The following is a 54,741-nucleotide window of genomic DNA, read 5'->3' as shown; positions in this document are numbered from 1 at the left end:
ACTTTAACACGGCTATGGGAGCGAGCCGAGTGTGGGCTAACCGGGAGAATTGCTTGAAAGAAACGTGACACCGAATGAGCGGTCAGAACAAAGCCTCAATACGGGATTCTCGTGGTGTTTTTGTTGCTGCCTTGTCTTTTGCATAGAGTAAAAGACAAGGCAGCCATCGAATAGGGCCCGATTGTTCCTACTTGGTCAGCCTAGGAGCAAGGGGGGGGGGGGGGGGGGGGGGGGGGGGGGGCAAGCGTCTCAACCAAGCAAAGCTCACCATGGGGAAGGTGGCTATACCAACTAGCCTGATGCCCTGCTCCCGCAGTGACGGATAATCGTACTCTGGTTTCTCTTCATAACATACAAGTCTTTCGCCTTTTACTAAAGACTTCCGTGGAGAGCAGCACTAATGAGTTGTTTCTATTATTGGTAGGCTTTACCTTTGCGGGTGAAGCCCTTTCTGTCTGTGCAAAAGAAATCTTGCTACTTTGCAGAGTGACTTCTCTGAGTAGAGTCGCCTTACTTGTTGCGACTGTGCCGATGTTCGAAGCTGGAGTGCAAAGTTGTTGCTTGAATGGTGCTTGCTGGAGCATGCGGGAGTGCAAAGTTATACACTTTAAAAGGGCTGAAGAGTGCTCAGTGCAGCGGGTGGGCGGAGGTGCAACGTGACACTCTGGCCACCTATGGCCATAAAAAGAACACTGCTACAAGTGCGCATTGTGCCAGCAAGGGCCCTCGGACCTGAAACAGTGGACAGTTATCGCTTCTCGGCCTTTTGGCTAAGATCAAGTGTAGTATCTGTTCTTATCAGTTTAATATGTCCTCTATACGAGGACAACATATTAAATGGATTTTTAAGAATAGGAGTTGAAAAAGAAGCTTGCTCCGTTCACTCCAAGCCTCGACCCGGTACTGCAGTGCCGCTGGGAACGGTGCGCTCTCCTCTGCTCTTGTGAAAAAGCAAACAGCGGTGCAGGATGGAAGTTTCAGGGAGCCCAAGATGAAACTTTCTTTTAATCTGCTGAGAAAAGAGAGTGAATGCGAAGTGGACTTTAACACGGCTCTGGGAGCGAGCCGAGTGCGGGCTAACCGGGAGAATTGCTTGAAAGAAACGCGACACCGAATGAGTGGTCAGAACAAAGCCTCAATACGGTGTTCCCGTGGTGTTTGTGGCTGCCTTGTCTTTTGCACAGAGTAAAAGACAAGGCAGCCATCGAATAGATTGTTTCTACTTGGTCAGCCGAGGAGCGGGGGGGGGGGGGGGGGGGGGGGGCAAGTGTCTCAACCAAGCAAAGCTCACCAAGTAGGAACAATCGGGCCCTTTTCGATGGCTGCAACACCTGAAAGAGATATTGATGCGAGACCCGATCAAATGCTTTTTCAAAGTCTAAATTTAAGATGACAAGCCGGGTGTTTCTGTCTCTAGCGTAATCAATGATGTCTCGAATCAGTACGAGGCTGTCGGTGAGTTGTCTCCCTGAGATGGCACAAGCTTGGTCTGGGTGAATTACCTCCTCTAAAACAGAGGACATCCGTGTCGCTAAAACCTTGCTAAAAAGTTTACAGTCAAAGTTTAAAAGTGTGATGGGCCTCCAATTCTTTAGGTCAGTCTTATCATTTTTTTTATAAAGTAGAGTCACTATTCCCACTCTAAAACTGTCAGGCAGTCGGTCGAGTTTTTCAAAATCTTTAAAAACATCTAAAATGTCTCATGATAAAAGGTCCCAATAGGTCAGATAGAAATCTGCAGGAAGCCCGTCTAAACCCGGAGCTCGACTTCTCTTAAAACCTGTTAGGCATTTTTTTAACTCTAAAGCAGTAAAATTCTGTGTCAAGTGTGCATTCTCTTTTACGGTTTTGTCAACGAATTTTAAGATTTCTGCCGATGTTTCCAAGTGCACTGGTTTCTCTTTGTACATGTTACTATAAAAGGTATGTACAGTTTCAATCATCTCTTGTGTGGATTTTGTTAAAAACCCATCTTCTCTTTTTAGATTTTGAATACACTCCTTTTTATTTATAACTTTCTTTCTTTTTCACCTTCCTCAATTTCCTGCTCCCTGCTTCTTACAAAAATTCCTTTACTCTTTATTTCTGCTAAAACTGACATTTCCTTTTTGACATCTTTGATTTCTTCTTTAAAGTCTATGCCACACTGATTTAGTTTAAAGTAGCGCTGTAAGCGTTTATGTAGGCCCATCATACATCTATTCTCTTTCCTTTTTTTACGTTTACCTTGCTGTTTAAAAAAAGTCTGGGTCGTTTCCTTCACCATTTCCCACCATTGTGCATGTGTTTCGTAGAGGTCTTGAAGGGTCTGCCACTCTTTATAACATTCCCTGTACTGACTGACTATGATTTCATCCTCCAACAGGGAACAGTTGAGTTTCCACAGACCACTTCCTACCGTCACACCAAAAGGGGGTGAAAGGGTGCAGGAGAGCATAAGGTGGTCTGAAAAGAAAACAGGGGTTAATCTAACATCAGTGGGTGGGCAATCTCTAGTAAAGAAATAATCAATGCGAGAGGCTCTGGTGCCATCATGACTAAACCAGGTGAAGCCCTCCTCTCTGGGATGCATGGTTTTAAAACAGTCAGTAAGCTTAAAATCCCTGCATATGCCCTGAAGTAAAATCGAAGTCTTATCCACTTTAAAATCTACCCCTGCTCTTTTTCTATCTTTCCTGCTCAAGATACAGTTAAAATCCCCTCCTACAACTAAAGGTACTTGCCCTAGCATGTAAAGCTGTATATCTTCTAAAAGGTCATACCTTTCATTTTTTCCATTGAAACCATAAATATTTAAGAGGTTAAAGTCTTGACCCATAAAATTCAAGTGTGCTAAAAGTGCCCGTCCGTCTCTCACCATTGTGCTACCTTTCACCAGAACATGCGGATTTTTAATTAGAATGGCCACACCATCATTTTTATTTTGATTTGAGCCACTCCATATCGATAAATGGGGCCACATTTCCTCCCATTGTCTATGGTTTTTTAAAAAAGGTAGTCCACATTCTTGTATTAAAAACACATCTGATTTTATGGAGTCTAAGAAGGATAAAATACTCTGGGCTCTTGTCTTTGATTTCACACTTCTCACATTTAGTGTTGAGAAGGTGAGAACCATTAAAAGCATAAAGGAAAGTAGGTATGTCATTTTCGTTTTTCTAAGTTATCAAAACAAATTACACACAGGTTATTTCTTGGGAAACTAGCTCTTCCTTCATTTCTTTAGGTGAAAAGTGAGTAGGGTGATCTATATTTCCTTTTCGGACTCTCGGTGTTGGCCTCTGACGCAATGTTGCATTTAACTTTGAGTCCCTGGGGGTTGATTGCAGAGCTGAAGTTAAAAAGGAGACCTCATTTGGTGAGTCGGAGGGGAAGACTCTAGGTTCTTCCACTGAAGAACTGTCTGAAAGGGACCTAATTCTTCCCCTCTTCTCTGATACCACTGGGGAATCAGAGGCTCAGATGCCGTCCTCTTCGGCTGTTGACCTTCGGGGAGGTGAGTATCTTCACTAGACTCACCTGTCTGCTCTTCCTCCTCATTTAGCGTAGCTCCACCCTCTGCCTGTGAATTCTCACAGACTTCAACACTGAGTGGTGAGGCCTCTACAGGCCCCTCCCCTTTTTGCTCCTCACTTCCAATCCAAGCTTTTGGCGGGAAGTTTGAATTTATTGGGTCAACCTCTTCACTTTGTTCACCAACTGCCACCTTTGGTCCTTCTCTTTGTTGGCTTGACTGTGGCTTTACCGTCTTTAATTTGTTGGCAAAAGATTTAGGGCAATCTCTGAAGAGGTGATTTAATTCTCCACAGAGATTACATTTCCTGCCATTTAGACACTCTCCAAAAGTTTGCCCAATTTCTCTGCTCTTCCCACATAACACCTTGGTACAAGCCTCAACCAGGTGCCCATGCTCACCACACTTGCGGCAGAACTTGGGCTGCCCCTGGTAGTGGATGTAACCTCGGTTTTCAAGGTGGCCAGAGTGTCGCCCACCCGCTGCACTGAGCACTCTTCAGCCCTTTTAAATGGTATAACTTTGCACTCCCGCACGCTCCAGCAAGCACCATTCAAGCAACAACTTTGCACTCCAGCTTCGAACATCGGCACAGTCGCAACAAGTAAGGCGACTCTACTCAGAGAAGTCACTCTGCACAGTAAGAAGATTTCTTTTGCACAGACAGAAAGGGCTTTACCCGCAAAGGTAAAGCCTGCCAAAAATAGAAACAACTCATTAGTGCTGCTCTCCACAGAAATCTTTAGTAAAAGGCGAAAGACTTATACGTTATGAAGAGAAACCAGAGTACGATTATCCGTCACTGCGGGAGCAGGGCAACAGGCTAGTTGGCATAGCCACCTTCCCCATGGTGAGCTTTGCTTGGTTGAGACGCTTGCTCCCCCCCCCCTTGCTCCTCGGCTGACCAACTAGGAACAATCGGGCCCTATTCGATGGCTGCCTTGTCTTTTACTCTGTGCAAAAGACAAGGGAGCAACAAAAACACCACGAGAATCCCGTATTGAGGCTTTGTTCTGATCGCTCATTCGGTGTCGCGTTTTTTTCAAGCAATTCTCCCGGTTAGCCCACACTCGGCTCGCTCCCATAGCCGTGTTAAAGTCTACTTCGCATTCACTCTCTTTTCTCAGCAGACTCTTGGGATTTTATCTATAAAATGAATTCCTTCACTCAAACTATGTGAAAACTGCTTTGTCCTTAATATTTACCATGTCTAGAAAGATTTAAACAAAAAAAACAACGTTGTACTTTGCAGTAAAAGAAAGAGCAAATCTAAAGTTTCAGGAATCCGAGAATAAGCTTACTTTCATGAGTTCTTCACGATTTCGGATTTTGCTATAAAATGAATTCCTTCACTCAAACTAAATTAAAACTGCTAAACCGCTAATCTGTTATATGTAAGGCAGATGTCAAATTCACCGAAATAGGATCAAAGGGTATTCGGCCAATCGAGCTGTAGCAGCTTCGGTAAAAGAGTATAAGTTGAAGAGTTTGTGAATAAAGGTGTGCGCACACATAGTGTGCTGTACGAAAATAGGCAGGGAGCAATACCGGCTGGGGTATATGTTCTTGTATGTTGTCTGACTGTTTGATTTGAATGTGTTGTGTAAGTGTCCTGTTGAATGTTACATGTTTGGGCTTTGACACGCTTCACTGTGGTTGTTAACTGTGTGGTGTGTCCTGAAATGTTATATGTTTGGGCTGTGTGACATGCTTAATGCTTGTCAGTAGCTACCCACTTATTCATATATAGCAACTGACAACATAAGAAGTCCGGACATACTTTGATAGTAGTTGTAGAAGTATCCTTATTGATAATAGATCACTAATTCATAGTGATAGAACAGTAGATGAACAGGTGCTTGCACATGTCTCACGAAAATAAAATGGGTGTATGATTGCTGACGGCAGAGCAATACTGCCAAACTTATGAGTTCTTGTGGCAAACTTGATTCAGTGTCTTGACGTGTATACGCTGTTTCGCTGACTTGATTGTCACAAGAAACAAAGTGTGTTTGATAAGATCCGACCATTTTATTACGGGAGGATCAGTATGTATGGATTCTGATGTGACTGATAAACCCATTCGTATCTTAAGCATAATCTAATACGTGAGACAACGCCCTGGCACACGATAAAAAAAAAAAAAGAGAGAGAGCGGTTTTGTGTCCCCACAGTCCATAATGTAGAAAAGAGAGAAAAAAACCCTTTCTGATTTGGTGTGTGTGCTCATAGTGCAGAGTGTAGAGAAAAGAAAGCCGTTTTGGTGTCACGGGTGTTGTGACTTACACACACACATTTCTAAATTGAGAAAGGAAATTATTTTAGAGGAAGCACTAGAGATTAGATCCCACATTTGTTGATAGGCATTCATTTATTTCTTCACTTCTGATGAAGTTTCAACAATAAACAACAAACTTTGTATTATGAGAAAGAACCAGACTCATTCTTCAGGAATCCGAAAATAAGCTCTATTTTATGAGTTATGCACGAATTCGGATTCTCCTATAAAACGAATTCATTAACTCAAACCAAGTTAAGACTGCTTTGTCCTTCATATTTATTCATGGCTAATCAAGTTTCAACGATAAACAACGTTGTACTTTGTAGAATGAGAAAGAACTTCTTCAGCAATAAGCATCTCTCGACATATGACGAAATACAGATTTTGCTATAAAATTAATTCCTTCTATCAGCCTGACTTAAAACTGTTTGTCCTCCTTATTTATCCACTTCAAATCAAGTTTCAACAATTAAAAAAAATTTGTAGTTTGAGAAAGAACAACTTAATCTTCAGCAATCAATATAAAAAGAGGTGCAAATGCCAACCATACATACCTAAAAGGTGGAGCGGAAGTATTCAGCTGCAAGTAGGTGTGAATGTTCGACCATAATTTGTAAAAAGCGGGTAAGAAAAGGTTCGAATGCCCGACTATATATTAACAAAAGCGGGAGGAGAGGTCTTCGGATGAGAGTGGGTGAGAATTTCCAACCATAATCTATAAAATACGGTGAAAAAAAATATGTGAATGCCTCATAGAACACTAAAAGCGGAAGTGTTCGGCTGCAAGAAGGTGTGAATGTCCGACTATATTTGGTGAAAAGCAGGTGAAGCAAGGTCTGAATGCCCAACCTTACATCATCAAAAGCGAGATCAGAGGTGTTTGGCTGCAAGAAGGCCATAGTTTGCCAAAAGCGGGTAAGCTGCGAATGACCGACTAAATATCAACAAAAGTGGGGGCGGAGGTCTTCGGATGCAAGTGGGTGTGAATATCCCACCATACATGTATGGTGGAGAGGAAGCTGTGAATGGCCGACCATAGTAAAAGGCGGGTGAGAGAAGGTGCGAATGTCAAACCATACATAATCAAAAAAGGGAGCGGAGGTGTTCTGCTGTAAGAAGGTGTGAATGTCCAACCATAGTTGGTAAAAAGCGGGTAAGAAAAGGTTAAAATACCCGACTGTACACAATCAATAGCGGGAGCGGAGTTGTTCGGCTACTAAAAGGTGTGAAAGTCCGACCATGGTTTGTAAAAAGCGGGTAAGAAAAGGTGCGAATGCCCGACAATGTATGATCAAAAGAGGGAGTGGAGGTTTTCGGCTGCAAGAAGGTCTGAATGTCCAACCATAATTTGTAAAAACCGGGGAAGAAAAGGCTCGAAAGCCCGACTATACACCATCAAAAGTGGGAGCGGAGGTGTTCAGCTGCAAGAAGGTGTGAATGTCTACCCATAATTACTGAAAAATGGGTAAGAAAAGGTGCGAATGCCTAACCATACATCATCAAAACAGGGAGCGGAGGTGTTCTGCTGTAAGACGGTGTGAATGTCCGACCATAGATGGTAAAAAGCGGGTAAGAAAAGGTTAAATTACCCGACTGTACACAATCAAAAGAGGGAGCGGAGTTGTTCAGCTAAGAGAAGGTGTGAAAGTCCGACCTTGGTTTGTAAAAAGCGGGTAAGAAAAGGTTCGTATGCCCGAATATACACCATCAAAAGCGGAAGCGGAGGTGTTCGGCTGCAAGATATTGTGAACGTCCGACCAAAGTTTGTAAAAAGCAGTTAAGAAAAGGTTCGAATATCTAACCAAAAATAATCAAAAGCGGGAGAAGAGCTGTTCGACTGGAAGTAGGTGTGAATGTCAGATCATAATTTGCAAAAAGCTGATGAGAAAGGGTGAGAATGCCCGACTATACACCATCAAATGCGGTAGCGGAGTTGTTCGGCTGTGAGTAGGTGTGAATCTCCAACCATAATTGCTGAAAAATGTGTTAGAAAAGGTAAAAATGCCGGTCCATACATAATCAAAATCGGGAGAGGTGGTGTTCAGCTGCAAGAAGGTCTAAATGTCCATCAATAATTGCTAGAAAACATGAAAGAAAATTTTCGAAAATCAAACCACACATGATCATAAGTGGGAGAGGAGGTGTTCAGCTGCAAGAAGGTGTGAATGTCCACCCATAATACCTGAAAAATGGGTAAAAAAAAGGTGCGAATGCCCAACCATACATCATCAAAAGCAGGAGTGCATGTGTTCGGCTACAAGAAGGTGTGAACGTCCAACCAAAGTTTGTAAAAAGCAGTTAAGAAAAGGTTCGAATATCCAACCATACATAATCAAAAGCGGGAGCAGAGCTGTTCGACTGCAAGTAGGTGTGAATGTCAGATCATAATTTGCAAAAAGCTGATGAGAAAGGGTGAGAATGCCCGACTATACACCATCAAATGCGGGAGCGGAGTTGTTCGGCTGTGAGTAGGTGTGAATCTCCGACCATAATTGCTGAAAAATGTGTTAGAAAAGGTAAGAATGCCGGTCCATACATCATCAAAAGCGAGAGAGGTTGTGTTCGGCTGCAAGTAGGTGTGAATGTCCAGCCATAATTACTCACAAACGGGTAAGAAAAGGTAGTATTGCCAGACCATATATGATCAAAACAGGGAGCGGAGGTGGTTCAGCTGCAAGAAGGTTTGAATGTCCGACTAAAGTTCAAATATATTAACAAAAGCGGGAGGAGAGGTCTTCGGATGAGAGTGGTTGAAAATTTCCAACCATAATGTATAAAATGCGGTGAAAAAAAGGTGTGATAGAACACTAAAAGGTGGAGCGGAAGTGTTCGGCTGCAAGAAGGTGTGAATGTTCGACTATATTTGGTGAAAAGCAGGTGAAGCAAGGTCTGAATGCCCAACCTTACATCATCAAAAGCGAGATCAGAGGTGTTTGGCTGCAAGAAGGCCATAGTTTGCCAAAAGCGGGTAAGGTGCGAATGTCCGACTAAATATCAACAAAATTTGGGGCGGAGGTCTTCGGATGCAAGTGGGTGTGAATATCCAACCATACAAGTATGGTGGAGAGGAAGCTGTGAATAGCCGACCATAGTTTGGAAAAAGCGGGTAAGAAAAGGTTTGAATACCCGAACATACACCATCAAAAGAGGGAGCGGAGGTGTTCCGCTGTACGAAGGTGTGAATGTCCGACCATAGTTGGTAAAAAGCGGGTAAGAAAAGGTTAAAATACCCGACTGTACACAATCAATAGCGGGAGCGGATGTGTTCGGCTACAAGAAGGTGTGAAAGTCCGACCATGGTTTGTAAAAAGCGGGTAAGAAAAGGTGCGAATGTCCGACAATGTATGATCAAAAGAGAGAGCGGAGGTTTTCGGATACAAGAAGGTTTGAATGTCCCACCATAGTTTGTAAAAAGCGGGTAAGAAAAGGTTCGAATGCCCGACTATACACAATCAATAGCGGGAGCGGATGTGTTCGGCTACAAGAAGGTGTGAAAGTCCGATCATGGTTTGTAAAAACCGGGAAGAAAAGGCTCGAAAGCCCGACTATACACCATCAAAAAGAAGGTTTGAATGTCCATCAATAATTGCTTTGAAACAAGAAAGTAAATTTTCGAATATCAAACCGTACATGATCATAAGCGGGAGAGGAGGTGTTCCGCTGTAAGACAGTGTGAATGTCCGACCATAGTTGGTAAAAAGCGGGTAAGAAAAGGTTAAAATACCCGACTGTACACAATCAATAGCGGGAGCGGAGTTGTTCGGCTACTAAAAGGTGTGAAAGTCCGACCCTGGTTTGTAAAAAGCGGGTAAGAAAAGGTTCGAATGCCCGAACATACACCATCAAAAGAGGGAGCGGAGGTGTTCCGCTGTAAGACGGTGTGAATGTCCGATCATAGTTGGTAAAAAGCTGGTAAGAAAAGGTTAAAATACCCGACTGTACACAATCAAAAGAGGGAGCGGAGTTGTTCAGCTAAGAGAAGGTGTGAAAGTCCGACCATGGTTTGTAAAAAGCGGGTAAGAAAAGGTTCGTATGCCCGAATATACACTATCAAAACCGGAAGCGTAGGTGTTCGGCTGCAAGAAGGTGTGAACGTCCGACCAAAGTTTGTAAAAAAGCAGTTAAGAAAAGGTTCGAATATCTAACCAAACATAATCAAAAGCGGGAGCAGAGCTGTTCGACTGCAAGTAGGTGTGAATGTCAGAGAATAATTTGCAAAAAGCTGATGAAAAAGGGTGAGAAATCCCGACTATACACCATCAAATGCGGTAGCGGAGTTGTTCGGCTGTGAGTAGGTGTGATTCTCCAACCATAATTGCTGAAAAATGTGTTAGAAAAGGTAAGAATGCCGGTCCATACATCATCAAAAGCGGGAGAGGTGGTGTTCGGCTGCAAGTAGGTGTGAATGTCCATTAATAATTGCTTTAAAACATGAAAGAAAATTTTCGAATATCAAACCTTACATGATCATTAGCGGGAGAGGAGGTGTTCAGCTGCAAGAAGATGTGAATATCCACCCATAATTACTGAAAAATGGGTAGGAAAAGATGCGAATGTCCAACCATAAATTATCAAAAGCAGGAGTGGAGTTGTTCAGCTACAAGAAGGTATGAAAGTCCAACCATGGTTTGTAAAAAGCGGGTAAGAGAAGGTTCGAATACCCGAATATATACCATCAAAAGCGGAAGCGGGGGTGTTCGGCTGCAAGAAGGTGTGAACGTCCGACCAAAGTTTGTAAAAAGCAGTTAAGAAAAGGTTTGAATACCCAACCGAACATAATCAAAAGCGGGAGCAGAGCTGTTCGACTGCAAGTAGGTGTGAATGTCAGATCATAATTGCTGAAAAATGTGATAGAAAAGACTAGAATGCCGGACAATACATCATCAAAAGCGGGAGAGATTGTTTTTCGGCTGCAAGTAGATGTGAATGTCCAGCCATAATTACTCACAAACGGGGGAAGAAAAGGTAGTATTTCCAGACCACACATGATCAAAACAGGGAGTGGAGGTGGTTCAGCTGCAAGGTGTGAATGTCTGACTAAAGTTTGTAAAAACCGTGTAAGACAAGGGGCGAATGCCCGACAATGTATGATCAAAAGAGGGAGCGGAGGTTTTCGGCTGCAAGGTCTGAATGTCCAACCGTAATTTGTAAAAATCGGGGAAGAAAAGGCTCGAAAGCCCAACTATACACCATCAAAAGCGGGAGCAGAGGTGTTCAGGTGCAAGAAGGTCTGAATGTCCGACCAATAATTACTGAAAAATGGGTAAGAAAAGGTGCGAATGCCAAATCATACATCATCAAAAGCAGGAGCGGATGTGTTCGGCTACAAGAAGGTTTGAATGTCCAACCATAGTAAGTAATAGGTGGGTAAGAAAAGGCTCGAATGCCCGACTATACACCATCAAAAGCGGAAGCGGAGGTGTTCGGCTGCAAGACGGTGTGAACGTCCGACCAAAGTTTGTAAAAAGCATTAAGAAAATGTTCGAATATCCAACCAAACATAATCAAAAGCGGGAGCAGAGCTGTTCGACTGCAAGTAGGTGTGAATATCAGATCATAATTTGCAAAAAGCTGATGAGAAAGGGTGAGAATGCCCGACTATACACTATCAAATGTGGGAGCGGAGGTGTTCGTCTGTGAGTAGGTGTGAATGTCCAGCCATAATTACTCACAAACGGGGGAAGAAAAGGTAGTATTTCCAGACCACACATGATCAAAACAGGGAGTGGAGGTGGTTCAGCTGCAAGGTGTGAATGTCTGACTAAAGTTTGTAAAAACCGTGTAAGACAAGGGGCGAATGCCCGACAATGTATGATCAAAAGAGGGAGCGGAGGTTTTCGGCTGCAAGGTCTGAATGTCCAACCGTAATTTGTAAAAATCGGGGAAGAAAAGGCTCGAAAGCCCAACTATACACCATCAAAAGCGGGAGCAGAGGTGTTCAGGTGCAAGAAGGTCTGAATGTCCGACCAATAATTACTGAAAAATGGGTAAGAAAAGGTGCGAATGCCAAATCATACATCATCAAAAGCAGGAGCGGATGTGTTCGGCTACAAGAAGGTTTGAATGTCCAACCATAGTAAGTAATAGGTGGGTAAGAAAAGGCTCGAATGCCCGACTATACACCATCAAAAGCGGAAGCGGAGGTGTTCGGCTGCAAGACGGTGTGAACGTCCGACCAAAGTTTGTAAAAAGCATTAAGAAAATGTTCGAATATCCAACCAAACATAATCAAAAGCGGGAGCAGAGCTGTTCGACTGCAAGTAGGTGTGAATATCAGATCATAATTTGCAAAAAGCTGATGAGAAAGGGTGAGAATGCCCGACTATACACTATCAAATGTGGGAGCGGAGGTGTTCGTCTGTGAGTAGGTGTGAATGTCCGACCATAATTGCTGAAAAATGTGTTAGAAAAGGTAAGAATGCCGGACCATACTCAATCAATAGCGGGAGCGGAGTTGTTCGGCTACAAGAAGGTGTGAAAGTCCGACCATGGTTTGTAAAAGGCGTGTAAGAAAAGGTTCGAATGCCCAAATATATACCATCAAAAGTGGAAGAGGAGGTGTTCGGCTGCAAGAAGGTGTGAACGTCCGACCAAAGTTTGTAAAAAGCAGTTAAGAAAAGGTTCGAATATCCAACCAAACATAAATCAAAAGAGGAGCGGAGGTTTTCGGCTGCAAGAAGGTCTGAATGTCCACCCATAATTACTGAAAAATGGGTAAGAAAAGGTGCGAAAGCCCAACCGCACATGATCATAAGTGGATGAGAAGGTAGTAAGTAGTGCAAGTAGGTGTGAATCTAAGATCATAATTTGTAAAAAGCGGGTAAGAAAAGGTAAGAATGCCCAACCATAAATTATCAAAAGCGGCAGCAGAGTTTCGGCTGGTATTTATCAATGTCTAGATAGATTTCAACAAAAAACAACGTTGTACTTTGCAGTAAAAGAAAGTGCAAATCAAAAGTTTTAGGAATCCGAGAATAAGCTTATTTTCATGAGTTCTGCACGATTTCGGATTTTATGTATAAAATGAATTTCTTCACGCAAACTAAGTTAACACTGCTTTGTCCTTCATATGTACCAATTTCTACATATATTTCAAGCATAAACTTCCTCATACTACCCTGAATGAGAAAGAGCCACACTTGTGATTAAGCCATACCTCCCTTTTGAGGAGTTCTGCATGATTTGGGATTTTATCTATAAAATTAATTCCTTCACTCAAACTATGTTAAAACGGCTTTTACCTTCATATTTATCAATGTCTCAATAGATTTAAACAAAAAAACAACGTTGTACTTTGCAATAAAAGTAAGAGCAAATCAAAAGTTTTAGGAATCCGAGAATAAGCTTATTTTCATGAGTTCTGCACGATTTCGGATTTTATGTATAAAATGAATTCATTCACTCAAACCAAGTTAAAACTGCTTTTTCCTTCATATTTATCAATGTCTAGATCGACTTCAACAAAGAACAACATTGTATTTTGCAGTAGAAGAAAGAGCAAAACTGAAGGATCAGGAATCCGAGAATAAGCTTCTTTTCATACGTTCTGCATGATTTGGGATTTTATGTATAAAATGAATTCCTTCTCTCAAACTAAATTAACACTGCTTTGTCCTTCATATGTACCCATTTCTACATATATTTCAAGCATAAACTTCCTCATACTACCCTGAATGAGAAAGAGCCACACTTGTGATTAAGCCATACCTCCCTTTTGAGGAGTTCTGCATGATTTGGGATTTTATCTATAAAATTAATTCCTTCACTCAAACTATGTTAAAACGGCTTTTACCTTCATATTTATCAATGTCTCAATAGATTTAAGCAAAAAAACAACGTTGTACTTTGCAATAAAAGAAAGAGCAAATCAAAAGTTTTAGGAATCCGAGAATAAGCTTATTTTCATGAGTTCTGCACGATTTCGGATTTTATGTATAAAATGAATTCATTCACTCAAACCAAGTTAAAACTGCTTTTTCCTTCATATTTATCAATGTCTAGATCGACTTCAACAAAGAACAACACTGTATTTTGCAGTAGAAGAAAGAGCAACACTGAAGGATCATGAATCCGAGAATAAGCTTATTTTCTTATGGGCAAGTGGGAACTGCTTTGTCCTTCATATTTATCAATGTGTAGATGGATTTCAACTTCTTCTACTGCATCTTCTTCACACCTTCTTGTAGCCGAACACTTCCGCTCCCGCTATTGATTGTGTACAGTCGGGTATTTTAACCTTTTCTTACCCGCTTTTTACCAACTATGGTCGGACATTCACACCGTCTTACAGCGGAACACCTCCGCTCCCGCTTTTTATGGTGTATAGTCGGGCATTCGAACCTTTTCTTACCCGCTATTTACAAACTATGGTAGGACATTCAAACCTTCGTGTATCCGAAAACCTCCGCTCTCTCTTTTGATCATACATTTTCGGACATTCGCACCTTTTCTTACCCGCTTTTTACAAACCATGGTCGGACTGTCACACCTTCTTGTAGCCGAACACATCCACTCCCGCTATTGATTGTGTACAGTCGGGTATTTTAACCTTTTCTTACCCGCTTTTTACCAAGTATGGTCGGACATTCACACCTTCGTACAGCGGAACACCTCCGCTCCATCTTTTGATGGTGTATGTTCGGGCATTCAAACCTTTTCTTACCCGCTTTTTCCAAACTATGGTCGGCTATTCACAGCTTCCTCTCCACCATACCTGTATGGTGGGATATTCCCACCCACTTGCATCCGAAAACCTCCGCCCCAAATTTTGTTGATATTTAGTCGGACATTCGCACCTTACCCGCTTTTGGCAAACTATGGCCTTCTTGCAGCCAAACAACTCTGATCTTGCTTTTGATGATGTAAGGTTGGGCATTCAGACCTTGCTTCACCTGCTTTTCACCAAATATAGTCGGACATTCACACCTTCTTGCAGCCGAACACTTCCGCTCCACCTTTTAGTGTTCTATCACACCTTTTTTTTCACCGCATTTTATACATTATGGTTGGAAATTTTCAACCAATTTCATCCGAAGACCTCTCCTCCCGCTTTTGTTAATATATTTGAACTTTAGTTTGACATTCAAACCTTCTTGCAGCTGAACCACCTCCGCTCCCTGTTTTGATCATATATGGTCTGGCAATACTACCTTTTCTTACCCGTTTGTGAGTAATTATGGCTGGACATTCACACCTACTTGCAGCCGAACACAACCTCTCTCGCTTTTGATGATGTATGGACCGGCATTCTTACCTTTTCTAACACATTTTTCAGCAATTATGGTCGGAGATTCACACCTACTCACAGCCGAACAACTCCGCTCCCGCATTTGATGGTGTATAGTCGGGCATTCTCACCCTTTCTCATCAGCTTTTTGCAAATTATGATCTGACATTCACACCTACTTGCAGTCGAACAGCTCTGCTCCCGCTTTTGATTATGTATAGTTGGATATTCGAACCTTTTCTTAACTGCTTTTTACAAACTTTGGTTGGACGTTCACACCTTCTTGTAGCCGAACACATGCACTCCTGCTTTTGATGATGTATGGTTGGGCATTCGCACCTTTTTTTTACCCATTTTTCAGGTATTATGGGTGGACATTCACACCTTCTTGCAGCTGAACACCTCCTCTCCCACTTATGATCATGTGTGGTTTGATTTTCGAAAATTTTCTTTCATGTTTTCTAGCAATTATTGATGGACATTTAGACCTTCTTGCAGCTGAACACCACCTCTCCCGATTTTGATTATGTATGGACCGGCATTTTTACCTTTTCTAACACATTTTTCAGCAATTATGGTTGGAGATTCACACCTACTCACAGCCGAACAACTCCGCTACTGCATTTGATGGTGTATAGTCGGGCATTCTCACCCTTTCTCATCAGCTTTTTGCAAATTATGATCTGACATTCACACCTACTTCCAGTCGAACAGCTCTGCTCCCGCTTTTGATTATGTTTGGTTAGATATTCGAACCTTTTCTTAACTGCTTTTTACAAACTTTGGTCGGACGTTCACAATATCTTGCAGCCGAACACCTCCGCTTCCGCTTTTGATGGTGTATATTCGGGCATACGAACCTTTTCTTACCCGCTTTTTACAAACCAAGGTCGGACTTTCACACCTTCTCTTAGCTGAACAACTCCGCTCCCTCTTTTGATTGTGTACAGTCGGGTAATTTAACCTTTTCTTACCCGCTTTTTACCATCTATGGTCGGACATTCACACCGTCTTACAGCGGAACACCTCCGCTCCCTCTTTTGATGATGTATGGTTAGGCATTCGCACCTTCTCTTACCCATTTTTCAGTAATTATGGGTAGACATTCACACCTTCTTGCAGCTGAACACCTCCTCTTCCTGCTTATGATCATGTGCAGTTTGATATTTGAAAATTTTCTTTCATGTTTTCTAGCAATTATTGATGGACATTCAGACCGTCTTGCAGCTGAACACCTCCGCTCCAGCTGTTGATGGTGTATAGTCGGGCTTTCGAGCCTTTTCTTCCCCGATTTTTACAAATTATGGATGGACATTCAGACCTTCTTTCAGCCGAAAACCTCCGCTCCCTCTTTTGATCATACATTGTCGGGCATTCGCACCTTTTCTTACCCGCTTTTTACAATTCATGGTCGGACTTTCACACCTTTTAGTAGCGGAACAACTCTGCTCCCGCTATTGATTGTGTACAATAGGGTATTTTAACCTTTTCTTACCTGCTTTTTGCCAATTATGGTTGGACATTCACACCTTCTTACAGCGGAACACCTCCGCTCCCTCCTTTGATGGTGTATGTTCGGGCATTCGAACCTTTTCTTACCCGCTTTTTACAAACTATGGTCAGACATTCAAACCTTCTTGTAGCCGAACACATCCACTCCTGCTTTTGATGATGGGTATTCAAACCTACTTGTTGCCCGCTTTTCATTAATTATGGGTGGACATACACACCTTGTCGCAGCCAAACACCTCCGCTCCCTGTTAGGATCATGTATGGTTGGGCATTCGTACCTTTTCTTACCCATTTTGCAGTAATTATGGGTGGACATTCACACCTTCTTGCATTTGAACACCTCCTCTCCCGCTTATGATCATGTGCGGTTTGATTTTCGAAAATTCTCTTCCATGTTTTCTAGCAATTATTGATGGACATTCAGACCTTCTTGCAGCTGAACACCTCCGCTCCAGCTGTTGATGGTGTATAGTCGGGCTTTCGAGCCTTTTCTTCCCAGATTTTTACAAAATATGGATGGACATTCAGACCTTGTTTCAGCCGAAAACCTCCGCTCCCTCTTTTGATCATACATTGTCGGGCATTCGCACCTTTTCTTACCCGCTTTTTACAAAACCATGGTCGGACTTTCACACCTTCTTACAGCGGAACACCTCCGCTCCCTCCTTTGATGGTGTATGTTCGGGCATTCGAACCTTTTCTTACCCGCTTTTTACAAACTATGGTCAGACATTCACACCTTCTTGCAGCCGAACACTTCCGCTCTACCTTTTAGTGTTCTATGGGGTATTCACACCTTTTTTTTCACCGCATTTTATAGATTTTGGTTGTAAATTCTCACCCACTCTTATCCGAAGACCTCTCCTCCTGCTTTGGTTAATATATAGTCGGGCATTCAAACCTTTTCTTACCCGCTTTTTACAAATTATGGTCGAACATTCACACCTACTTGCAGCCGAACACCTCCGCTCCCGCTTTTGATGGTGTATAGTCGGGCTTTCGAGCCTTTTCTTCCCCGGTTTTTACAAATTATGGTTGGACATTCAGACCTTGCAGCCGAAAACCTCCGCTCCCTCTTTTGATCATACATTGTCAGGCATTCGCACCTACTTGCAGCCGAATACTTCCGCTCCACCTTTTAGTGATGTATGGTTGGCATTTGCACCTTTTCTTACCCTTTCTTACCCTACTGATTGCTTAAGATTAAGTTGTTTTTTCTCAAACTACAACATTTTTTTAATTGTTGAAACTTGATTTGAAGTGGATAAATAAGGAGGACAAACAGTTTTGAGTCAGGCTGATAGAAGGAATTAATTTTATAGCAAAATCTGTATTTCGTCATATGTCGAGAGATGCTTATTGCTGAAGAAGTACAAAGTACAACGTTGTTTATCGTTGAAACTTGATTAGACATGAATAAATATGAAGGACAAAGCAGTCTTAACTTGGTTAGAGTTAAGGTTTTATAGGAGAATCCGAATTCGTGCATAACTCGTAAAATAGAGCTTATTTTCGGATTCCTGAAGAATGAGTCTGGTTCTTTCTCATAATACAAAGTTTGTTGTTTATTGTTGAAACTTCATCAGAAGTGAAGAAATAAAAGAATGCCTATCAACAAATGTGGGATCTAAACTCTAGTGCTTCCTCTAAAATAATTTCCTTTCTCAATTCAGAAATGTGTGTGTGTAAGTTACAACACCCGTAACACCAAAACGGCTTTCTTTTCTCTCTTTTCTCTACACTCTGCACTGTGAGAACACACACCAAATCAGAAAGGCTTTTTTCTCTCTTTTCTACATTATGGACTGTGGGGACACAAAACCGCTCTCTCTTTTTTTTTTTGATTGTGTGCCAGGGCGTTGTCTCACGTATTAGATTATGCTTACGATACGAATGGGTTTATCAGTCACATCAGAATCCATACATACTGATCCTCCCGTAATAAAATGGTCGGATCTTATCAAACACACTTTGTTTCTTGTGACAATCAAGTCAGCGAAACAGCGTATACACGTCAAGACACTGAATCAAGTTTGCCACAAGAACTCATAAGTTTGGCAGTATTGCTCTGCCGTCAGCAATCATACACCCATTTTATTTTCGTGAGACATGTGCAGGCACCTGTTCATCTACTGTTCTATCACTATGAATTAGTTTATCTATTATCAATAAGGATACTTCTACAACTACTATCAAAGTATGTCCAGACTTCTTATGTTGTCAGTTGCTATATATGAATAAGTGGGTAGCTACTGACAAGCATTAAGCATGTCACACAGCCCAAACATATAACATTTCAGGACACACCACACAGTTAACAACCACAGTGAAGTGTCAAAGCCCAAACATGTAACATTCAACAGGACACTTACACAACACATTCAAATCAAACAGTCAGACAACATACAAGAACATATACCCCAGTCGGCATTGCTCCCTGCCTATTTTCCTACAGCTCACCATGTGTGCGCACACCTTTATTCACAAACTCTTCAACTTATACTCTTTTACCGAAGCTGCTACAGCTCGATTGGCCGAACACCGAATAATCCTAATTCGGTGAATTTGACATCTGCCTTACATGTAACAGATTAGCGGTTTAGCAGTTTTAATTTAGTTTGAGTGAAGGAATTCATTTTATAGCAAAATCCGAAATCGTGAAGAACTCATGAAAGTAAGCTTATTCTCGGATTCCTGAAACTTTAGATTTGCTATTTCTTTTACTGCAAAGTACAACGTTGTTTTTTTTGTTTAAATCTTTCAAGACATGGTAAATATGAAGGACAAAGCAGTTTTAACATAGTTTGAGTGAAGGAATTCATTTTATTGATAAAATCCCAAAAGTCTGCTGAGAAAAGAGAGTGAATGCGAAGTAGACTTTAACACGGCTCTGGGAGCGAGCCGAGTGCGGGCTATCCGGGAGAATTGCTTGAAAGAAACGCGACACCGAATGAGCGGTCAGAACAAAGCCTCAATACGGTTTTCCCGTGGTGTTTTTGTTGCTGCCTTGTCTTTTGCACAGAGTAAAAGACAAGGCAGCCATCGAATAGGGCCCGATTGTTCCTACTTGGTCAGCAGAGGAGCAAGGGGGGGGGGGGGGGGGGGAGCAAGCGTCTCAACCAAGCAAAGCTCACCATGGGGAAGGTGGCTATGCCAACTAGCCTGATGCCCTGCTCCCGCAGTGACGGATAATCGTACTCTGGTTTCTCTTCATAACGTACAAGTCTTTCGCCTTTTACTAAAGACTTCTGTGGAGAGCAGCACTAATGAGTTGCGACTGTGCCGATGTTCGAAGCTGGAGTGCAAAGTTGTTGCTTGAATGGTGCTTGCTGGAGCGTGCGGGAGTGCAAAGTTATACCATTTAAAAGGGCTGAAGAGTGCTCAGTGCAGCAGGTGGGCGGAGGTGCAAAGTGACACTCTGGCCACCTATGGCCATAAAAAGAACAGGGGTGTTAGCGGACAAGTGCGCATTGTGCCAGGAAGGGCCCTCGGACGTGAACCAGTGGACAGTTGTCGCTTCTCGGCCTTTTGGCTAAGATCAAGTGTAGTATCTGTTCTTATCAGTTTAATATCTGATATGTCCTCTATACGAGGACTACATATTAAATGGATTTTTAGCAATAGGAGTTGAAAAAGTAGCTTGCTCCGTTCACTCCAAGCATTGACCCCGTACTGCAGTGCCGCTGGGAACGGTGCGCTCTTCTCTACTCTTGTGAAAAAGCAAACAGCGGTGCAGGATGCAAGTTTCAGGGAGCCCAAGATGAAACTTTCTTTTAGTCTGCTGAGAAAAGAGAGTGAATGCGAAGTAGACTTTAACACGGCTCTGGGAGCGAGTCGAGTGCGGGCTAACCGGGAGAATTGCTTGAAAGAAACGCCATACCAAATGAGCGGTCAGAACAAAGCCTCAATACGGTGTTCCCGTTGTGTTTTTGTTGCTGCCGCTGTTTGCTTTTTCACAAGAGCGCACCTGTTGAGGGGGGGCCTGGGGGGGCCTGGGTGATGGTGGGTCTCAGGCCCGGGCTGCTGCGACTGGTGTGACCGGGTGGTTTGTTTGTTTGTTTTTTGTTGTTGTTTGTTTGTTTTTTGTAGAGGTCCTCCAGAGTGGGGTTGGGTTGAGTGGGGTGGGGCGGGATGGGTACCTTCTGGGGGTACAGTAGCTCCCAGAATATGGTCGCTGCAGGCCCCGAGCCTGGTGGACATCAGGCCCTCCTGTCCTGTGTTGGCTCCCTTTTAAAATGTACAGAACTTAGAACAGGTCTAGTCCCTGGCTTTCGGCAGAACTGTCTTCTTTACTTTTTTTTTTTTCCCCTTATCGTGTTCAGCATTATGGCAGCAGAATTGTAGTCTGAATACCTTTGATGCCAAACAGATTTGCTTTGCCAAGGGAAGTTTTATAAATGTAAAGCTCCCCTTGATGCCCATTTATTTATTTCTGTTTACAATATATGACATGTAATAGAACTGAACCGGACCGGGGGACAAGGAAAGAAGAAGAGGAAAGAAGAGAAAAACAGAACATACATCGCATACAACACAGCTGTGGATATAGATGACCTGAGACGACATGATAATACATCAACTGCTTAGCGACCATGCTACTGGACTAATGAATGTGGTTGTGTGTGTGTGAGAACATGCAACACCCATGGCACAGGACCTACATGATAACCGTGCTTAGTTATGAGTGTATAAGCGTACAGGGCCACAATCCACAGCCCCCCCAAGCAATCAGAAGCAGGCAGAGAGGGCCACAAGACCCAGGCCACCAGCAGCCCCCACAGAGCACAGAACCCAGGAAGCCCACCGCAGGGGCAACCACGCATCCACCCAGAAGACTGCAGAGGAAGCCCCCGGAAAGAGCCCCCATAAGCATAGGGCAGAGGCCCTCCGGGAGCCAGGGGCAACAGCCCACCGACGTCGCCAGGCCCCAGCCGCCCAGACATGGGCCGTGCACTGGATCCGGGCCCCAGGAGCCCGAGCGCCCCCAAACCCCCCGACAGAGGCCCCACCCAATACCCAGGAGGGCCAAGCGCCCCAGACAGCCACACAGTGGGTCAGCGCCTGCCCCAGCACCCCTAGCCAAGTGCCCTGGGAGTCAAGACGTGCCCACAGGTGGGTGAAGTCGCGAGCAGTGGAGAGAGGCCACGCCGCCCCCCCCATCGGGAGAAGCACAGGCAGGCCAGGCGACAGCAAGTCCAAGATCCAGGCCCAATCATTACCACACACACTTTCATGTCCCATACATCCACACGTCCTCCCTCCCTCGACTCCGCTGGGGTGTAGTGCAGCGGGCACACCAGGGGGCCAGCAGCCCCCCAGCCACCACAGACCCCAAACCAGCAGAACAATTAATTAATCCTCCTGGCCCCTCCCGCCCCGAGCAGCAACCAGGAAGCAGGGGTGTGCGAAGAAGACCCCTCCCCTCACCCTTCTGGCTCTTCAATATTTTCTAATAGTGAGCAATTAAAATTGAGGGGCAGCCAAACTTGTAGAACTGGGAGCGTGGCCCTCTGGGCAGCCTACATACCCAAAGAGCCCCGCCCACCAGATGCCACTCAGTGTAACCACCCCCCAAGACCTAATGTGTGTGTGTGAGTGTGTTTGATAAGTAGTAATGTCTAAGGTGTAATTAAAACAGGGGTGGGAACTGCAGAGTGCAACTACTGCAGAGTCCACTACACCCCACCGAACACACACGCCCCCAAAACCCTTCATGTGTGAGTGTGTGCTGTGTACAGGAGCCAGAAGGGAGAATGGGGATATACACTGGGGGCAGCCAGGGACTGGCTGCAATAGGCATCCCCGCTACCAGGGAGCCAACACAGGACAGGAGGGCCTGATGTCCACCAGGCTCGGGGCCTGCAGCGACCATATTCTGGGAGCTACTGTACCCCCAGAAGGTACCCATCCCGCCCCACCCCACTCAACCCAACCCCACTCCGGAGGACCTCTACAAAAAACAAACAAACAACAACAAAAAACAAACAAACAAACCACCCGGTCACACCAGTCGCAGCAGCCCGGGCCTGAGACCCACCATCACCCAGGCCCCCCCAGAGCCCCCCTCAACAGGTGCGCTCTTGTGAAAAAGCAAACAGCGGCAGCAACAAAAACACAACGGGAACACCGTATTGAGGCTTTGTTCTGACCGCTCATTTGGTATGGCGTTTCTTTCAAGCAATTCTCCCGGTTAGCCGACACTCGGCTCGCTCCCATAGCCGGGTTAAAGTCTACATCGCATTCACTCTCTTTTCTCAGCAGACTAAAAGAAAGTTTCATCTTGGGCTCCCTGAAACTTGCATCCTGCACCGCTGTTTGCTTTTTCACAAGAGTAGAGAAGAGCGCACCGTTCCCAGCGGCACTGCAGTACGGGGTCAATGCTTGGAGTGAACGGAGCAAGCTACTTTTTCAACTCCTATTGCTAAAAATCCATTTAATATGTAGTCCTCGTATAGAGGACATATCAGATATTAAACTGATAAGAACAGATACTACACTTGATCTTAGCCAAAAGGCCGAGAAGCGACAACTGTCCACTGGTTCACGTCCGAGGGCCCTTCCTGGCACAATGCGCACTTGTCCGCTAACACCCCTGTTCTTTTTATGGCCATAGGTGGCCAGAGTGTCACTTTGCACCTCCGCCCACCCGCTGCACTGAGCACTCTTCAGCCCTTTTAAATGGTATAACTTTGCACTCCCGCACGCTCCAGCAAGCACCATTCAAGCAACAACTTTGCACTCCAGCTTCGAACATCGGCACAGTCGCAACAAGTAAGGCGACTCTACTCAGAGAAGTCACTCTGCACAGTAACAAGATTTCTTTTGCACAGACAGAAAGGGCTTCACCCGCAAAGGTAAAGCCTGCCAAAAATAGAAACAACTCATTAGTCCTGCTCTCCACAGAAGTCTTTAGTAAAAGGTGAAAGACTTGTACGTTATGAAGAGAAACCAGAGTACGATTATCCGTCACTGCGGGAGCAGGGCATCAGGCTAGTTGGCATAGCCACCTTCCCCATGGTGAGCTTTGCTTGGTTGAAACGCTTGCTGGTAAAAGAGTATAAGTTGAAGAGTTTGTGAATAAAGGTGTGCGCACACATAGTGAGCTGTAGGAAAATAGGCAGGGAGCAATGCCGGCTGGGGTATATGTTCTTGTATGTTGTCTGACTGTTTGATTTGAATGTGTTGTGTAAGTGTCCTGTTGAATGTTACATGTTTGGGCTTTGACACTTCACGGTGGTTGTTAACTGTGTGGTGTGTCCTGAAATGTTATATGTTTGGGCTGTGTGACATGCTTAATGCTTGTCAGTAGCTACCCACTTATTCATATATAGCAACTGACAACATAAGAAGTCTGGATATACTTTGATAGTAGTTGTAGAAGTATCCTTATTGATAATAGATAAACTAATTCATAGTGATAGAACAGTAGATGAACAGGTGCCTGCACATGTCTCACGAAAATAAAATGGGTGTATGATTGCTGACGGCAGAGCAATACTGCCAAACTTATGAGTTCTTGTGGCAAACTTGATTCAGTGTCTTGACGTGTATACGCTGTTTCGCTGACTTGATTGTCACAAGAAACAAAGTGTGTTTGATAAGATCCGACCATTTTATTACGGGAGGATCAGTATGTATGGATTCTGATGTGACTGATAAACCCATTCGTATCGTAAGCATAATCTAATACGTGAGACAACGCCCTGGCACACAATCAAAAAAAAAAAGAGAGAGCGGTTTTGTGTCCCCACAGTCCATAATGTAGAAAAGAGAGAAAAAAGCCTTTCTGATTTGGTGTGTGTTCTCACAGTGCAGAGTGTAGAGAAAAGAGAGAAAAGAAAGCCGTTTTGGTGTCACAGGTGTTGTAACTTACACACACACATTTCTGAATTGAGAAAGGAAATTATTTTAGAGGAAGCACTAGAGTTTAGATCCCACATTTGTTGATAGGCATTCATTTATTTCTTCACTTCTGATGAAGTTTCAACAATAAACAACAAACTTTGTATTATGAGAAAGAACCAGACTCATTCTTCAGGAATCCGAAAATAAGCTCTATTTTACGAGTTATGCACGAATTCGGATTCTCCTATAAAACCTTAACTCTAACCAAGTTAAGACTGCTTTGTCCTTCATATTTATTCATGTCTAATCAAGTTTCAACGATAAACAACGTTGTACTTTGTACTTCTTCAGCAATAAGCATCTCTCGACATATGACGAAATACAGATTTTGCTATAAAATTAATTCCTTCTATCAGCCTGACTCAAAACTGTTTGTCCTCCTTATTTATCCACTTCAAATCAAGTTTCAACAATTAAAAAAATGTTGTAGTTTGAGAAAAAACAACTTAATCTTAAGCAATCAGTAGGGTAAGAAAGGGTAAGAAAAGGTGCAAATGCCAACCATACATCACTAAAAGGTGGAGCGGAAGTATTCGGCTGCAAGTAGGTGCGAATGCCTGACAATGTATGATCAAAAGAGGGAGCGGAGGTTTTCGGCTGCAAGGTCTGAATGTCCAACCATAATTTGTAAAAACCGGGGAAGAAAAGGCTCGAAAGCCCGACTATACACCATCAAAAGCGGGAGCGGAGGTGTTCGGCTGCAAGTAGGTGTGAATGTTCGACCATAATTTGTAAAAAGCGGGTAAGAAAAGGTTCGAATGCCCGACTATATATTAACCAAAGCAGGAGGAGAGGTCTTCGGATAAGAGTGGGTGAGAATTTACAACCATAATCTATAAAATGCGGTGAAAAAAAAGGTGTGAATACCCCATAGAACACTAAAAGGTAGAGCGGAAGTGTTCGGCTGCAAGAAGGTGTGAATGTCTGACCATAGTTTGTAAAAAGCGGGTAAGAAAAGGTTCGAATGCCCGAACATACACCATCAAAGGAGGGAGCGGAGGTGTTCCGCTGTAAGAAGGTGTGAATGTCCGACCATAGTTGGCAAAAAGCAGGTAAGAAAAGATTAAAATACCCGATTGTACACAATCAATAGCGGGAGCAGAGTTGTTCCGCTACTAAAAGGTGTGAAAGTCCGACCATGGTTTGTAAAAAGCGGGTAAGAAAAGGTGCGAATGCCCGACAATGTATGATCAAAAGAGGGAGCGGAGGTTTTCGGCTGAAACAAGGTCTGAATGTCCATCCATATTTTGTAAAAATCTGGGAAGAAAAGGCTCGAAAGCCCGACTATACACCATCAACAGCTGGAGCGGAGGTGTTCAGCTGCAAGAAGGTCTGAATGTCCATCAATAATTGCTAGAAAACATGGAAGAGAATTTTCGAATATCAAACCGCACATGATCATAAGCGGGAGAGGAGGTGTTCAAATGCAAGAAGGTGTGAATGTCCACCCATAATTACTGCAAAATGGGTAAGAAAAGGTACGAATGCCCAACCATACATGATCCTAACAGGGAGCGGAGGTGTTTGGCTGCGACAAGGTGTGTTTGTCCACCCATAATTAATGAAAAGCGGGCAACAAGTAGGTTTGAATACCCATCATCAAAAGCAGGAGTGGATGTGTTCGGCTACAAGAAGGTTTGAATGTCTGACCATAGTTCGTAAAAAGCGGGTAAGAAAAGGTTCGAATGCCCGAACATACACCATCAAAGGAGGGAGCGGAGGTGTTCCGCTGTAAGAAGGTGGGAATGTCCAACAGTAATTGGCAAAAAGCGGGTAAGAAAAGGTTAAAATACCCTATTGTACACAATCAATAGCGGGAGCAGAGTTGTTCCGCTACTAAAAGGTGTGAAAGTCCGACCATGAATTGAAAAAGCAGGTAAGAAAAGGTGCGAATGCCCGACAATGTATGATCAAAAGAGGGAGCGGAGGTTTTCAGCTGAAAGAAGGTCTGAATGTCCATCCATAATTTGTAAAAATCTGGGAAGAAAAGGCTCGAAAGCCCGACTATACACCATCAACAGCTGGAGCGGAGGTGTTCAGCTGCAAGAAGGTCTGAATGTCCATCAATAATTGCTAGAAAACATGGAAGAGAATTTTCGAATATCAAACCGCACATGATCATAAGCGGGAGAGGAGGTGTTCAAATGCAAGAAGGTGTGAATGTCCACCCATAATTACTGCAAAATGGGTAAGAAAAGGTACGAATGCCCAACCATACATGATCCTAACAGGGAGCGGAGGTGTTTGGCTGCGACAAGGTGTGTTTGTCCACCCATAATTAATGAAAAGCGGGCAACAAGTAGGTTTGAATACCCATCATCAAAAGCAGGAGTGGATGTGTTCGGCTACAAGAAGGTTTGAATGTCTGACCATAGTTCGTAAAAAGCGGGTAAGAAAAGGTTCGAATGCCCGAACATACACCATCAAAGGAGGGAGCGGAGGTGTTCCGCTGTAAGAAGGTGGGAATGTCCAACAGTAATTGGCAAAAAGCGGGTAAGAAAAGGTTAAAATACCCTATTGTACACAATCAATAGCGGGAGCAGAGTTGTTCCGCTACTAAAAGGTGTCAAAGTCCGACCATGAATTGAAAAAGCAGGTAAGAAAAGGTGCGAATGCCCGACAATGTATGATCAAAAGAGGGAGCGGAGGTTTTCAGCTGAAAGAAGGTCTGAATGTCCATCCATAATTTGTAAAAATCGGGGAAGAAAAGGCTCGAAAGCCCGACTATACACCATCAACAGCTGGAGCGGAGGTGTTCAGCTGCAAGAAGGTCTGAATGTCCATCAATAATTGCTAGAAAACATGGAAGAGAATTTTCGAATATCAAACCGCACATGATCATAAGCGGGAGAGGAGGTGTTAAAATGCAAAAAGGTGTGAATGTCCACCCATAATTACTGCAAAATGGGTAAGAAAAGGTACGAATGCCCAACCATACATCATCAAAAGCAGGAGTGGATGTGTTCGGCTACAAGAAGGTTTTAATGTCCATCCATAGTTTGTAAAAAGCGGGTAAGAAAAGGTTCGAATGCCCGAACATACACCATCAAAAGAGGGAGCGGAGGTGTTCCACTGTAAGAAGGTATGAATGTCTGACCATAGTTGGTAAAAAGCGGGTAAGAAAAGGTGAAAATACCCGACTGTACACAATCAATAGCGGGAGCGGAGTTGTTCGGCTACTAAAAGGTGTGAAAGTCCGACCCTGGTTTGTAAAAAGCGGGTAAGAGAAGGTGCGAATGCCCGACAATGTATGATCAAAAGAGGGAGCGGAGGTTTTCGGCTGCAAGAAGGTCTGAATGTCCAACAATAATTTTGTAAAAACTGGGGAAGAAAAGGCTCGAAAGCCCGACTATACATCATCAAAAGCGGGAGCGGAGGTGTTCAGCTGCAAGAAGGTCTGAATGTCCATCAATAATTGCTAGAAAACATGAAAGAAAATTTTCGAATATCAAACCACACATCATCATAAGCGGGAGAGGAGGTGTTCAGCTGCAAGAAGGTGTGAATGTCCGACCATAGTTTGTAAAAAATGGGTAAGAAAAGGTGCGAATGCTCAACCATACATCATCAAAAGCAGGAGTGGATGTGTTCGGCTAAAAGAAGTTTTGAATGTCCGACCATAGTTCGTAAAATGCGGGTAAGAAAAGGTTCAAATGCCCAAACATACACCATCAAAAGAGGGAGCGGAGGTGTTCCGCTGTAAGACGGTGTGAATGTCCAACAATAGTTGGTAAAAAGCGGGTAAGAAAAGGTTAAAATACCCGACTGTACACAATCAATAGCGGGAGCGGAGTTGTTCGGCTACAAGAAGGTGTGAAAGTCCGACCATGGTTTGTAAAAAGCGGGTAAGAAAAGGTTCGAATGCCCGAATATATACCATCAAAAGCGGAAGCGGAGGTGTTCGGCTGCAAGAAGGTGTGAACGTCCAACCAAAGTTTGTAAAAAGCAGTGAAGAAAAGTTTCGAATATCCAACCAAACATAATCAAAAGCGGGAGCAGAGCTGTTCGACTGCAAGTAGGTGTGAATGTCAGATCATAATTTGCAAAAAGCTGATGAGAAAGGGTCAGAATGCCCGACTATACATCATCAAATGCGGGAGCGGAGTTGTTCGGCTGTGAGTAGGTGTGAATCTCCGACCATAATTGCTGAAAAATGTGTTAGAAAAGGTAAAAATGCCGGTCCATACATCATCAAAAGCGAGAGAGGTTGTGTTCGGCTGCAAGTAGGTGTGAATGTCCAGCCATAATTACTCACAAACGGGTAAGAAAAGGTAGTATTGCCAGACCATATATGATCAAAACAGGGAGCGGAGGTGGTTCAGCTGCAAGAAGGTTTGAATGTCAAACTAAAGTTCAAATATATTAACAAAAGCGGGAGGAGAGGTCTTCGGATGAAATTGGTTGAAAATTTCCAACCATAATGTATAAAATGCGGTGAAAAAAAAGGTGTGATAGAACACTAAAAGGTGGAGCGGAAGTGTTCGGCTGCAAGAAGGTGTGAATGTCCGACTATATTTGGTGAAAAGCAGGTGAAGCAAGGTCTGAATGCCCAACCTTACATCATCAAAAGCAAGATCAGAGTTGTTTGGCTGCAAGAAGGCCATAGTTTGCCAAAAGCGGGTAAGGTGCGAATGTCCGACTAAATATCAACAAAATTTGGGGCGGAGGTTTTCGGATGCAAGTGGGTGGGAATATCCCACCATACAAGTATGGTGGAGAGGAAGCTGTGAATAGCCGACCATAGTTTGGAAAAAGCGGGTAAGAAAAGGTTTGAATGCCCGAACATACACCATCAAAAGAGGGAGCGGAGGTGTTCCGCTGTACGAAGGTGTGAATGTCCGACCATACTTGGTAAAAAGCGGGTAAGAAAAGGTTAAAATACCCGACTGTACACAATCAATAGCGGGAGCGGAGTTGTTCGGCTACAAGAAGGTGTGACAGTCCGACCATGGTTTGTAAAAAGCGGGTAAGAAAAGGTGCGAATGTCCGAAAATGTATGATCAAAAGAGAGAGCGGAGGTTTTCGGATACACGAAGGTTTGAATGTCCTACCATAGTTTGTAAATAGCGGGTAAGAAAAGGTTCGAATGCCCGACTATACACCATAAAAAGCGGGAGCGGAGGTGTTCCGCTGTAAGACGGTGTGAATGTCCGACCATAGTTGGTAAAAAGCGGGTAAGAAAAGGTTAAAATACCCGACTGTACACAATCAATAGCGGGAGCGGAAGTGTTCGGCTACAAGAAGGTGTGAAGAAGATGCAGTAGAAGAAGTTGAAATCCATCTACACATTGATAAATATGAAGGACAAAGCAGTTCCCACTTGCCCATAAGAAAATAAGCTTATTCTCGGATTCCTGATCCTTCAGTGTTGCTCTTTCTTCTACTGCAAAATACAGTGTTGTTCTTTGTTGAAGTCGATCTAGACATTGATAAATATGAAGGAAAAAGCAGTTTTAACTTGGTTTGAGTGAATGAATTCATTTTATACATAAAATCCGAAATCGTGCAGAACTCATGAAAATAAGCTTATTCTCGGATTCCTAAAACTTTTGATTGGCTCTTTCTTTTACTGCAAAGTACAACGTTGTTTTTTTGTTTAAATCTATCGAGACATTGATAAATATGAAGGTAAAAGCCGTTTTAACATAGTTTGAGTGAAGGAATTGATTTTATAGAAAAAATCCCAAATCATGCAGAACTCCTCAAAAGGGAGGTATGGCTTAATCACAAGTGTGGTTCTTTCTCATTCAGGGTAGTATGAGGAAGTTTATGCTTGAAATATATGTAGAAATGGGTACATATGAAGGACAAAGCAGTGTTAACTTAGTTTGAGAGAAGGAATTCATTTTATACATAAAATCCCAAATCATGCAGAACGTATGAAAAGAAGCTTATTCTCGGATTCCTGATCCTTCAGTTTTGCTCTTTCTTCTACTGCAAAATACAATGTTGTTCTTTGTTGAAGTCGATCTAGACATTGATAAATATGAAGGAAAAAGCAGTTTTAACTTGGTTTGAGTGAATGAATTCATTTTATACATAAAATCCGAAATCGTGCAGAACTCATGAAAATAAGCTTATTCTCGGATTCCTAAAACTTTTGATTTGCACTTTCTTTTACTGCAAAGTACAACGTTGTTTTTTGTTGAAATCTATCTAGACATTGATAAATATGAAGGTAAAAGCCGTTTTAACATAGTTTGAGTGAAGGAATTAATTTTATAGATAAAATCCCAAATCATGCAGAACTCCTCAAAAGGGAGGTATGGCTTAATCACAAGTGTGGCTCTTTCTCATTCAGGGTAGTATGAGGAAGTTTATGCTTGAAATATATGTAGAAATGGGTACATATGAAGGACAAAGCAGTGTTAACTTAGTTTGCGTGAAGAAATTCATTTTATACATAAAATCCGAAATCGTGCAGAACTCATGAAAATAAGCTTATTCTCGGATTCCTAAAACTTTTGATTTGCACTTTCTTTTACTGCAAAGTACAACGTTGTTTTTTGTTGAAATCTATCTAGACATTGATAAATACCAGCCGAAACTCTGCTGCCGCTTTTGATAATTTATGGTTGGGCATTCTTACCTTTTCTTACCCGCTTTTTACAAATTATGATCTTAGATTCACACCTACTTGCACTACTTACTACCTTCTCATCCACTTATGATCATGTGCGGTTGGGCTTTCGCACCTTTTCTTACCCATTTTTCAGTAATTATGGGTGGACATTCAGACCTTCTTGCAGCCGAAAACCTCCGCTCCTCTTTTGATCATACATTGTCGGGCATTCACACCTTGTCTTACCCACTTTTTACAAACTTTAGTCGGACATTCAAACCTTCTTGCAGCTGAACCACCTCCGCTCCCTGTTTTGATCATATATGGTCTGGCAATAGTACCTTTTCTAACCCATTTGTGAGTAATTATGGCTGGACATTCACACCTTCTTGCAGCCGAACACAACCTCTCCCGCTTTTGATGATATATGGTCCGGCATTCTTACCTTTTCTAACACATTTTTCAGCAATTATGGTCGGACATTCACACCTACTCACAGACGAACACCTCCGCTCCCACATTTGATAGTGTATAGTCGGGCATTCTCACCCTTTCTCATCAGCTTTTTGCAAATTATGATCTGATATTCACACCTACTTGCAGTCGAACAGCTCTGCTCCCGCTTTTGATTATGTTTGGTTGGATATTCGAACATTTTCTTAATGCTTTTTACAAACTTTGGTCGGACGTTCACACCGTCTTGCAGCCGAACACCTCCGCTTCCGCTTTTGATGGTGTATAGTCGGGCATTCGAGCCTTTTCTTACCCACCTATTACTTACTATGGTTGGACATTCAAACCTTCTTGTAGCCGAACACATCCGCTCCTGCTTTTGATGATGTATGATTTGGCATTCGCACCTTTTCTTACCCATTTTTCAGTAATTATTGGTCGGACATTCAGACCTTCTTGCACCTGAACACCTCTGCTCCCGCTTTTGATGGTGTATAGTTGGGCTTTCGAGCCTTTTCTTCCCCGATTTTTACAAATTACGGTTGGACATTCAGACCTTGCAGCCGAAAACCTCCGCTCCCTCTTTTGATCATACATTGTCGGGCATTCGCCCCTTGTCTTAAACGGTTTTTACAAACTTTAGTCAGACATTCACACCTTGCAGCTGAACCACCTCCACTCCCTGTTTTGATCATGTGTGGTCTGGAAATACTACCTTTTCTTCCCCCGTTTGTGAGTAATTATGGCTGGACATTCACATCTACTTGCAGCCGAAAAACAATCTCTCCCGCTTTTGATGATGTATTGTCCGGCATTCTAGTCTTTTCTATCACATTTTCAGCAATTATGATCTGACATTCACACCTACTTGCAGTCGAACAGCTCTGCTCCCGCTTTTGATTATGTTCGGTTGGGTATTCAAACCTTTTCTTAACTGCTTTTTACAAACTTTGGTCGGACGTTCACACCTTCTTGCAGCCGAACACCCCCGCTTCCGCTTTTGATGGTATATATTCGGGTATTCGAACCTTCTCTTACCCGCTTTTTACAAACCATGGTTGGACTTTCATACCTTCTTGTAGCTGAACAACTCCACTCCTGCTTTTGATAATTTATGGTTGGACATTCGCATCTTTTCCTTCCCATTTTTCAGTAATTATGGGTGGATATTCACATCTTCTTGCAGCTGAACACCTCCTCTCCCGCTAATGATCATGTAAGGTTTGATATTCGAAAATTTTCTTTCATGTTTTAAAGCAATTATTAATGGACATTCACACCTACTTGCAGCCGAACACCACCTCTCCCGCTTTTGATGATGTATGGACCGGCATTCTTACCTTTTCTAACACATTTTTCAGCAATTATGGTTGGAGAATCACACCTACTCACAGCCGAACAACTCCGCTACCGCATTTGATGGTGTATAGTCGGGATTTCTCACCCTTTTTCATCAGCTTTTTGCAAATTATTCTCTGACATTCACACCTACTTGCAGTCGAACAGCTCTGCTCCCGCCTTTGATTATGTTTGGTTAGATATTCGAACCTTTTCTTAACTGCTTTTTTACAAACTTTGGTCGGACGTTCACACCTTCTTGCAGCCGAACACCTACGCTTCCGGTTTTGATAGTGTATATTCGGGCATACGAACCTTTTCTTACCCGCTTTTTACAAACCATGGTCGGACTTTCACACCTTCTCTTAGCTGAACAACTCCGCTCCCTCTTTTGATTGTGTACAGTCGGGTATTTTAACCTTTTCTTACCCGCTTTTTACCAACTATGATCGGACATTCACACCGTCTTACAGCGGAACACCTCCGCTCCCTCTTTTGATGGTGTATGTTCGGGCATTCGAACCTTTTCTTACCCGCTTTTTACAAACCATGATCGGACTTTCACACCTTCTTGTAGCCGAACACATCCGCTCCCGCTATTGATTGTGTATAGTCGGGCATTCGAACCTTTTCTTACCCGCTTTTTACAAACTATGGTGGGACATTCAAACCTTCTTGTATCCGAAAACCTCCGCTCTCTCTTTTGATCATACATTGTCGGACATTCGCACCTTTTCTTACCCGCTTTTTACAAACCATGGTCGGACTTTCACACCTTCTTGTAGCCGAACACATCCGCTCCCGCTATTGATTGTGTACAGTCGGGTATTTTAACCTTTTCTTACCCGCTTTTTACCAACTATGGTCGGACATTCACACCTTCGTACAGCGGAACACCTCCGCTCCCTCTTTTGATGGTGTATGTTCGGGCATTCAAACCTTTTCTTACCCGCTTTTTCCAAACTATGGTCGGCTATTCACAGCTTCCTCTCCACCATACTTGTATGGTTGGATATTCACACCCACTTGCATCCGAAGACCTCTGCCCCAAATTTTGTTGATATTTAGTCGGACATTCGCACCTTACCCGCTTTTGGCAAACTATTGCCTTCTTGCAGCCAAACACCTCTGATCTCGCTTTTGATGATGTAAGGTTGGGCATTCAGACCTTGCTTCACCTGCTTTTCACCAAATATAGTCGGACATTCACACCTTCTTGCAGCCGAACACTTCCGCTCCACCTTTTAGTGTTCTATCACACCTTTTTTTCACCGCATTTTATACATTATGGTCGGAAATTTTCAACCACTCTCATCCGAAGACCTCTCCTCCCGCTTTCTTTAATATATTTGAACTTTAGTCGGAGACATTCAAACCTTCTTGCAGCTGAACCACCTCCGCTCCCTGTTTTGATCATATATGGTCTGGCAATACTACCTTTTCTTACCCGTTTGTGAGTAATTATGGCTGGACATTCACACCTACTTGCAGCCGAACACAACCTCTCTCGCTTTTGATGATGTATGGACCGGCATTTTTACTTTTTCTAACACATTTTTCAGCAATTATGGTCGGAGATTTACACCTACTCACAGCCGAACAACTCCGCTCCCGCATTTGATGATGTATAGTCGGGCATTCTCACCCTTTCTCATCAGCTTTTTGCAAATTATGATCTGACATTCACACCTACTTGCAGTCGAAAAGCTCTGCTCCCGCTTTTGATTATGTTTGGTTGGATATTCGAACCTTTTCTTAACTGCTTTTTACATATTTTGGTTGGATGTTCACACCTTCTTGTAGCCGAACACTTCCACTCCTGCTTTTGATGATGTATGGTTGGGCATTCACACCTTTTTTTTGCCCATTTTTCAGGAATTATGGGTGGACATTCACACCTTGCAGCTGAACACCTCCTATCCCACTTATGATCATGTGCGGTTTGATTTTCGAAAAGTTTCTTTCATGTTTTCTAGCAATTATTGATGGACATGTAGACCTTCTTGCAGCTGAACCACCTCCGCTCCCGCTTTTGATCATACATTGTCAGGCTTTCGCACCTTGTCTTACCCACTTTTTACAAACTTTAGTCGAACAGTCACACCTACTTGCAGCCGAACACAACCTCTCTCGCTTTTGATGATGTATGGACCGGCATTCTTACCTTTTCTAACACATTTTTCAGCAATTATGGTCGGAGATTCACACCTACTCACAGCCGAACAACTCCGCTCCCGCATTTGATGGTGTATAGTCGGGCATTCTCACCCTTTCTCATCAGCTTTTTGCAAATTATGATCTGACATTCACACCTACTTGCAGTCGAACAGCTCTGCTCCCGCTTTTGATTATGTTTGGTTGGATATTCGAACCTTTTCTTAACTGCTTTTTACAAACTTTGGTTGGACGTTCACACCTTCTTGTAGCCGAACACATGCACTCCTGCTTTTGATGATGTATGGTTGGGCATTCGCACCTTTTTTTTACCCATTTTTCAGGTATTATGGGTGGACATTCACACCTTCTTGCAGCTGAACACCTCCTCTCCCACTTATGATCATGTGTGGTTTGATTTTCGAAAATTTTCTTTCATGTTTTCTAGCAATTATTGATGGACATTTAGACCTTCTTGCAGCTGAACACCACCTCTCCCGATTTTGATGATGTATGGACCGGCATTTTTACCTTTTCTAACACATTTTTCAGCAATTATGGTCGGACATTCACACCTACTCACAGACGAACACCTCCGCTCCCGCATTTGATGATGTATAGTCGGGCATTCTCACCCTTTCTCATCAGCTTTTTGCAAATTATGATCTGACATTCACACCTACTTCCAGTTGAACAGCTCTGCTCCCGCTTTTGATTATGTTTGGTTAGATATTCGAACCTTTTCTTAACTGCTTTTTACAAACTTTGGTCGGACGTTCACACCTTCTTGCAGCCGAACACCTACGCTTCCGGTTTTGATAGTGTATATTCGGGCATACGAACCTTTTCTTACCCGCTTTTTACAAACCAAGGTCGGACTTTCACACCTTCTCTTAGCTGAACAACTCCGCTCCCTCTTTTGATTGTGTACAGTCGGGTAATTTAACCTTTTATTACCCGCTTTTTACCATCTATGGTCGGACATTCACACCGTCTTACAGCGGAACACCTCCGCTCCCTCTTTTGATGATGTATGGTTAGGCATTCGCACCTTTTCTTACCCATTTTTCAGTAATTATGAGTAGACATTCACACCTTCTTGCAGCTGAACACCTCCTCTCCCGCTTATGATCATGTGCAGTTTGATATTCGAAAATTTTCTTTCATGTGTTCTAGAAATTATTGATGGACATTCAGACCGTCTTGCAGCTGAACACCTCCGCTCCCACTTTTGATGGTGTATAGTCGGGCTTTCGAGCCTTTTCTTCCCCGGTTTTTACAAATTATGGTTGGACATTCAGACCTTCTTGTAGCCGAAAACCTCCACTCCCTCTTTTGATCATACATTGTCGGGCATTCGCACCTTTTCTTACCCGCTTTTTACAAACCATGGTCGGACTTTCACACCTTTTAGTAGCCGAACAACTCCGCTCCCGCTATTGATTGTGTACAGTCGGGAATTTTAACCTTTTCTTACCCGCTTTTTACCAACTATGGTTGGACATTCACACCTTCTTACAGCAGAACACCTCCGCTCCCTGTTTTGATTATGTATGGTTTGACATTCGCACCTTCTCTCACCCGCCTTTTACTATGGTCGGCCATTCACAGCTTCCTCTCCACCATACTTGTATGGTGGGATATTCACACCCACTTGCATCCGAAGACCTCCGCCCCCACTTTTGTTGATATTTAGTCAGTCATTCGCACCTTACCCGCTTTTGGCAAACTATGGCCTTCTTGCAGCCAAACACCTCTGATCTCGCTTTTGATGATGTAAGGTTGGGCATTCAGACCTTGCTTCACCTGCTTTTCACCAAATATAGTCGGACATTCACACCCACTTGCATCCGAAGACCTCCGCCCCAAATTTTGTTGATATTTAGTCGGACATTCGCACCTTACCCGCTTTTGGCAAACTATGGCCTTCTTGCAGCCAAACACCTCTGATCTCGCTTTTGATGATGTAAGGTTGGGCATTCAGACCTTGCTTCACCTGCTTTTCACCAAATATAGTCGAACATTCACACCTTCTTGCAGCCGAACACTTCCGCTCCACCTTTTAGTGTTCTATCACACCTTTTTTTCACCGCATTTTATACATTATGGTTGGAAATTTTCAACCACTCTCATCCGAAGACTTCTCCTCCCGCTTTTGTTAATATATTTGAACTTTAGTTTGACATTCAAACCTTCTTGCAGCTGAACCACCTCCGCTCCCTGTTTTGATCATATATGGTCTGGCAATACTACCTTTTCTTACCCGTTTGTGAGTAATTATGGATGGACATTCACACCTACTTGCAGCCGAACACAACCTCTCTCGCTTTTGATGATGTATGGACCGGCATTCTTACCTTTTCTAACACATTTTTCAGCAATTATGGTCGGAGATTCACACCTACTCACAGCCGAACAACTCCGCTCCCGCATTTGATGATGTATAGTCGGGCATTCTCACCCTTTCTCATCAGCTTTTTGCAAATTATGATCTGGCATTCACACCTACTTGCAGTCGAAAAGCTCTGCTCCCGCTTTTGATTATGTTTGGTTGGATATTCGAACCTTTTCTTAACTGCTTTTTACATATTTTGGTTGGACGTTCACACCTTCTTGTAGCCGAACACTTCCACTCCTGCTTTTGATGATGTATGGTTGGGCATTCACACCTTTTTTTTGCCCATTTTTCAGGAATTATGGGTGGACATTCACACCTTGCAGCTGAACACCTCCTATCCCACTTATGATCATGTGCGGTTTGATTTTCGAAAAGTTTCTTTCATGTTTTCTAGCAATTATTGATGGACATGTAGACCTTCTTGCAGCTGAACACCTCCGCTCCCGCTTTTGATCATACATTGTCAGGCATTCGCACCTTGTCTTACCCACTTTTTACAAACTTTAGTCGAACAGTCACACCTACTTGCAGCCGAACACAACCTCTCTCGCTTTTGATGATGTATGGACCGGCATTCTTACCTTTTCTAACACATTTTTCAGCAATTATGGTCGGAGATTCACACCTACTCACAGCCGAACAACTCCGCTCCCGCATTTGATGGTGTATAGTCGGGCATTCTCACCCTTTCTCATCAGCTTTTTGCAAATTATGATCTGACATTCACACCTACTTGCAGTCGAACAGCTCTGCTCCCGCTTTTGATTATGTTTGGTTGGATATTCGAACCTTTTCTTAACTGCTTTTTACAAACTTTGGTTGGACGTTCACACCTTCTTGTAGCCGAACACATGCACTCCTGCTTTTGATGATGTATGGTTGGGCATTCGCACCTTTTTTTTTACCCATTTTTCAGGTATTATGGGTGGACATTCACACCTTCTTGCAGCTGAACACCTCCTCTCCCACTTATGATCATGTGTGGTTTGATTTTCGAAAATTTTCTTTCATGTTTTCTAGCAATTATTCATGGACATTTAGACCTTCTTGCAGCTGAACACCACCTCTCCCGATTTTGATGATGTATGGACCGGCATTTTTACCTTTTCTAACACATTTTTCAGCAATAATGGTCGGAGATTCACACCTACTCACAGCCGAACAACTACGCTCCCGCATTTGATGATGTATAGTCGGGCATTCTCACCCTTTCTCATCAGCTTTTTGCAAATTATGATCTGACATTCACACCTACTTCCAGTTGAACAGCTCTGCTCCTGCTTTTGATTATGTTTGGTTAGATATTCGAACCTTTTCTTAACTGCTTTTTACAAACTTTGACGTTCACAATATCTTGCAGCCGAACACCTCCGCTTCCGCTTTTGATGGTGTATATTCGGGCATACGAACCTTTTCTTACCCGCTTTTTACAAACCAAGGTCGGACTTTCACACCTTCTCTTAGCTGAACAACTCCGCTCCCTCTTTTGATTGTGTACAGTCGGGTAATTTAACCTTTTCTTACCCGCTTTTTACCATCTATGGTCGGACATTCACACCGTCTTACAGCGGAACACCTCCGCTCCCTCTTTTGATGATGTATGGTTAGGCATTCGCACCTTTTCTTACCCATTTTTCAGTAATTATGGGTAGACATTCACACCTCCTCTCCCGCTTATGATCATGTGCAGTTTGATATTCGAAAATTTTCTTTCATGTTTTCTAGCAATTATTGATGGACATTCAGACCGTCTTGCAGCTGAACACCTCCGCTCCCACTTTTGATGGTGTATAGTCGGGCTTTCGAGCCTTTTCTTCCCCGGTTTTTACAAATTATGGTTGGACATTCAGACCTTCTTGCAGCCGAAAACCTCCACTCCCTCTTTTGATCATACATTGTCGGGCATTCGCACCTTTTCTTACCAGCTTTTTACAAACCATGGTCGGACTTTCACACCTTTTAGTAGCCGAACAACTCCGCTCCCGCTATTGATTGTGTACAGTCGGGTATTTTAACCTTTTCTTACCCGCTTTTTACCAACTATGGTTGGACATTCACACCGTCTTACAGCGGAACACCTCTGCTCCCGCTTTTGATGGTGTATAGTCGGACATTCGAACCTTTTCTTACCCGCTTTTTACAAACTATGGTGGGACATTCAAACCTTCTTGTATCCGAAAACCTCCGCTCTCTCTTTTGATCATACATTGTCGGACATTCGCACCTTTTCTTACCCGCTTTTTACAAACCATGGTCGGACTTTCACATCTTCTTGTAGCCGAACACATCCGCTCCCGCTATTGATTGTGTACAGTCGGGTATTTTAACCTTTTCTTACCCGCTTTTTACCAAGTATGGTCGGACATTCACACCTTCGTACAGCGGAACACCTCCGCTCCCTCTTTTGATGGTGTATGTTCGGGCATTCAAACCTTTTCTTACCCGCTTTTTCCAAACTATGGTCGGCTATTCACAGCTTCCTCTCCACCATACTTGTATGGTGGGATATTCACACCCACTTGCATCCGAAGACCTCCGCCCCAAATTTTGTTGATATTTAGTCGGACATTCGCACCTTACCCGCTTTTGGCAAACTATGGCCTTCTTGCAGCCAAACACCTCTGATCTCGCTTTTGATGATGTAAGGTTGGGCATTCAGACCTTGCTTCACCTGCTTTTCACCAAATATAGTCGGACATTCATACCTTCTTGCAGCCGAACACTTCCGCTCCACCTTTTAGTGTTCTATCACACCTTTTTTTCACCGCATTTTATACATTATGGTCGGAAATTTTCAACCACTCTCATCCGAAGACCTCTCCTCCTGCTTTTGTTAATATATTTGAACTTTAGTCGGACATTAAAACCTTCATGCAGCTGAACCACCTCCGCTCCCTGTTTTGATCATATATGGTCTGGCAATACTACCTTTTCTTACCCGTTTGTGAGTAATTATGGCTGGACATTCACACCTACTTGCAGCCGAACACAACCTCTCTCGCTTTTGATGATGTATGGACCGGCATTCTTACCTTTTCTAACACATTTTTCAGCAATTATGGTGGGAGAATCACACCTACTCACAGCCGAACAACTCCGCTCCCGCATTTGATGGTGTATAGTCGGGCATTCTCACCCTTTCTCATCAGCTTTTTACAAATTATGATCTGACATTCACACCTGCTTTTGATAATGTATTGTTAGGCATTCGCACCTTTTTTTACCCATTTTTCATGAATTATGGGTGGACATTCACACCTTCTTGCAGCCGAACACCTCCTCTCCCGCTTATGATCATGTGCGGTTTGATATTCGAAAATTTACTTTCTTGTTTTAAAGCAATTATTGATGGACATTCAAACCTTCTTTTTGATGGTGTATAGTCGGGCTTTCGAGCCTTTTCTTCCTGGTTTTTACAAACCATGGTCGGACTTTCACACCTTCTTGTAGCCGAACAACTCCGCTCCCGCTATTGATTGTGTACAGTCGGGTATTTTAACCTTTTCTTACCCGCTTTTTACCAACTATGGTCGGACATTCACACCGTCTTACAGCGGAACACCTCTGCTCCCGCTTTTGATGGTGTATAGTCGGGCATTCGAACCTTTTCTTACCCGCTTTTTACAAACTATGGTGGGACATTCAAACCTTCTTGTATCCGAAAACCTCCGCTCTCTCTTTTGATCATACATTGTCGGACATTCGCACCTTTTCTTACCCGCTTTTTACAAACCATGGTCGGACTTTCACATCTTCTTGTAGCCGAACACATCCGCTCCCGCTATTGATTGTGTACAGTCGGGTATTTTAACCTTTTCTTACCCGCTTTTTACCAAGTATGGTCGGACATTCACACCTTCGTACAGCGGAACACCTCCGCTCCCTCTTTTGATGGTGTATGTTCGGGCATTCAAACCTTTTCTTACCCGCTTTTTCCAAACTATGGCCGGCTATTCACAGCTTCCTCTCCACCATACTTGTATGGTGGGATATTCCCACCCACTTGCATCCGAAAACCTCCGCCCCAAATTTTGTTGATATTTAGTCGGACATTCGCACCTTACCCGCTTTTGGCAAACTATGGCCTTCTTGCAGCCAAACACCTCTGATCTCGCTTTTGATGGTGTATATTCAGGCATACGAACCTTTTCTTACCCGCCTTTTACAAACCAAGGTCGGACTTTCACACCGTCTTACAGCGGAACACCTCCGCTCCCTCTTTTGATGATGTATGGTTAGGCATTCGCACCTTTTCTTACCCATTTTTCAGTAATTATGGGTAGACATTCACACCTTCTTGCAGCTGAACACCTCCTCTCCCGCTTATGATCATGTGCAGTTTGATATTCGAAAATTTTCTTTCATGTTTTCTAGTAATTATTGATGGACATTCAGACCGTCTTGCAGCTGAACACCTCCGCTCCCACTTTTGATGGTGTATAGTCAGGCTTTCGAGCCTTTTCTTCCCCGGTTTTTACAAATTATGGTTGGACATTCAGACCTTCTTGCAGCCGAAAACCTCCACTCCCTCTTTTGATCATACATTGTCGGGCATTCGCACCTTTTCTTACCCGCTTTTTACAAACCATGGTCGGACTTTCACACCTTTTAGTAGCCGAACAACTCCGCTCCCGCTATTGATTGTGTACAGTCGGGTATTTTAACCTTTTCTTACCCGCTTTTTACCAACTATGGTTGGACATTCACACCTTCTTACAGCAGAACACCTCCGCTCCCTGTTTTGATTATGTATGGTTTGACATTCGCACCTTCTCTCACCCGCCTTTTACTATGATCGGCCATTCACAGCTTCCTCTCCACCATACTTGTATGGTGGGATATTCACACCCACTTGCATCCGAAGACCTCCGCCCCCACTTTTGTTGATATTTAGTCGGTCATTCGGACCTTACCCGCTTTTGGCAAACTATGGCCTTCTTGCAGCCAAACACCTCTGATCTCGCTTTTGATGATGTAAGGTTGGGCATTCAGACCTTGCTTCACCTGCTTTTCACCAAATATAGTCGGACATTCACACCTTCTTGCAGCCGAACACTTCCGCTTTTAGTGTTCTATGAGGCATTCACATATTTTTTTTCACCGTATTTTATAGATTATGGTTGGAAATTCTCACCCACTCTCATCCGAAGACCTCTCCTCCCGCTTTTGTTAATATATAGTCGGGCATTCGAACCTTTTCTTACCCGCTTTTTACAAATTATGGTCGAACATTCACACCTACTTGCAGCTGAATACTTCCGCTCCACCTTTTAGGTATGTATGGTTGGCATTTGCACCTCTTTTTATACTGATTGCTGAAGATTAAGTTGTTCTTTCTCAAACTACAAATTTTTTTTAATTGTTGAAACTTGATTTGAAGTGGATAAATAAGGAGGACAAACAGTTTTAGGTCAGGCTGATAGAAGGAATTAATTTTTTAGCAAAATCTGTATTTCGTCATATGTCGAGAGATGCTTATTGCTGAAGAAGTTCTTTCTCATTCTACAAAGTACAACGTTGTTTATCGTTGAAACTTGATTAGACATGAATAAATATGAAGGACAAGGCAGTCTTAACTTGGTTTGAGTTAATGAATTCGTTTTATAGGAGAATCCGAATTCGTGCATAATTCACAAAATAGAGCTTATTTTCGGATTCCTGAAGAATGAGTCTGGTTCTTTCTCATAATACAAAGTTTGTTGTTTATTGTTGAAACTCCATCAGAAGTGAAGAAATAAATGAATGCCTATCAACAAATGTGGGATCTAAACTCTAGTGCTTCCTCTAAAATAATTTCCTTTCTCAATTTAGAAATGTGTGTGTGTAAGTCACAACACCCGTGACACCAAAACGGCTTTCTTTTCTCAACACTCTGCACTTTGAGCACACACACCAAATCAGAAAGGCTTTTTTCTCTCTTTTCTACACTATGGACTGTGGGGACAAAAAAACGCTCTCTCTCTTTTTTTTTTTTATCGTGTGCCAGGGCGTTGTCTCACGTATTAGATTATGCTTAAGATACGAATGGGTTTATCAGTCACATCAGAATCCATACATACTGATCCTCCCGTAATAAAATGGTCGGATCTTATCAAACACACTTTGTTTCTTGTGACAATCAAGTCAGCGAAACAGCGTATACACGTCAAGACACTGAATCAAGTTTGCCACAAGAACTCATAAGTTTGGCAGTATTGCTCTGCCGTCAGCAATCATACACCCATTTTATTTTCGTGAGACATGTGCAAGCACCTGTTCATCTACTGTTCTATCACTATGAATTAGTGATCTATTATCAATAAGGATACTTCTACAACTACTATCAAAGTATGTCCGGACTTCTTATGTTGTCAGTTGCTATATATGAATAAGTGGGTAGCTACTGACAAGCATTAAGCATGTCACACAGCCCAAACATATAACATTTCAGGACACACCACAAAGTTAACAACCACAGTGAAGCGTGTCAAAGCCCAAACATGTAACATTCAAAAGGACACTTACACAACACATTCAAATCAAACAGTCAGACAACATACAAGAACATATACCCCAGCCGGCATTGCTCCCTGCCTATTTTCGTACAGCACGCTATGTGTGCGCACACCTTTATTCACAAACTCTTCAACTTATACTCTTTTACCGAAGCTGCTACAGCTCGATTGGCCGAATACCCTTTGATCCTATTTCGGTGAATTTGACATCTGCCTTACATATAACAGATTAGCGGTTTAGCAGTTTTAATTTAGTTTGAGTGAAGGAATTCATTTTATAGCAAAATCCGAAATCGTGAAGAACTCATGAAAGTAAGCTTATTCTCGGATTCCTGAAACTTTAGATTTGCTCTTTCTTTTACTGCAAAGTACAACGTTGTTTTTTTTTGTTTAAATCTTTCTAGACATGGTAAATATTAAGGACAAAGCAGTTTTCACATAGTTTGAGTGAAGGAATTCATTTTATAGATAAAATCCCAAGAGTCTGCTGAGAAAAGAGAGTGAATGCGAAGTAGACTTTAACACGGCTATGGGAGCGAGCCGAGTGTGGGCTAACCGGGAGAATTGCTTGAAAGAAACGCGACACCGAATGAGCGATCAGAACAAAGCCTCAATACGGGATTCTCGTGGTGTTTTTGTTGCTGCCTTGTCTTTTGCACAGAGTAAAAGACAAGGCAGCCATCGAATAGGGCCCGATTGTTCCTAGTTGGTCAGCCGAGGAGCAAGGGGGGGGGCAAGCGTCTCAACCAAGCAAAGCTCACCATGGGGAAGGTGGCTATGCCAACTAGCCTGATGCCCTGCTCCCGCAGTGACGGATAATCGTACTCTGGTTTCTCTTCATAACGTACAAGTCTTTCGCCTTTTACTAAAGATTTCTGTGGAGAGCAGCACTAATGAGTTGTTTCTATTTTTGGCAGGCTTTACCTTTGCGGGTGAAGCCCTTGCTGTCTGTGCAAAAGAAATCTTCTTACTGTGCAGAGTGACTTCTCTGAGTAGAGTCGCCTTACTTGTTGCGACTGTGCCGATGTTCGAAGCTGGAGTGCAAAGTTGTTGCTTGAATGGTGCTTGCTGGAGCGTGCGGGAGTGCAAAGTTATACCATTTAAAAGGGCTGAAGAGTGCTCAGTGCAGCGGGTGGGCGACACTCTGGCCACCTTGAAAACCGAGGTTACATCCACTACCAGGGGCAGCCCAAGTTCTGCCGCAAGTGTGGTGAGCATGGGCACCTGGTTGAGGCTTGTACCAAGGTGTTATGTGGGAAGAGCAGAGAAATTGGGCAAGCTTTTGGAGAGTGTCCAAATGGCAGGAAATGTAATCTCTGTGGAGAATTAAATCACCTCTTCAGAGATTGCCCTAAATCTTTTGCCAACAAATTAAAGACGGTAAAGCCACAGTCAAGCCAACAAAGAGAAGAACCAAAGGTGGCAGTTGGTGAACAAAGTGAAGAGGTTGACCCAATAAATTCAAACTTCCCGCCAAAAGCTTGGATTGGAAGTGAGGAGCAAAAAGGAGAGGGGCCTGTAGAGGCCTCACCACTCAGTGTTGAAGTCTGTGAGAATTCACAGGCAGAGGATGGAGCTACGCTAAATGAGGAGGAAGAGCAGACAGGTGAGTCTAGTGAAGATACTCACCTTCCCGAAGGTCAACAGCCGAAGAGGACGGCATCTGAGCCTCTGATTCCCCAGTGGTATCAGAGAAGAGGGGAAGGGTTAGGTCCCTTTCAGACAGTTCTTCAGTGGAAGAACCTAGAGTCTTCCCCTCCGACTCACCAAATGAGGTCTCCTTTTTAACTTCAGCTCTGCAATCAACCCCCAGGGACTCAAAGTTAAATGCAACATTGCGTCAGAGGCCAACACCGAGAGTCCGAAAAGGAAATATAGATCACCCTACTCACTTTTCACCTAAAGAAATGAAGGAAGAGCTAGTTTCCCAAGAAATAACCTGTGTGTAATTTGTTTTGATAACTTAGAAAAACGAAAATGACATACCTACTTTCCTTTATGCTTTTAATGGTTCTCACCTTCTCAACACTAAATGTGAGAAGTGTGAAATCAAAGACAAGAGCCCAGAGTATTTTATCCTTCTTAGACTCCATAAAATCAGATGTGTTTTTAATACAAGAATGTGGACTACCTTTTTTAAAAAAACATAGACAATGGGAGGAAATGTGGCCCCATTTATCGATATGGAGTGGCTCAAATCAAAATAAAAATGATGGTGTGGCCATTCTAATTAAAAATCCGCATGTTCTGGTGAAAGGTAGCACAGTGGTGAGAGACGGACGGGCACTTTTAGCACACTTGAATTTTATGGGGCAAGACTTTAACCTCTTAAATATTTATGGTTTCAATGGAAAAAATGAAAGGTATGACCTTTTAGAAGATATACAGCTTTACATGCTAGGGCAAGTACCTTTAGTTGTAGGAGGGGATTTTAACTGTATCTTGAGCAGGAAAGATAGAAAAAGAGCAGGGGTAGATTTTAAAGTGGATAAGACTTCGATTTTACTTCAGGGCATATGCAGGGATTTTAAGCTTACTGACTGTTTTAAAACCATGCATCCCAGAGAGGAGGGCTTCACCTGGTTTAGTCATGATGGCACCAGAGCCTCTCGCATTGATTATTTCTTTACTAGAGATTGCCCACCCACTGATGTTAGATTAACCCCTGTTTTCTTTTCAGACCACCTTATGCTCTCCTGCACCCTTTCACCCCCTTCTGGTGTGACGGTAGGAAGTGGTCTGTGGAAACTCAACTGTTCCCTGTTGGAGGATGAAATCATAGTCAGTCAGTACAGGGAATGTTATAAAGAGTGGCAGACCCTTCAAGACCTCTACGAAACACATGCACAATGGTGGGAAATGGTGAAGGAAACGACCCAGACTTTTTTTAAACAGCAAGGTAAACGTAAAAAAAGGAAAGAGAATAGATGTATGATGGGCCTACATAAACGCTTACAGCGCTACTTTAAACTAAATCAGTGTGGCATAGACTTTAAAGAAGAAATCAAAGATGTCAAAAAGGAAATGTCAGTTTTAGCAGAAATAAAGAGTAAAGGAATTTTTGTAAGAAGCAGGGAGCAGGAAATTGAGGAAGGTGAAAAAGAAAGAAAGTTATAAATAAAAAGGAGTGTATTCAAAATCTAAAAAGAGAAGATGGGTTTTTAACAAAATCCACACAAGAGATGATTGAAACTGTACATACCTTTTATAGTAACATGTACAAAGAGAAACCAGTGCACTTGGAAACATCGGCAGAAATCTTAAAATTCGTTGACAAAACCGTAAAAGAGAATGCACACTTGACACAGAATTTTACTGCTTTAGAGTTAAAAAAATGCCTAACAGGTTTTAAGAGAAGTCGAGCTCCGGGTTTAGACGGGCTTCCTGCAGAATTCTATCTGACCTATTGGGACCTTTTATCATCAGACATTTTAGATGTTTTTAAAGATTTTGAAAAACTCGACCGACTGCCTGACAGTTTTAGAGTGGGAATAGTGACTCTACTTTATAAAAAAAATGATAAGACTGACCTAAAGAATTGGAGGCCCATCACACTTTTAAACTTTGACTGTAAACTTTTTAGCAAGGTTTTAGCGACACGGATGTCCTCTGTTTTAGAGGAGGTAATTCACCCAGACCAAGCTTGTGCCATCTCAGGGAGACAACTCACCGACAGCCTCGTACTGATTCGAGACATCATTGATTACGCTAGAGACAGAAACACCCGGCTTGTCATCTTAAATTTAGACTTTGATCGGGTCTCGCATCAATATCTCTTTCAGGTGTTGCAGCCATCGAAAAGGGCCCGATTGTTCCTACTTGGTGAGCTTTGCTTGGTTGAGACGCTTGCCCCCCCCCCCCCCCCCCCCCCCTGCTCCTCGGCTGACCAAGTAGAAACAATCTATTCGATGGCTGCCTTGTCTTTTACTCTGTGCAAAAGACAAGGCAGCCACAAACACCACGGGAACACCGTATTGAGGCTTTGTTCTGACCACTCATTCGGTGTCGCGTTTCTTTCAAGCAATTCTCCCGGTTAGCCCGCACTCGGCTCGCTCCCAGAGCCGTGTTAAAGTCTACTTCGCATTCACTCTCTTTTCTCAGCAGATTAAAAGAAAGTTTCATCTTGGGCTCCCTGAAACTTCCATCCTGCACCGCTGTTTGCTTTTTCACAAGAGCAGAGGAGAGCGCACCGTTCCCAGCGGCACTGCAGTACCGGGTCGAGGCTTGGAGTGAACGGAGCAAGCTTCTTTTTCAACTCCTATTCTTAAAAATCCATTTAATATGTTGTCCTCGTATAGAGGACATATTAAACTGATAAGAACGGATACTACACTTGATCTTAGCCAAAAGGCCGAGAAGCGATAACTGTCCACTGTTTCAGGTCCGAGGGCCCTTGCTGGCACAATGCGCACTTGTAGCAGTGTTCTTTTTATGGCCATAGGTGGCCAGAGTGTCACGTTGCACCTCCGCCCACCCGCTGCACTGAGCACTCTTCAGCCCTTTTAAATGGTATAACTTTGCACTCCCGCATGCTCCAGCAAGCACCATTCAAGCAACAACTTTGCACTCCAGCTTCGAATATCGGCACAGTCGCACTCTACTCAGAGAAGTCACTCTGCAAAGTAGCAAGATTGCTTTTGCACGGACAGAAAGGGCTTCATCCGCAAAGGTAAAGCCTGCCAAAAATAGAAACAACTCATTAGTGCTGCTCTCCACGGAAGTCTTTAGTAAAAGGCGAAAGACTTGTATGTTATGAAGAGAAACCAGAGTACGATTATCCATCACTGCGGGAGCAGGGCATCAGGCTAGTTGGTATAGCCACCTTCCCCATGGTGAGCTTTGCTTGGTTGAGACGCTTGCCCCCCCCCCCCCTTGCTCCTCGGCTGACCAAGTAGGAACAATCGGGCCCTATTCGATGGCTGCCTTGTCTTTTACTCTATGCAAAAGACAAGGCAGCAAGTAGGTGTGAATGTCCAGCCATAATTACTCACAAACGGGTAAGAAAAGGTAGTATTGCCAGACCATATATGATCAAAACAGGGAGCGGAGGTGGTTCAGCTGCAAGAAGGTTTGAAAGTCTCCGACTAAAGTTCAAATATATTAAAGAAAGCGGGAGGAGAGGTCTTCGGATGAGAGTGGTTGAAAATTTCCGACCATAATGTATAAAATGCGGTGAAAAAAAGGTGTGATAGAACACTAAAAGGTGGAGCGGAAGTGTTCGGCTGCAAGAAGGTGTGAATGTCCGACTATATTTGGTGAAAAGCAGGTGAAGCAAGGTCTGAATGCCCAACCTTACATCATCAAAAGCGAGATCAGAGGTGTTTGGCTGCAAGAAGGCCATAGTTTTCCAAAAGCGGGTAAGGTGCGAATGTCCGACTAAATATCAACAAAATTTTGGGCGGAGGTCTTCGGATGCAAGTGGGTGTGAATATTCCACCATACAAGTATGGTGGAGAGGAAGCTGTGAATAGCCGACCATAGTTTGGAAAAAGCGGGTAAGAAAAGGTTTGAATGCCCGAACATACACCATCAAAAGAGGGAGCGGAGGTGTTCCGCTGTACGAAGGTGTGAATGTCCGACCATAGTTGGTAAAAAGCGGGTAAGAAAAGGTTAAAATACCCGACTGTACACAATCAATAGCGGGAGCGGATGTGTTCGGCTACAAGAAGATGTGAAAGTCCGACCATGGTTTGTAAAAAGCGGGTAAGAAAAGGTGCGAATGTCCGACAATGTATGATCAAAAGAGAGAGCGGAGGTTTTCGGATACAAGAAGGTTTGAATGTCCCACCATAGTTTGTAAAAAGCGGGTAAGAAAAGGTTCAAATGCCCGACTATACACCATCAAAAGCGGGAGCAGAGGTGTTCCGCTGTAAGACGGTGTGAATGTCCGACCATAGTTGGTAAAAAGTGGGTAAGAAAAGGTTAAAATACCCGACTGTACACAATCAATAGCGGGAGCGGAGTTGTTCGGCTACAAGAAGGTGTGAAAGTCCGACCATGGTTTGTAAAAACCGGGAAGAAAAGGCTCGAAAGCCCGACTATACACCATCAAAAAGAAGGTTTGAATGTCCATCAATAATTGCTTTAAAACAAGAAAGTAAATTTTTGAATATCAAACCGCACATGATCATAAGCGGGAGAGGAGGTGTTCGGCTGCAAGAAGGTGTGAATGTCCACCCATAAATCATGAAAAATGGGTAAAAAAAAGGTGTGAATGCCTAACAATACATTATCAAAAGCAGGTGTGAATGTCAGATCATAATTTGTAAAAAGCTGATGAGAAAGGGTGAGAATGCCCGACTATAGACCATCAAATGCGGGAGCGGATGTGTTCGGCTCTGAGTAGGTGTGAATGTCCGACCATAATTGCTGAAGAATGTGTTAGAAAAGGTAAGAATGCTGGACCATACATCATCAAAAGCGGGAGAGGTGGTGTTCGGCTGCAAAAAGGTGTGACTGTTCGACTAAAGTTTGTAAAAAGTGGGTAAGACAAGGTGCGAATGCCTGACAATGTATGATCAAAAGCGGGAGCGGAGGTGTTCAGCTGCAAGAAGGTCTACATGTCCATCAATAATTGCTAGAAAACATGAAAGAAACTTTTCGAAAATCAAACCGCACATGATCATAAGTGGGATAGGAGGTGTTCAGCTGCAAGGTGTGAATGTCCACCCATAATTCCTGAAAAATGGGCAAAAAAAAGGTGTGAATGCCCAACCATACATCATCAAAAGCAGGAGTGGAAGTGTTCGGCTACAAGAAGGTGTGAACGTCCAACCAAAATATGTAAAAAGAAGTTAAGAAAAGGTTCGAATATCCAACCAAACATAATCAAAAGCGGGAGCAGAGCTGTTCGACTGCAAGTAGGTGTGAATGTCAGATCATAATTTGCAAAAAGCTGATGAGAAAGGGTGAGAATGCCCGACTATACACCATCAAATGCGGGAGCGGAGTTGTTCGGCTGTGAGTAGGTGTGAATCTCCGACCATAATTGCTGAAAAATGTGCTAGAAAAGGTAAAAATGCCGGTCCATACATCATCAAAAGCGAGAGAGGTTGTGTTCGGCTGCAAGTAGGTGTGAATGTCCAGCCATAATTACTCACAAACGGGTAAGAAAAGGTAGTATTGCCAGACCATATATGATCAAAACAGGGAGCGGAGGTGGTTCAGCTGCAAGAAGGTTTGAATGTCAAACTAAAGTTCAAATATATTAACAAAAGCGGGAGGAGAGGTCTTCGGATGAAAGTGGTTGAAAATTTCCAACCATAATGTATAAAATGCGGTGAAAGAAAAGGTGTGATAGAACACTGAAAGGTGGAGCGGAAGTGTTCGGCTGCAAGAAGGTGTGAATGTCCGACTATATTTGGTGAAAAGCAGGTGAAGCAAGGTCTGAATGCCCAACCTTACATCATCAAAAGCGAGATCAGAGTTGTTTGGCTGCAAGAAGGCCATAGTTTGCCAAAAGCGGGTAAGGTGCGAATGTCCGACTAAATATCAACAAAATTTGGGGCGGAGGTTTTCGGATGCAAGTGGGTGGGAATATCCCACCATACAAGTATGGTGGAGAGGAAGCTGTGAATAGCCGACCATAGTTTGGAAAAAGCGGGTAAGAAAAGTTTTGAATGCCCGAACATACACCATCAAAAGAGGGAGCGGAGGTGTTCCGCTGTAAGACGGTGTGAATGTCCGACCATAGTTGGTAAAAAGCGGGTAAGAAAAGGTTAAAATACCCGACTGTACACAATCAATAGCGGGAGCGGATGTGTTCGGCTACAAGAAGATGTGAAAGTCCGACCATGGTTTGTAAAAAGCGGGTAAGAAAAGGTGCGAATGTCCGACAATGTATGATCAAAAGAGAGAGCGGAGGTTTTCGGATACAAGAAGGTTTGAATGTCCCACCATAGTTTGTAAAAAGCGGGTAAGAAAAGGTTCGAATGTCCGACTATACACCATCAAAAGCGGGAGCAGAGGTGTTCCGCTGTAAGACGGTGTGAATGTCCAACCATAGTTGGTAAAAAGCGGGTAAGAAAAGGTTAAAATACCCGACTGTACACAATCAATAGCGGGAGCGGAGTTGTTCGGCTACTAAAAGGTGTGAAAGTCCGACCATGGTTTGTAAAAATCGGGTAAGAAAAGGTGCGAATGCCCGACAATGTATGATCAAAAGAGGGAGTGGAGGTTTTCGGCTGCAAGAAGGTCTGAATGTCCAACCATAATTTGTAAAAACCGGGGAAGAAAAGGCTCGAAAGCCCGACTATACACCATCAAAAGTGGGAGCGGAGGTGTTCAGCTGCAAGACGGTCTGAATGTCCATCAATAATTGCTAGAAAACATGAAAGAAAATTTTCGAATATCAAACTGCACATGATCATAAGCGGGAGAGGAGGTGTGAATGTCTACCCATAATTACTGAAAAATGGGTAAGAAAAGGTGCGAATGCCTAACCATACATCATCAAAAGAGGGAGCGGAGGTGTTCCGCTGTAAGACGGTGTGAATGTCCGACCATAGATGGTAAAAAGCGGGTAAGAAAAGGTTAAATTACCCGACTGTACACAATCAAAAGAGGGAGCGGAGTTGTTCAGCTAAGAGAAGGTGTGAAAGTCCGACCTTGGTTTGTAAAAAGCGGGTAAGAAAAGGTTCGTATGCCCGAATATACACCATCAAAAGCGGAAGCGGAGGTGTTCGGCTGCAAGATATTGTGAACGTCCGACCAAAGTTTGTAAAAAGCAGTTAAGAAAAGGTTCGAATATCTAACCAAACATAATCAAAAGCGGGAGCAGAGCTGTTCAACTGGAAGTAGGTGTGAATGTCAGATCATAATTTGCAAAAAGCTGATGAGAAAGGGTGAGAATGCCAGACTATACATCATCAAATGCGGGAGCGTAGTTGTTCGGCTGTGAGTAGGTGTGAATCTCCGACCATAATTGCTGAAAAATGTGTTAGAAAAGGTAAAAATGCCGGTCCATACATCATCAAAATCGGGAGAGGTGGTGTTCAGCTGCAAGAAGGTCTAAATGTCCATCAATAATTGCTAGAAAACATGAAAGAAAATTTTCGAAAATCAAACCACACATGATCATAAGTGGGAGAGGAGGTGTTCAGCTGCAAGAAGGTGTGAATGTCCACCCATAATACCTGAAAAATGTGTAAAAAAAAGGTGCGAATGCCCAACCATACATCATCAAAAGCAGGAGTGCATGTGTTCGGCTACAAGAAGGTGTGAACGTCCAACCAAAGTTTGTAAAAAGCAGTTAAGAAAAGGTTCGAATATCCAACCAAACATAATCAAAAGCGGGAGCAGAGCTGTTCGACTGCAAGTAGGTGTGAATGTCAGATCATAATTTGCAAAAAGCTGATGAGAAAGGGTGAGAATGCCCGACTATACACCATCAAATGCGGGAGCGGAGTTGTTCGGCTGTGAGTAGGTGTGAATCTCCGACCATAATTGCTGAAAAATGTGTTAGAAAAGGTAAGAATGCCGGTCCATACATCATCAAAAGCGAGAGAGGTTGTGTTCGGCTGCAAGTAGGTGTGACTGTTCGACTAAAGTTTGTAAAAAGTGGGTAAGACAAGGTGCGAATGCCTGACAATGTATGATCAAAAGCGGGAGCGGAGGTGTTCAGCTGCAAGAAGGTCTACATGTCCATCAATAATTGCTAGAAAACATGAAAGAAACTTTTCGAAAATCAAACCGCACATGATCATAAGTGGGATAGGAGGTGTTCAGCTGCAAGGTGTGAATGTCCACCCATAATTCCTGAAAAATGGGCAAAAAAAAGGTGTGAATGCCCAACCATACATCATCAAAAGCAGGAGTGGAAGTGTTCGGCTACAAGAAGGTGTGAACGTCCAACCAAAATATGTAAAAAGCAGTTAAGAAAAGGTTCGAATATCCAACCAAACATAATCAAAAGCGGGAGCAGAGCTTTTCGACTGCAAGTAGGTGTGAATGTCAGATCATAATTTGCAAAAAGCTGATGAGAAAGGGTGAGAATGCCCGACTATACATCATCAAATGCGGGAGCGGAGTTGTTCGGCTGTGAGTAGGTGTGAATCTCCGACCATAATTGCTGAAAAATGTGTTAGAAAAGGTAAAAATGCCGGTCCATACATCATCAAAAGCGAGAGAGGTTGTGTTCGGCTGCAAGTAGGTGTGAATGTCCAGCCTTAATTACTCACAAACGGGTAAGAAAAGGTAGTATTGCCAGACCATATATGATCAAAACAGGGAGCGGAGGTGGTTCAGCTGCAAGAAGGTTTGAATGTCCGACTAAAGTTCAAATATATTAAAGAAAGCGGGAGGAGAGGTCTTCGGATGAGAGTGGTTGAAAATTTCCGACCATAATGTATAAAATGCGGTGAAAAAAAGGTGTGATAGAACACTAAAAGGTGGAGCGGAAGTGTTCGGCTGCAAGAAGGTGTGAATGTCCGACTATATTTGGTGAAAAGCAGGTGAAGCAAGGTCTGAATGCCCAACCTTACATCATCAAAAGCGAGATCAGAGGTGTTTGGCTGCAAGAAGGCAATAGTTTGCCAAAAGCGGGTAAGGTGCGAATGTCCGACTAAATATCAACAAAATTTGGGGCAGAGGTCTTCGGATGCAAGTGGGTGTGAATATCCAACCATACAAGTATGGTGGAGAGGAAGCTGTGAATAGCCGACCATAGTTTGGAAAAAGCGGGTAAGAAAAGGTTTGAATACCCGAACATACACCATCAAAAGAGGGAGCGGAGGTGTTCCGCTGTACGAAGGTGTGAATGTCCGACCATAGTTGGTAAAAAGCGGGTAAGAAAAGGTTAAAATACCCGACTGTACACAATCAATAGCGGGAGCGGATGTGTTCGGCTACAAGAAGGTGTGAAAGTCCGACCATGGTTTGTAAAAAGCGGGTAAGAAAAGGTGCGA

At 43.2% G+C, this 54,741-nt stretch overlaps 9 non-coding genes and 1 pseudogene across 9 annotated transcripts; 5 read left to right on the top strand and 5 right to left on the bottom strand.

The window, feature by feature from the left end:
• Positions 1-328: 328 nt before the first annotated feature.
• On the top strand, positions 329-444 carry LOC140317238 (U5 spliceosomal RNA). The gene has a single exon (XR_011917569.1). It is a non-coding gene; the product is annotated as a U5 spliceosomal RNA (small nuclear RNA).
• A 306-nt stretch (positions 445-750) lies between these two features.
• On the top strand, positions 751-934 carry LOC140317122 (U2 spliceosomal RNA). The gene has a single exon (XR_011917467.1). It is a non-coding gene; the product is annotated as a U2 spliceosomal RNA (small nuclear RNA).
• A 3,255-nt stretch (positions 935-4,189) lies between these two features.
• LOC140317299 (U5 spliceosomal RNA) lies at positions 4,190-4,304 on the bottom strand. Its single transcript, XR_011917625.1, has one exon. It is a non-coding gene; the product is annotated as a U5 spliceosomal RNA (small nuclear RNA).
• A 15,423-nt stretch (positions 4,305-19,727) lies between these two features.
• LOC140317442 (U5 spliceosomal RNA) lies at positions 19,728-19,812 on the top strand (annotated as a pseudogene).
• A 233-nt stretch (positions 19,813-20,045) lies between these two features.
• On the top strand, positions 20,046-20,236 carry LOC140317000 (U2 spliceosomal RNA). Its single transcript, XR_011917355.1, has one exon. It is a non-coding gene; the product is annotated as a U2 spliceosomal RNA (small nuclear RNA).
• A 2,633-nt stretch (positions 20,237-22,869) lies between these two features.
• LOC140317478 (U2 spliceosomal RNA) lies at positions 22,870-23,060 on the bottom strand. Its single transcript, XR_011917776.1, has one exon. It is a non-coding gene; the product is annotated as a U2 spliceosomal RNA (small nuclear RNA).
• A 316-nt stretch (positions 23,061-23,376) lies between these two features.
• On the bottom strand, positions 23,377-23,490 carry LOC140317437 (U5 spliceosomal RNA). Its single transcript, XR_011917751.1, has one exon. It is a non-coding gene; the product is annotated as a U5 spliceosomal RNA (small nuclear RNA).
• A 21,168-nt stretch (positions 23,491-44,658) lies between these two features.
• On the top strand, positions 44,659-44,772 carry LOC140317255 (U5 spliceosomal RNA). Its single transcript, XR_011917585.1, has one exon. It is a non-coding gene; the product is annotated as a U5 spliceosomal RNA (small nuclear RNA).
• A 3,244-nt stretch (positions 44,773-48,016) lies between these two features.
• On the bottom strand, positions 48,017-48,200 carry LOC140317151 (U2 spliceosomal RNA). The gene has a single exon (XR_011917493.1). It is a non-coding gene; the product is annotated as a U2 spliceosomal RNA (small nuclear RNA).
• Positions 48,201-48,495: 295 nt separating this feature from the next.
• Positions 48,496-48,609, bottom strand: LOC140317198 (U5 spliceosomal RNA). Its single transcript, XR_011917532.1, has one exon. It is a non-coding gene; the product is annotated as a U5 spliceosomal RNA (small nuclear RNA).
• Positions 48,610-54,741: the final 6,132 nt, after the last annotated feature.

The sequence above is a fragment of the Leuresthes tenuis genome, unplaced genomic scaffold (genome assembly GCF_036924035.1).
Source record: "Leuresthes tenuis unplaced genomic scaffold, fLeuTen1.0.hap1 SCAF_10, whole genome shotgun sequence".
Taxonomy (NCBI): Eukaryota; Metazoa; Chordata; class Actinopteri; order Atheriniformes; family Atherinopsidae; genus Leuresthes; species Leuresthes tenuis.
The sequence above is the reverse complement of the archived record's forward strand: the minus strand, read 5'-3'. Positions and strand labels throughout refer to the sequence as shown.